This window comes from Leiobunum rupestre, chromosome 5 (assembly GCF_980474605.1).
Source record: "Leiobunum rupestre chromosome 5, qqLeiRupe1.1.hap1, whole genome shotgun sequence".
NCBI lineage: Eukaryota > Metazoa > Arthropoda > Arachnida > Opiliones > Sclerosomatidae > Leiobunum > Leiobunum rupestre.
In genome coordinates, this window is record NC_143388.1 from 3,447,679 (window position 1) to 3,519,767 (window position 72,089).

The 72,089-nt window shown below is 36.3% G+C and overlaps 3 protein-coding genes across 3 annotated transcripts; all 3 read right to left on the minus strand.

Annotated features, from left to right (window-relative positions):
- Nucleotides 1-18,611: 18,611 nt before the first annotated feature.
- Nucleotides 18,612-23,882, minus strand: LOC149943356 (uncharacterized). Its single transcript, XM_090176047.1, has 4 exons — nucleotides 22,851-23,882; nucleotides 22,732-22,808; nucleotides 21,585-22,690; nucleotides 18,612-21,484 (listed from the first exon to the last, which is right to left on the minus strand). Exons 1-4 carry the CDS (start codon nucleotides 23,880-23,882, stop codon nucleotides 18,612-18,614), a joined length of 5,088 nt encoding a protein of 1,695 aa, XP_090032173.1.
- A 14,563-nt stretch (nucleotides 23,883-38,445) lies between these two features.
- Nucleotides 38,446-40,190, minus strand: LOC149943357 (uncharacterized protein F54H12.2-like). Its single transcript, XM_090176049.1, has 2 exons — nucleotides 39,800-40,190; nucleotides 38,446-39,566 (listed from the first exon to the last, which is right to left on the minus strand). Exons 1-2 carry the CDS (start codon nucleotides 40,188-40,190, stop codon nucleotides 38,446-38,448), a joined length of 1,512 nt encoding a protein of 503 aa, XP_090032175.1.
- Nucleotides 40,191-41,077: 887 nt separating this feature from the next.
- Nucleotides 41,078-42,148, minus strand: LOC149943358 (SCAN domain-containing protein 3-like). Its single transcript, XM_090176050.1, has one exon. It carries the CDS (start codon nucleotides 42,146-42,148, stop codon nucleotides 41,078-41,080), a length of 1,071 nt encoding a protein of 356 aa, XP_090032176.1.
- Nucleotides 42,149-72,089: the final 29,941 nt, after the last annotated feature.

Genomic DNA, 72,089 nt, shown 5'->3' on the forward strand with positions numbered 1-72,089 from the left:
CAACACTGGACACAACAGTAGGTAAGCTATGAAAAAACCAAATAGTCGTCATCTCTAGGTTCCAGTATAGGTTCGTACACGCATTTTATTCGCAGTGTAAACAAACAAGACTGACGAAATACATAATTTACCCTATCCTCAAATGGAATGACGTAAACAATCGTTTCGCCAAACTGCACGGGACTACTTTTAGTTTCAGTAAATACCATTGCATAAGTTATATGTCCTCTAAGTACCGATAAGCGTATTCTTATATCAGCCTCATCTAGGTCAAAGTTCAGCTCCATGTCCTATAAGTACAGATAAACTTTATCTATATCAACCTCGTCTAGGTAAGCTAAAAACCCATCACTGTAGTTCACAAAATGGTATAAATAGTATGTTAATTTAATGTAAATTTCTATAAATTGTATTGTTTTCTAGGATATGATTGCATCACAAGCTCTCGAGGGGAATCTCCATTGGTTTTTTTTTTCAATTTAGATATTAAACTGGGTAAAATTATGACGTCAAACAATAGGTTTTTTTCAAGTGGGTAAATTATATGACGTCAAACAATGGCAATCAATAGTTGCAGTTTCGGTCACGAGACGGTTTAATCTCGAGTGTCTAGAGAGACAGCCAATAGAATTTGAGGGTTAGTTGTAGTTTTGATCATGTGATGAATTAATCTCGACAAGATAGGAACTGATTAATCGCCCACGCGTCATTTCTTTCCGAGACGCTGAACTGAAAAGAAGTGCATCCGCTTTGCTCCCATCGTCTACCGTAAACATGGAAAAACGTTCTATTGGTAAGCATTATTTTATTAATACTACTACTATTTTAATAGGCAAAGGCTTAACATTTTCATTTTCTATAGCCGAGACTCATACCCTAGCCAAACGCAGGGCCCAAGAAAGACGTATCAACATAAAAATAACGTTAGGAGGATCAGTGTACATTTCTTTTGGTTTCGACGGATCAAAGTTACAAGTTCTTTTCTTCAAAAAAACGAACGAAAATATTCTGTTCCGAGGCTTTCACCAATCTACTCTCTTTTTGGAAAGAACTTTTTGACGCCACGCAAAATGGAGCATCGTCGCTAACCCGCAACATCGTCGACTATCACGGCAACAACGTATCCATCGTCGCCACGTCGAACACCATCAAATTGAACTCAGCCTACGGCCATGTTCTGGATCTGGGAGCTCGCGAAATCGGTGAGTTCCAAAAAAAAATGATTTTATTCGGTTTTAAATAGATCTTTTAAACGAGCATAAAAATGTTATCGAATGCATGTATTTAGCTATTGTTAAAAACCTTAAAAAATTCACGAATTATTATATGGTAAACCTTTCGTGGGTTCATTTTTGTACCCCGATCAATTTAACTCGGACCATAAAGTAAAATCTTTTTTTGGCTGTTTTAAATCACCCTCGGAAGTACTACAAGATTTTACTAATTTACTCAATCAATTAACCTGTAAACTTAGATACTTTAATTTGTTTTCATTGTGTAATGTACAAGATAACCATCTAATGGAATAACTGATAGTACCTACTAACATATGTAAATAACTTGTTTTTATTGCCTAGAGATTAGAAATTAAGGGGTTCGGAAGCGATAAAGAAATTATAGCAATAAATTTATGGAGTTTGGGGATGGGTGTACGGATCTTCGTTTTTCCAACTGTTTTTCCGATGTACCCAAAAATTGACCAAAATGGACCAAAAGTACCCTTAAAGCGACCAAAGTCACCATTTTCGGCCCTATGTACCCCATTTCGGACGAAAAGTACCCCAAACTGGACCTATTAGCTTTATTGTAATGTTAAACTCCCATAGAGATTCCCCTAAAAAGAAACAATTTGCTGTCCAATTTTGGGTACACGATAAGAAATTCTGGCGATTGGGGAAAAGCAAAGGGGTAAAATCCAATCTCCAGAAATCTGTGCTAGGAAAACTAATTTTGGAGAACGAGGCAAAGCGGAGGGGTAAAATTCATCCTCCAGAAATCTGCGCGAGGTAAACAAATTCTGGAGAACAGGGGAAAGCGGAGGGGTAAAGTCCATCCTCCAGAAATCTGCGCGATTAAAACTAATTCTGGAGAACGGGGAAAAGCAGAGGGAGGGGAAGGGGGAAAGCAGAGAGAGATTTTATGGATTGCCTTCTGGAGGACGAGATAAGATATCAGACTGATAATCTCGTCCTCCAGAAATCTGCGCGAGGAAAAATAATTTTGGAGGATGGGGGAAAGCAGGCGGAGGGGAGGGGGCAAGCAGAGAGAGATTCTAGGGATTGTGACCTGGAGGACGAGAGAAGATATCAGACTGATAATCTCGTCCTCCAGGTTATAATCCTTCTCTCTCGGGTGACATTTTAGCTCGCCGATCTCGAATCGTGTATAGCTCGCTCGAAACCGGCCTCGCTCGAAGCTGACAAAGTCAGCTGACAACTTCAAAGATTTTGGTTAGACGAACAGGGCGGGTAATGTGACCGTGTCCGTTGAATAGTGTGAATTCCAAATAAGTCAGGCTAACTAGTCCGCCTGATTTAGTCAGCTGACTAAACTTGGATAGTGGGAATGAACCTTAAGGCAACTTTTCACTGCGTCTCTTTAAGTTTCAAGTCAAGATATACCCATGGCATAAATACTGTTTATTGTCTGGGCTTAAAATTAAGGGCAGTTGTAAACACGTTTTGCACATTCATCACCATTCATGATTATCGCTGAGCAACCACATGGTTCCCCTCCCCCCTATAGTCCGGTCCTGAATGCCTCACAAAGCATACGGAAAATATGATAATAATTAAATTTTTAGAAAAAGGTGTATACAATCAGCGGGGAAATTTTTAAATTGTGGTTCGTTTCGCTCCGCTCGTGAAGGAACTCGCGCGACTCGTTGCTCGCTCTTCAACAAACTATATTGACTCGTTGCTCGCTCGCTCGCCAAGAAACTAGCTCAATCCGTTGCTCGCTCGTCCTAAAACTTGCAATTATGTTGCCTAATTTTTATTCTAATTAAGGTTTTTTGGCAGCGTATACGGACTCCCGCCACTTCCAACCAGTGGCGTAGCCAGGATTTGGTTTCGGGGAGGGCATACTTTTTCTAAAGAGCATTTAAGAAATCTTATTGAGGATGATTTGTCTAATGAAATAATTGTTCGTCCGTTTCCAGAAATAAACCAAACTTCCAGCTATTAGACACTCTTATGTTTATGGAATTGAAGTATTTCAAATTTGAATTTAGGAAAGAGTCATTATATTAGGGTATACTTTGATGACTTGGCCCGCAAATACCACTGAAAATGTTTGAAATTTTTGAAATAAAAAAAATCCTTTCACATAAGAAGAAACTGATATTATCGGTTCTATTTTATGTACAATCTACAGGCTTGTATAGCTCTTGGAAGAACTCAAAGGTTATCTCTATTCCTTAGGCTGGTAAAACTAGTAATCTCTATGCTAAAGCATTTAGATCAATCAACCTAACTTCATTTTCCCTAAACATTCGGCAGAAATAGGTTGTTAGACATTAAAAAGACGAATTCTTAGTGTAACACCCCTCTCTGAAGCTCAGATCGAAAGGCCAAATCTACTGATCTATTGATGGCATAAATAATTGCCTTGAACGTGTAATTGTATTCAAACAAATTCGTTAGCGTAGTTTATATAGTCTGAAGTTTTGACTTAAGATGCAGACTTGCCAAGACTTCTGTCTAGTTTCAAATTGGATAGTTTTGTAGAAGGGAAATTAACGTATTGGTAAATGCTTGCAATTAAAGAAAACTTCATAAGTAAGTATTTTACCTTTTTACTAATATTTAAAGAGGGAGAGGCACATTTAGTTTGAAAATGGCGATATAAGTTTAAGGTGTCATTCATGTGCGATAGACAAGCTTAATTCCTTGCAGAACGTATCTTTCCTCCAAGCGGTTGGTCACTCCGCAAACTCAGTGTACACTGTCATACCTCTGACTGTGCTAATAACAGTGCGTGAACTCTTAAAAATCTGTACCTTTAACAGTACTAAGTACGCGAAATCGGTGTACAGGTCATCAGAGAGTGACTTACCCCTCGCGTTCCCCACTTTGTGTCTCATACAAGCTTAAGTAAAATCATATAGAAATTACTTATTAATCACTTTGCCCTTGAGCTAATTTAACTTAGTAGTTCTAATAAATAAAGGTTACTCTTTGAATTCCTCGATTGTTTTACATCACCACAAATGAGATACTAACTATTGGTTATTCTAGTTAAAATTTTATATCCAATATTTAACTCAAGTGTAATCTTTGTTGCAATTCCCCTTTCGCCATATCTTACAAATAACCAAGGCAAAGTTTAGCAGGCTAGAGATATTTAAAATAAGGTGACAATTTATTTTTTATCTATTTTTTAAATTTCCGTAGAAAAAAATTGCATTTTAGGAAAAATTGCATTGAACCGAAAGTGAAATGAAGGGATGGTTGCCCTTAACTATAGTTGAAATACAGCCTTAATAGTATGGGATCACTTATTAAGAGTGGATTTGAGTGAAATATATAATAATATATTAAGTGAATATAAAATTTGAATCCGTAGCATTGCTTTGTATATCAAAATAAATATTATAAAAGTTAAGTTCAATTATAGTTTCATTCTTGAGCAGTAAGCAAACAAATATTGTGGTCAGGGTGTTCAGACAGTTCCGGGTCCTCTAGGAGGGGTTTAACAATCACTGGGTGTGGGTGTGGGTGTCTGTGTGCTGCGAACGCGTTACCGGGGAAAAGCCGAAAAACCATGTTTTCAGTTTAAAGGTTGGAAAAACCACCGTGTGACGGTGAGCGTCAACGGCTAAATTTGCGGTTGGGTTGGGTGCGGTTGTTTTTTTTTCGTTGACACTCACCGTCACGACGGTTGCAACTCAGTATTTTGGAAATTTTGTTATTGTAATGTTTGTGTAGCGTGGGAATGTTGAGTTTGTGTTATGGTGGCTATGGGTGTTGAGTTGGTTGTGTTTACATTTGTACGTTAGGGTGTTTTTCTCCAAATTTTTCTTATTGACTTTCGGGACGGACCAAGTGCTGAGGGTAACGGTAAACATATCAACGTCCAAATTGCAGGGTTTCCACCAAATGTTTACAGTATTCGTCTAAGTGTCAATTTGCCATTGCATCGGGCTAGATTTGAACCCGAAACCTGCTGTAGGACAGGCGGACGTTCTACCACAGAAATTGGACGGCATTGGTCTTTTTCATGCGGCTTGTGTCACAACGTCAACAGGAAGTCTACGAATCGTCCACTACCAGTTGACGAATATGGCTATTCTACGGTATTTTCCTCAAGGGTGAGTGTTGAAATAAAATGAACGTTAAAGATGTGGCCAGTATACTTCGCAAGCGAGAAAAACACAAATACTCTCTTTATATATTTCTTTCATTAAAATTTGCTTCGTATTATATTTAACTGATAAACTTTTACTGTAAATAGGGTTATATTCAATTGTGCAATGTTTTACTACGTCTAACTCACTGTTGTAACTAGTTAATTTAAAATATTTCGAATAAATTAAACTTGATTGTTTCGTCTCAATTATTTTAATTTTTTTTATCCTCTATAAATTTTAATACTTTAAATTATACGGTACAAAAATAATAATAATAATAAAAAAAACACCCACACGAACACTTAGGGCAGGGAGTACAAACAATCACCTAGGGAGGCGCCGGGAGGGAAAGTGTTTAGCACTGAGGCCGCATTGCCTCTCTGCACCGCGATGGCGATCCGTTGCAAGAGGAAAGTCACCGACCGATGCTCGCCTGTGACCTCCTTGATCCGACGGCCTATCGAATGGATCAAGGCCAGACCATCCCGCCCGAAGGAGCCCAGGGTTTCAACCGCGACAGCAGTAAAGATGAACCGATTTTCCAAACCCGCTTATTTGGAGTTCTTCCGTAATTCGGCCTGGGTTGCCGCCCAGAGGGGGGCTGAAGAGGAAGACGCCAAGTAGGACGGGGCTAGAGGGTCGGTGCACGTAAAGTCCCAGACCAGGGATTTTCCACCGGACCATGGGACCAATGTCATGCCATCGGGTCGTTTCCCATCGTCCAGCGACAGGCCGGGTGGTTTAAGAATGGCCGGAATACCGGCAAAAATGAGGGCGCGTTTAAGTAGGTCATTGACGGCGCCGTGGCGCGACAGCCGACCAGAGCTTCGTTTGCAACTCAAACTGTGGGTGCCCAAGGAGTCCACACGGCTACCACAGTTGCAAACGTGCGGGACACAAATGTCGGCGCCCAAATATTAAAATTTTATACCGGGCGGGATTGAGCCGGGATAACATTTTAAACAAATAACTCTAAATTGCGGAGATATCTTTAAGGGTTACCTCGATAAATTAATTTCACTAGGGACAATTCTTCGGAGTATAGGTATATTTTGGCTTGCCAACTTCTTAAGTTTGTAATTTGTATAAAATAAAATGGACTTATTTTGGTCTTTAAATGGTCGTGGAAATCAAATAAATGTTTTGAAAAATGGTAAAAAGGCGGTTGCATTTATTCAGAAAATAATGTGAGGCTCAACAAAGATTCAGGCTTATCTTTCATTTGACCCTAAAAATTGACAGTTTTTCAACCAAAATTCATATATTTGTTGTGTCAAGGGTTGAGTTATTGAACCGCTATTTTAACAACTTTCAATCATTTTATGTCTGGATTTAAAATTACAAAAGTTGGAGATTCAGTACATGGTTTCTACAGTCAAGTTACTGCCATGACGTCCGATGCCGTACCTGACCCATATGCTTGATTTGCACACCCCTAGCGGTTGCGTCACAAATGTTTGTAAATATATATACTAATATTCTTACCATATTTTGGGCTATTTCTAACCTAAAGTTAAGAAGCAATCAAAATTAGCCCGAGAAATGGGCCACTAAAACAACTGTATTTTGAGTAAGCTAAATAACCCACAATTTGCGTTGGTTAAATACTGACATAATTTTGGGTTAAAAACAACCATGTTTTGGGTTAACAAAAATTACCGAAAATTTGCTTTCGTTAAACTGTCACTGACCCGGAATTGGGTTGGAAAACCACCCATTTTGGGTCTAAAACAACCTTACATTTTTAAAAGTGCACAACCATCTCTCATTCGGCTCTCCGTTGTGTAGCAACATCATTTGAAATTTTAAATGTTAGGCTTAGCGTTTTAATTCGCTTTGCTAGTCGCACAACAGATTTCCTACACGGTACCGATGATTTACAAACAAGGGCAAGCCGGTCTACTGTCAAAAATTCTGGCTAAATTTCATAAGTTCGATATCGATTTGTTGAAGCTAAACGACAAGGACCGTTCTTTAACTTAGCGGGAAAGTAATACAAGGAGAGGTGTTTTTTAAATAAATTATCTCCGCTGTATTTCTATAAATTTTCGGCCCCGGTTTTAATATTAAATAAAAAATGCTTTTATCAAAGCAGCTGGAAGATTGATTTAAGGGGGAGTAGTTGGGATCTATGAAGGCAAAGATATTGGAAATGTTTTAGAATTAAAGAGTTATTTTTTGGAAATATTTTAAAAAGCAAAATATATTTATAAAATAATTTCCATCGATTTCCTTCACTTTTTATATATTTTAAAACCTTTTTCTTAAATTTGAACCTAGAAACTGTAACAGTAAACTGAGAAAATTTTAAATTGTAAAGAAGTACGCGTGTTTAGTTCAGAATTATAAATATTCTAATGTAAATATTTAAAATGAATTTTAAAATCGGCCGCTATGGATATAAAATAGGGCTGTGGGATACAAAATTCGAAAGAAAAAGACAGTTATTTTGCCTGATAAGGCACCATATTTTTGAAACGCTTATTTTTGACATCAATTTTCAATGCTATAGACGCAGTGCTTCCATCTGCGGGGATTTTCCCTTTTTCTGGAATTTTTCAACCTTTAAAAAAGCTAAAAGGGAAAAATGCAATTTGAGGGGGAAAACGGGAGAAGCGAGTGAAACCGGCCTTTCACGGTGGAAAATGAGGAAAATGTGTTCTTTGCACGGGCAGAAAGGGAATTTTTAGCTTTTCTGATACCATTGCCTGTTTTAACCTATTCTAAAAATGGGAATTTCTATGTCAAAAATGCGCAAAAACCGGATTTGTCATTTAATGAAATTATCGCAAGAGGGAAATTTTAGATATCAAATGTGGATGCCCTATATAGACGTCTCCTATGCAGTCGTAACTGGATCCTGCAGTATTTTGTTTCAAACTACTACTCGCAAAATGTTATAACCTTAATCATGAATAACATAATACAATAAGTATGACAATTAACGAGATTGACAACCAATCTGATTTTCATAGTTATTGCCTAATCAAGAGGTTTTCTCAGCACTGAGCCCTCTAGGGTCTAAAATATGCGAGACTTCCGCTGAGCCGAAACTTCTGGCTCCCGATAGATTGGCGGAATATTAGGCTAAAATGATAAAAAATAAAAAAGTTTTTCTCGGCGCCACGAGCTAAAGTTTTTTTTATTACGCAGGATACGCACGCGGATTTAAAATCAAAGCCAAAGCCCTTCGCGACTCCGAAACCTGCACTCCGATGTTTGGCTTAAATTTTTATCAAAAAGTAGTCATCCAAAACGGTAAGTTGCGAATCCAAGTCACAGCTCGAAGAGAGTATCAGTACCGAAAAGAGGTTTGTTAGAAAATTAGCATTAAAGCAATAGGCAGTGTCTTACTCATTATTATTATGTAACTTATGCTTTAATTAATATGCTGTTTTATATGATAAATTTAAATTTAGTATAAATACATAAGGCATTAAAGATTAAAGAAGTTTGCAAAGTTCTATGTAAGCTAATTCTCTTAATAAATTTAATGATTTTATAAAACAGACAAAGACAGTCAGACGTGTACTAAATTATATCTATCCAAGTCGGCACTTATTATTTTAAACTTCTGGTTTAAAGTAGAATTATAGATCAGTTTTAAATTTGTCATGCATCATGAAAATCTGAAGCTCCTCCCAAATAATGCTACTATTGATTCAACGATAGTGTTTGTGGGTAGCATAGCATGATTTGTGAAGCTTTTAATCGTTTACTTTTATCTTAATCACGTATCAAGAGTTTTCCAACACAGCTGAGTTTTCAAATCAAAAACCAACCACTTCTAATTTCTTTTCACCAAGGGAACGTGTAATTTATAGCCATAAAGGCAACGTGTAATTAATAGGAGCAAGGCAATATAAATACAACGAGTACAGTACACAGACATTGTAAATGAAAATAGCAACTAAGGCAATTAATATTAATATATATTATTATAGGAAAAACTCGGCTACGCTGAGTAAAGAAGGTGATATAAAGGTAGACCTCAGTCATTCATTGCGGCTAAGAAGTGACAGATATTTGAGTGGATAATAAATTGTTTTAAATGTTAATTAATTCCAATAAATTTAATTTTTTATGGTAACACACATTCGTAATTTACGATGTTAACGTATCTAATTTTGGGTAAATATCTAATTTTGGGTAAATACCCAATTTTGGGTAAATACCCAATTTTGGGTAAATACCCAATCATAAATTGCCCATAGTTTCAATCGACCAAATTAACGCGTTGAACCGGGTCTCTCGCGAATACCTGTTGTCTATTTTAAAACTCATAAATATTGCCAATACAATTATTAATTTCTTTGTCGTATGCGAAATTAGTTGCACACGCAAACTTAATATTTACTCCCCCCCCTTTGATTCATATGAAAATAGCACCTACGCCGATTATATCAATAATTTTGATACTGACCTCTAGATTTAAAAAAATAATGCGGTGAGTATAGCAATCATAAACTTTGATAAAAGTTGCGAACTCTAGCTTGGTGCCTTGCCTAATTTTCGCGATTCCCGCTAGGCATCAAGTGGAGCAAACCCAACAGTAGAACAATGGGTCGATTTTATGGTAAAATACTAAATTAAAAATCACTTACACGAAAATTTATCCACGGCTGTCAATTTTAAGCCTTGTATCTCTTACAAAGCTTGTACTAAGTAATTTTAATATTTATTAAACCAAAATGCCAATCAAAATGCGCCTCATTAAAATTCCTGAATAAGTTACAAAAATGCCTAACTTATATTAAGGAGACAAAGAAACATTAGGTGTCAAAAACAATAGTTACCCAACCGGCCACGATAGGTGGTTTGGGATTAAAAACGCTTGATCTGAAATGAGAAGCTTTTACTCTGTCAAGATTTAAAAAGAAAAAAATCATCTGAGGCGTTGTGTCGAAATTTCTGCAATCTCTATAAAATACGTTTCTGTGTGTTCTCTTTAAAGAACATTGATTTATCTCGCGTTTTTAATTTTTATGAATACGTTTTATGTATTCTTTAGATTTTAACATAAAAACAAATCATTTCCAGCATTTTTATTGTTAACGATACAGAACAACACGTTTTTAGAAAGTTTTAAAACAACTAAAAAAGTTAAATATTCGCCAGTTTTAAATGCTTTTGTTAAAACCGAGTTTCAAATGTTGCTTCCAACGAATAAGCCCTTAATCTGGACAATTATTAAAATGTTTAAAATGTCATCTCCACAAATTATATTTATTTGTAAAAATAACGTTGGCCGAATAAGAAAATATATTACGCTGAATTTAAATACGAGATGAAACTCAATTTGTTATAGAATGTGATTAGAATGATTGGGCCAGGGTGTTAGGAAAATGGAGCGAAGATATAACTGACAGAGCCGGAAACCCTCATAATCAGGAAGTTAGCCGAGTTAAATCGTTTCAGTGTCTCTCGAGATTGGTGAGAACGAGGATAATTAAATTTAAAATTTAGAGAATGATAATGAAAATGATATTGGTGATATTTATATATATATTTGTGAGATTCCTAATGATAACGGTGATTAAGATTATGAGTATGGTTTTAATAATTTTAATATTTAGGATTAGCCAGGCTAAATTCCACGGCACCACTAACCGTCGAAGTCTTCTGGCAACTGGGTCAAATTGAGTAGGATGGTGGTTCACAGGTGCCACGCGAATCAACATTCCCCTACAATTACTATTACCGTTAGCTTCTTAAAGGGTTTATGGAAAGAAGAAACCTAAGTACGTGTGGGAAAAGCAATTGAAGCAGAGGAGAGCGAAGTTAATTACTTTACGCAGATAGCAGTTTCTCGTTTAGTCATACTAGTGTAGCAAGTAATCCATAAGAAATAACGAATAATATTCCATAAAGTACTTAGCAAGATAAAACAATTTAATATTTAGACATAAAACGTGATAAAGATAATAAAAATCACATCCTTCTAAAACAATTATCAGTGTCATAAGTATATATTTAATTAAGGTTAAACTTCGAAAAGACTATTGAACATTTAACGGCCAATGAAGGATATGTAAAACACACATCAGTTGAAATACTGGAAATAGACAAGCGTTTATAACGTTTATAATAATAATAATAATAATAAAAATTTTATTGTTTATCATTCCATTTTTCTACATGGGAAAGTGACGGGCTAAGTCAATATTGACTTTTAAGCCACAACGCAGACTATAAAAAAACTACTTTTTTGCAGTGTTACAATTAAAGTATATACAGTATATACTTTAATTGTAACACTGCAAAAAAGTAGTTTTTTTATAGTCTGCGTTGTGGCTTAAAAGTCAATATTGACTTTAAGGTTTTTTAACGAGTTGATTTTAAGGTTTACACAAAGTTGATTTTTAGGTTTACACAGAATTGATTTTTTACTTGTATTGCTTTTGTGACGAACGTACTACTTAAACGCACCCGCCTTATTTTTATTTCGATCGATAATTCCGATCAATAAGGGATCTACGTCAAACTATTGTTGTGCTAGAGCTAATAAATGTTATGTGTTTTAGGTTTCAAAACACGCCGGGTCAAGACAAGAAATGCTACAGCCAATTTATAAACCAACCGGCACTTTTCACATCCCCCATAATCTTTAAGCGATGAGTAATAAAATCTTTTGTGGAATACGGCTGTGTACAACAGCGTACCCGAAAACTTGATGTTAGTTTGGGCTACAATCTTAAATTTCTTGCTTAACGAAGCGAAATTGAAGCAATGTGCTTTTTACTTTACCCATTAAAAATTTAAATTTTTCCGTGAAGTTGGCCCGAGCAGCTCATAATTTATCTCTTGCTATTGTTTAATCGAGCAAAATTTTCCGCATAAGAATTTTTTTTTATTTTCCTTGCAGTTAAGTTGACCGGCTTAAATCGAATCGAATTTTTGATTTTAATAATTAAATAAAATCGGAGTGTAATTGGAGTAATATTTCGAGTTTTCGACGAAGTCAAAATTTTTTATTTATTTAGGTAGGCTAACATAAAGTTAGCCCGCTAAGTTTCTATTTTTTTTGGAAGAAAGAAGCGATGGAACAAATTGAGTAGCCCAGATTAAAGATAGTCTGCTTAATTTTAAATATATTTTTGTGATAATTAGATATGGAATAAAATAAGATCTATACTATGCTAAATTAGAAATTTTTAAATATATTTCTAAACGTTAAGTTGGCTCACTCGAGTTTTTGGATGTAATTGATTTAGGGGAAAATGTAATTAGCTTTATTTTGGTGAGCTAGTATTTAGTTAGCCCGCTAAGTTTCATATTTAATTTAGAGCGAAATTTTGTTTGTTAGGAGCAAAATAGGGCCAATTGAGAGCATTTTCCCAAAATTCTTAGAAAACAGATATCCTATAAATGCGGGCCAACTTTATAGAGCTGCTTTAGATACGCGTGCGTTTTCCTTAACCACGCAGTCACCCGTCATTGCACCCGCCACTTCCACTACGCCGAGTTCCACATCGTACACCGCTGTCGCCAGCTCTTTTCCCGAGTATAATCCGCTGTCTACGACTGCCTCTACTGCTACAGCGTTAAGTACGAAAATTTGAACTGTTTATAATAAAGCTTTTTAAAACGACTAACATTGAATTTTTATTCCAAACCATTTTGGTACTAACAAGGTTTCATATTAATTGACCCACTCCAGTTTCAAATTATGTTTTGAGGTAATTGAATATTGAGCAAAAACTGTTTTGCACGGAGCAAAATGAAGCCAATTGAGAGCAATTTACCTTAATTTTTAAAATTTAGATGCCTATAAATGAGGACCAACTTAAAGAGCTGGTTGACCCGTCGTAATAGGTGACGTTTTCGTAGAAGCGGTGGATAGAGAGGTAATGTATGGATAGGCCAGGTCAAGAGATTAAACTTCAAATTCTTCTTTCCATGAATTGAGGTTTTTAAATTTTTTAACTACATTATTATGTAATAAGTAAAACCCAGTACAAGCTTTGAAACAAAATAATCGATTGTTGGTGAATGAAAAGGAAATTTTTATTATTTCTTTGGGAATAGCGTACTGAAAAATAAAATATAACTATTAAGCGATAAATGCCACAGCTAATTATTTACACTAGGTTATTATTTGTAGTTTATTTTAAAAAGAAATATTGAAAACTAATAAAAGCTAGTTTACTCAAAATAATTAACAAACGACGAAGAAGATTAATTCAACAGTTATGCAATTTCTTCGCTTTCTTTGTTCTGGTTTATCGGCAAACCTGTTTTCTAAAGTTTTAACAGTTTTTTTCGATTAACCCTTACAGTAAATATCTTTTAAACTTGTTATTGGCAATTTGTAGTGATTTCATGAAAACAAAATCGATTTTAAACTATAAGCATACGTTTTACCTTGGCTAATGTTACATATGCTTTGAGGTTTAGATTACCAAAATGTAAATGCAATTTTTATCTACTAAACTTAAGAAATCGTTCAATTGCAAACGAAACAAAAGCTGCATTGAATCCGATAAATAAAAAGACAAATGCAGGTAATTCGTGGACGATCAATAATGGTTCAAAAACTATCAAAGGATGTTCACGAGACAAAAATTGTTTTGCCTTGGACTTGATTTGCTGTGTGACGAAATTTGTAATTCCCGATTGTTGAAAAAGGATAATTCTAAAAAAAAAGAAATGTAATACAAAAGCCCATATATCATATAAATTTTACAAAAACGTCAGAAGTCGCCGTGCAAAGTCGAATTAATCGAACGTTAACCTGCCCGGTAATAAAAATAGGATTTTCTAACATGGGAATATTCCGGTTATGTTCAGTTTATTGGATTGCGAAAAGCCGTGTGTTACTGGCCGTTCTTTAATGAAGTAACTTCAAGTAAGCTTAAACAACCTCTGCATTTAAACAGGAAACACTTTTACGCCAGGCTAGCTATTTCAGAAAGCTTTTTCAAAATCGCATTTTCCACGCTTGCGGAGCATCATAAACAAGGTTTTTAACTGAACTGAAATAGTTCCGTGCCAAAAACTGATCGGACTCTTCGAAATGAGGTCGGAACTATATTTTGAATAAAAAAATAAAATATATAAAATATAATATTTAAAATGTAAACTAGATTTCGGTTACGTTTTAAATATATCGTACAATAATGTATGATAAGCAAAACTACGAACAATAGCCTGAACAACACTAAATTGCCCAAGATGGTCTGTAAATTGTAAAAGCTAAATTGTCGTATGCAAAAAAATTCGCGGTTCACAGACAGATTATAACATTTCGGTGGCACTAAAATATTAAATACATTTAACCTTAAACTGCGTATATCGTCATGAGATTAAAATGCGGAAATCGTACTGTCGTATTTCTCCTACAGCTAAGCCTATTAATTTATATATAATGTTGTAATTGGTTTCGAAAAAAAACTATTAAATTAACACAAGCAATAAAAAGCACTTTACTAAAATTAATAGAATATTTTCCTTTTACAAAATCAGCGGTTACTACAAAGGCGACGCGGTGCTTAAACTGAGACCTCAGTTATAAAAAAGATAGCACACAAACCCTCCGATGTATTAAATTTATTTTATGCATAAAATTAAAATAAATTTCCAATATTCATGTACATCAGCTTAAAAACCCAAGATAAATGTTATAAAAATTGTATTTTTTCAAGGTACCTTGTTTTGGAAATAAGGTCGCGAATAACGAAGACGTTATTTTAAATTATCCTTTAGACAAATAGAGTTTTTAAGAACCTTGGTTTAGGCAATTCAGGGTAGCGAAGCTATCACGATAATTTATATTAACTTCTAGAACAATCGAATTTTGATCATTGCCAACTAAACATAATAATCAACCAGGGCAAAAATCGTGAAAAAACACTGAAATATGAAAACGACTTCTTTTTTGGGCTCCGATTAGACTTAAAAAAAATACCGAGGGCCAGATAAATGCTTTCGTTTGCCACATCACTGACCCTTCTTGACCAAATTGTTGAAGAGTAATCTAAGATTCGGCGGCGGCGGTGGCTATACAAAATAGGTGATCTTAGAACACACAAATCCCAAAAGTATTGTGAAAAAAAGATAAGCTTTACGCTCTGACGAGGCAAATTTCTTTAAATATCCGTTATGGCAAGGCTCATATGAGCGGCCGCTCCTGCGACTGGACGCAAAATGTTTTCTTTATCCGTCCCGATGTCTGGAGCGTGGCTGATTATGGACGCACGAAGGTCTGCTGGCTCGACGACGATAACCTGCGGCACTTAACAACTTTTTCGACGACTCAAAACGCAAACTTTAAAACTCTGCGAAGTTCAGTTTGGCGACTATGACGGTTCGGCACTGGTCAATGAACTAGGACTACTACTGCTCTCGGACGAGTTGTTTCCGTTCTCTTTTGTTCGAGTCCGAGTTCACCATTTTTAAAAGGTTCGTTGGTATTGCACCACACAACGACACAAGTTTGGGGCATTCGCGTATTTTCCACTACTTCACTACCTATCAATCAATTTCCGGTCAGGGTTTTTTTTTTATCGATACAACAATATCCGCCGTACAAAAATATTCACAATAGAAAGAAATCCTAAGCGTTCGAGAAGGGGGTTATGACAAAAACCCAGTAAACATTGCTAGAAACTAGAAACCTTTTCCCAAAAATTTTCAAAAATAAAAGTAAGCCTATATACACTATTACTTAAAATATCATCACAAGCGTCATAATTTTTATTGTTTACTAAAGTCATCTGACCCGTATATTTTGCTCTATGGGCAACTGTTTATCTCGGAATTAAATGAAATTTCCATGCTCGTAGGGGTTAAAAATCCACAAAATCTGGCATTATGAAAATATTATATAACACAAGAAGTAAATCAAATTCAGCGAATTTTCCAAATGGAAAGGTAATATAGGTCTATTTCAAAAAATGTTTTGATAAAAATAATTAAAATGGTTGGAGTGGTATGATTGCTGAGAATTTAAGTAATAAGTTAATGAATGTGATGTCAAATATCCAAATTAAGTAGTTAAGTCTTAAGCACCTTCTGCTATTTTTAATTGGAAGAATTGAGCATTTAAATTCATCTGCTAACACGACCTTTTTTAACTTAAACATTGTTAGTTGACTTCTAGCTTTAAAATTTCTAGTAGCAGAAATAGTAGTTCAGTTGAACTACCCAAAGTTGTTTAACTTGCTAACCATTTTAAGCTCTCACGTGAAAACCAATACCGTTATGAAATAATAATAGCTATTAAAGAGTAAATAAATATTTATCGTGGAAACTTTCGAAGCAGCTAAATTTAAACCTTTAATTTAAAAGTCAAAGCTTTTCTCACCTTAAATTGGTTTTCTCAAAGACGGTAATGTCAACATTTTGATGAATTGAAAAGGCAAATTGTAAAACTGAGTAACTGTAGTCGCTGATGTAAAAGTTACTTTTGTGAATTTTCAAAATGTCAAAAAGTAGAGCTTCCGAGCCACTTAGTGCGCCAGTTTTCTTCAGATCAAAAATTTTAAAATATATTATGACGGCTTCACGTTTTAATGCAATATCGAAAATTGATTTTCCTTCAATAGAATTTGTTTCCTGCAAAAATAAGATATGCATGTCAATATTTTAAATACTTTGTCGCTTCACGTACTGCCTTTGTTTCACAAATTTTCTTTACCAGATTATATTCTGGAATTTATCGATGCTTACTGAACACAAAGAGTGTCACGCTAAAATTTATCGATGATGAAAAAATTAATCTTAATGTGGTATCCCTAGCGCTAACAAAGGTGAAAGAAGGGTATCGTCTGATGGTATGTATATGATCACCCGGGGTTTGGGGTTGTGTCTATAGGGGATGATAGGTTTCAGAGAGTAAAGAACTTAACAATCGGGTGTCCAAAACATATATTTAAGTTATCAATATTAATGCAATACACAATAAAACAAGTAATGACGCTTAAAACAATATAAACAACAATTTACCTTAAAATATTCATGCAAATCATGCAATATACACTAAAATAATATAATTTTCATGTCGCCGGCTTATATTTAAAATGGGGTGGGGGTTCTCTCTCTCTCGGTAGATAAACAGTAGCACCATAAACGTTTAATAGCTCACCCTGTCGATGGTCGTGTGCGCACTTTGGCTTTGACGGTGGTCCACTCGGATAATCGTGGTCTAAGAAACTTTCGCCTACTTGTACCTCTAGGCATCTTTTCCTCAGGACTTATCCGTCCTTACTTTAGATCCTCGCACTCGCTGTCCAAACGTCTTCCTTGACACTCGTCCTTCGACTCTTGGTTTCTTCGACAGTCGCCCTCGTGTCCAGGGTTTTTCTTCTGGGTCGAGCCCCTTTTATATTTTGTTTTGATTGGATGAAGTTGAAAGAACGATATAGTAAAGATGGTTAAAGCTCTGTTGATTGGTGGGAAAATAGTGGTATGACGAAAAGCGGAGAGTTGGAAGTCGAGAGACCATGAGCTCCTTGGAGAAATATATATTGGCGGTGGAGGACCATTTATGGGTTTTTATGTTGGAAAGGCGTAAGAGTTTCTTTGAGGAAGCCGAATATTCGACGGGTATTGAGAGAGAGAGCGAGAGAGAGAATTCTTTCGCGTCCAGTAGCGCAAATTGGGAGCGGGGAATTCAAATACAATGAGGGGTATAGTAAATGGTGAGGAAAATTTGATTAGCTCTTGTAAATTATTGGGAGAGGCTAAACTCTAAACCACCGACTGAAAAATGATTTAGGTATGGACTATAAATTTTAATCGGGCTTAATTACGTTTTACGTGTTTGAACTGTCGCGACGTAGGAACTATTTACTATTAAATAAAAAAACTTTCGGTCCTCTAAATTATCTTTATTTGGAAATTGGCTCAAGTGGGAGCCCACTACGATAGCGTCGTTTCGCGCGAAATTCTGGTAGAATCTGGCGATATTTTCGCCTACAGATAGAGAAGGTCTATTTTTCTTTTACCCTTGTAAACGGGCAAGAGAGAACCAGCTAGCAGTGGAAAAAAACCCGGACCCCGAGGCCAAAAGCGTCACTGGGACGCCAAGGGACTAACAACGGAAAAGCAGGGGGGCCGGGGAAACCACTGCCCGCTCGCTCTTTCCACACAATACAACAGAGGAAATAAAATTGACAACACATTTTGAAATACACTGAAAGTGATAAAATCATGGATATAGAACAAAAAAATATTAATAAACAAGTATTTGCGCTCAAATATTCTTCACTCCCCCCAAAAATAATGAAATTTATTTTGATACAGAGAATATTACGCGACATCAATCAGTTTCGGATATTTCTAGATTATACAAATGGTTAATGGTGCGCCTGATGACATTACGGTTAGACATTCTGACTAAACAAGATCGCAAGTGCCCATCCCTTCCCATTTGCATTTCTGTAATCACTCCCATACGCCAAGTATGCCTTGGCGCATTTTCGTCGTGTACTAAGACTACAGTACCGACCTTCATGGGTTCTACGTCCTTCACTACTTTAGCATGATAGGCATTACGCAATTCCAATAAATACTCGGCCTTCCACCGTTTCCATAGACGATCGGTTACGGCTAAACAATGCTTGAGTCTCTCGTTCATTTCTCTTCTGGAATTCGGAATGTTCTGGTCTTTCACCCTTTGCGGGGGCATCTGAGTGACGCGTTTGTTGAGAAGAAAATGGGCAGGAGTGAGAGGTGTCGGTTCTTCCGTGTCACTGGCGATATACGTAATAGGTCTCGAGTTGATTATGGCCTCGGTCTCCAAGAGAACAGTTTCCATTTCCGGGTAGGTTAGGGTGGCGCTGGATAGTGTTTTGCGAAGAATGGTCTTGACAGATCGTACCATACGTTCCCACATCCCTCCCCACCAGGCTGCTCTGTCTGCAATGAATCTCCATACTATACCTCTATTGCCGAAAAATTTGCGAACTTCCGGATTAATTATGTTCTTCCAGATAAGGTTGAGGTCTTTGTTGGCGCGAATAAACGTTTTACCGTTATCGGAGTATATGATGTGAGGAAGACCTCTACGAGAAATCAACCTCCAGAATGCGAGTAAAAACTCATACGTAGTCATCGACGGGACCAGCTCAAGATGTATACCGCGGGTGACCGCGCAGGTTACAATGCAAATGTATGCCTTTTCGATAGTTTTGCCAATCTTGACGTGAATGGGACCTGCGAAGTCAACCCCTATGGTTTGGAAAGGAGGCGTTTGAACTATTCTATCCCTTGGCAATTGGGCTACGGGAGCTTCGCCCGGTTTCGCACTTAACTTCTTGCAAATTAAGCAACCCCTGATTACTTTCTTCGCGATTTGTCGGCCTGCTATCATCCAATATCGGCCCCGCGCTTGCGTCAGGGTGTTCTGTATACCGGAGTGGCCAACTTGCTCGTGACTCCTTTTCATGAGAAGCTCGGCTAGCTTCTGCCCTCGGCCTATGATAACACTATGTTTTTCGTCTTCACTTAAATCTGATTGTTGTAGTCGCCCACCTACACATATTAAGCCATCCTGATTTAGAATCGGCCTTAAAGTTCTAATCTTGGATTTGTTGTCGACTCTTTTACCATCTCTTAACTGTACTAATTCGTCTGGGAATTCTTCCTGTTGCGTGGCGTTAATCCATTTTAGCTCAGCCTCCCCGATTTCCTCAGCGGAAATAGGACCCTTTTTCAAATTTGATCCTTGAAGTCTGCGTACTACTCGGTAAACTAAAGCTGTAATTCTGAATAACTTGGTGCTATCACTGAATTTCGTCATGTCTATTACGCGAGGTGGCCCTTTCTTCTCTTGACATTCTACGTTTAATACCGATTTCATGATCTCAACTTTCATGTCCCTTTGATTAACTTCTGGGTTTCTTTCCTTTGGCCATTCTGAGGTGTCTTGCGAGAGCCATTTCGGCCCATGCCACCAACGGTTCATTCCTGTTAATTCTGCGACCCTTGCTCCGCGAGTAGGAATGTCGGCGGGGTTATCAATTCCTGCACAATGTCTCCAATCCGTTGCATTAGTTTTCTCTCTTATTTCGGTGACTCTGTTTCGAATAAATGGTTTCAATTCTAGGACCTTGCTATCGTCCTTCTTTATCCAAGCTACGCAAATGGTAGAGTCTGTCCACCAAAATAATGGAATTTTATCGGTTTTGAAAATGGACTTGACACTCTCCATCAATCGAGCGCCAATTAGGCAACCCAAAAGCTCCAAGCGTGGTAGAGAAACTTCCTTCAGGGGCGCCACTCGGGTTTTACAGGTTATGAGCGAGACGCCGACTCTTTTTGATGCTGTAACGTATCTGATATATAATACTGCTGCGTAGGCTTTACTGCTCGCATCGCAGAAGCAATGGAGCTCTTTATGCACGATTTCTTCGGACCCGGGGAAGTAGCATCGTTTCATTTTTACGTTTCGGATTAGCGGCATTTCTCGAAGCCATTGGAGGAACTTGTCGGCGATGTCAATTGATAATTCAGTGTCCCATTGCATTCTTGGTGGTTCCCAAAGTTTCTGAAACAGAAACTTTGCCCGAACTGTATAAGGCGCAAGCATACCAATGGGGTCAAATATGCGAGCTATCGCGCTCAGAACGGTTCTTTTGGTTAATTTCGCCCCTAGTAAAGTTTCTACCAGTGTCGACAGGTCGAACGAGAAAATGTCAACTTCGGGGTCCCACTTAAGTCCTAGGATTTTCTGATTTGAGGAATCGGTTTCCTTTTCAAAGCTGATGGTACTTTCTGGATCTGCTGCTTTTTTACCCCATTTTTGACGCAATTCCTTCGAATTGGTCCTCCACTTGCGCAAGTTCATGTTGGCTGTACTGAGTATGTAGGACGCTTCCTTCGATAGGTCATAGGCGCCTTTCACGTCGTCCGCTCCTGTTGTTAGGTCATCTACGAATAGGTCTTCGCTGAGTGCTTGGACGGCTTTAGGATCAAAGGATGGATTGCTTTGCAAATGAACCTTGACGGTAGCTGCTAGAAGAAATGGGGACGGTCGGACTCCGAACGGGACCTTGGTGAGCCTTAGAGTGGTGAAATCATCTTCAAGAACTCGTCCGTTTTTCTCCTTCATCCACAAAAACCTGACTGAATCTCTTTCTTCGACTTGCAATTCCACTTGGAGGAATGCTTTTTCTATGTCTGCGGTAACCGCTATTTTGTGTATACGGAAACGCAATAATAGTTTTAGCATATCCGGGTTGAGATTTGGACCACTCTCCAAACATTCATTTAAAGATGGGGCGTTTTTTACATGCGAAGAAGCGTCGTATACCACTCTTAATTTTGTGCGTTACTGGTTGATGGGGCATGTAGTACGTACCCTCTGGAAATGGTTCATGACTGTTGACTTCTTCAACGATTCCCTTTTGAAACTGTTCTTCTATAATCTTCTTGTAATTTTGGTACAAATCTGGATCGTCGTTGAACCTTCTTGCTAATTTCCTAGTACGGTTCTTAGCCACTGCGAAATTATTCGGTAGATCTGATTTTGGAGTCTTCCACGGAAAACGGACAGAATATAGGTTATTTTGATAGGTGACTTCTCTATGGAACTTCTGCATAACGTCTTCGGTGGTGGGATCGTTTTCTTGCTTCACGTCGATTCCAAGCGATTCCAGGTCCCAAAAGGATTTCAGGGTTGACTCTAGCTCTACTTCTCCGATACCGACTCGCATGACGGTTACGACGTTGCAGGTGTTTGGGTTTACATTTGCACCGTTTGTTTCTGTAGGACCTTGAATTGTCCATCCAAATAACGTTTCGACTGCGACCAAGGTGTTTCCCAAACTTTCGGAACTGTTTCTTATTACTACATCATAATAGGCGTCCGTTCCGATGAGGATTCCAATACTGGTTATACTCGGGGTCTTCTCGTTGGTTTCATCTGCTAGTTCGAAACCTCTCGATCTGGCATAAGCTTCGATCTCTTGACAGTTTACTGACGTCACGGCGTTACAAAGGAAAGGAGCTTCTATCGCGGCTACTTCAATAAATCGATCTGGATGTCGGGTGTTATGAAGGGTTATTTTGACTATTCTTCGTCTTGTTTCCTTCGGATTCTGCTCTCCGAAACTTTGAATCGTTACTAGTTTTTCTCCAATTACGGGCAATCGGAGCCTTCTCGAAATCTCCTCCTTTATAAAGGTCGCTTGGCTTCCTGTGTCGAGCAGCATTCTGACTTCTTCTTGGTTCGGGGAGTAAAACGGGTTTTTAGCCGTCGCGCGAGCGGTCTGTAGAAGAACGGTTCGCTCGCTACGTACCGAGGCTTGGTTGACTATCTTCGTCGCGGTTTCTTCGGAGTTCGCTGTCGACTTCTTATGCGCTGGGTTTTGTTCGCAGATGGCGCTACTGTGCTTTCTGGGGCAGAAACGGCACGCGAAACGCGAGTTGCAATTCACCTCCCTGCACTATTCACGATTTTTCTTTTCTCTTCGAGCGTATAGTTCGAACAATCTGTAGTGGGATGCGACGATCCCTTACAAAAAATACAGTAAATTTTCCTTTCGGTAACACTTGCCGAGAGCGTAGAGGCGCTACTCGGGGAAAATTTTCTGGACCCGTCAAACCCTTGCGGTTTTTGGCTAGATTTAAACTCTTTTTTGAAATCACCCTTAAGAATAGCACTAGTTTCTCTAGCCTCTACTTCTTTTCGTATAAATTCGAGAAGAATATCCACGTCCCAGGTCGAACTTGGGTCGCAGCCTAAACTATACTTTAAGCGCATGTCATCAGGCAGACACCCTACTAAATGCGAACACAAAGAATCCCCATTCGCGGCAATATCAACGCCTACAGCTTTTAAACTTCTGACATTAACCGAACAGGTATCGTAAAATCTACGTAGGCCTGGTAAATCATTTTCATCAACTGGTCTTAATTTATGAATTTTCTTAAACAAATCTTGTTTTACTAAATGATTACGCTTGTACCTTTCTTCTAAAATTTTAAGGGCTTCGTCATAGTTGGCGTCCGACGCCTGCATTTGCATTAATAGGTCTCTAGGTTGTCCTTCAAGAAAACTCAACAAATAATTAAACTTTTCTACTTTCCTTATTTTCTTGTCGTCGACTGCAGATTTAAATTGGCTGAAAAATCCCGGCCACTGTAAAATGTCCCCCGAAAACCTTTTTATCGCTAACACGGGTAGCCTTGATTCTTCTACTGTCGCTCGGTAACACGAACTGTTCGACTGCGCTAAAGGTGTGGCATCTATTTCTTGTATTCTTCGGTTTCCTTGCATCCTGATGAGGATAATTCGGTCTGCGTAGTCTTGTTGTTTCTCCATCTCCTCTTCGATTTTGTCAGTTGTAGCTCCGTTCATCAAATTAATTATTTTCTCGTCCAATGCCTGAAGAGTGGACTCCTTCATCGTAATTAGAGCTAACTGGTCTTGTATTTCGTTGATCGGTGATGCCTTGTCTGCAAGCAGACTCTTAAGTTTCGTTTCAATGGTCGTGGTATTGTGGCGCACGGTACCTCTGCCTATCCTTAATCTTTTAAGCTCTGCTGAATCTGTCTCGGATGCTGCTTCGTCTGTAATTGGCGCCATGGTTGGCCTTGTAATTGCGAAAGTTCAGTTCCGTAAATTTGTTCGATTTCCGTTTTAACACCGTACTTTCCCGGGTTTCGGCACCATATAGTAAATGGTGAGGAAAATTTGATTAGCTCTTGTAAATTATTGGGAGAGGCTAAACTCTAAACCACCGACTGAAAAATGATTTGGGTATGGACTATAAATTTTAATCGGGCTTAATTACGTTTTACGTGTTTGAACTGTCGCGACGTAGGAACTATTTACTATTAAATAAAAAAACTTTCGGCCCTCTAAATTATCTTTATTTGGAAATTGGCTCAAGTGGGAGCCCACTACGATAGCGTCGTTTCGCGCGAAATTCTGGTAGAATCTGGCGATATTTTCGCCTACAGATAGAGAAGGTCTATTTTTCTTTTACCCTTGTAAACGGGCAAGAGAGAACCAGCTAGCAGTGGAAAAAAACCCGGACCCCGAGGCCAAAAGCGTCACTGGGACGCCAAGGGACTAACAACGGAAAAGCAGGGGGGCCGGGGAAACCACTGCCCGCTCGCTCTTTCCACACAATACAACAGAGGAAATAAAATTGACAACACATTTTGAAATACACTGAAAGTGATAAAATCATGGATATAGAACAAAAAAATATTAATAAACAAGTATTTGCGCTCAAATATTCTTCAAGGGGGTACACTTAAAAAAACAATAAACATAGAATGCGATGGTTTGGCGTGGACACCCGCGAGGAGATGAGAAAATACAAGCGTGTGTTAACACTTAAAAATGCGATACGGGAGAACGAGAATCTTCTTTTACAGCTAGTCACTTAATTAGGGGGGGTGGGGAATGGACGGACCGTGGCCTTTGGTCCTCCAAGCCACTCTTAAGGGCGACTCTGCGAAAGACCTAAGGGGCGTTATTTGCAGAGTTCGGGTCGTAAACCTGTCAACCGTCATGCACAGTGTCCAGCGCTCATACACGACGATTGATAGTTTCAAGTCGAAAATTGACAACAAACGTTTTATTGTATTTTACTGTTTTCTTGTTATAGGGTTCCGAAAATAAAAATTGCTTTAAAATTATAAAGAAAGATTTCGAGATTATAAAAAAAATCATCGAGAAATACAAAAATACAATTAAACTGAAATAAAAAATAAATGCGAATAAGCTAATTAAATTGGTCCATTAAAAAATGTATTCAATAAATGTCAACGTGACATCCAAGGGCTCATCGCATAAGTTTCCTATTTTGAAGATTTCTTATAGCTGTTTCCTGAATTATTAATTTGTTCTAGAAAACGTCTTTTCAAGAACTTTAATTCATTATTATTTCCACGAAGAAAATCTGCTGAAGGCAATTGTTTTTTTTTCAAAGGCTGTCAATGAAGATCAATATACCCATTTCTGCATAACCTTAGCATAAGCGAGCTGGTCCTTAAAATTAACCAATTTCGATGTTAAGTTTTGGACGATCTTTTAACGATTTACCAAATTTTATTAACAAAACGTTAACCCTTGGTTAGAGAATAGGTTTCTTAATTCTAACTTACTTTTTCGTTCAGCTGGTAAAGCAGAAATCGGTCTGGATTCTTTAACCAATCTCTCTCCTCTAGTTAATATCATTTTAAATTAAAAACTAAATCTACTTAAAAATCATAAACCTAAAATAAATCCGGTTAAAATTTCATGATAAAGTGTGTAGTTCCATCGTCCCAACGTTTCGTCTGCAGCTTCCGACATTGGAAATTTCCCAAAAATTTCCACCGAAAAATCGATTATCTACGCCGATATATGGTTTGATATGGAGATTTTGCATCCCACGGCGAAATTGAATATATTTGTAGATATAAGGTTTTGCATGGTTTTTGTTCCCAAAATTGCAAAATCCAAAACCCAATATTGAACATAAATAATTAAATGAATATTATATTAACCCAAAAAATTTACTTGCCATTTCTTATTGCCCAACAAATTTTGATGGTTTTAAGGTTTTGAATGGGGCAGCCGAGCTGCTCTCATAAATAAGCAAATCATATTGGAACTGACAAGGAGACGACCCGAGGTGCTTCTCGCCGATTTTGGTCGAAGTTGGGTTATTATTTGAACTAGATGTAACATGAAAAAGCTAAAGGGAAAAACTACGCTGGGCTTCCGTTTTTCCATGGCAACCAAAAATGTTTCTGACCACGTAAAATGAAAAAAATTCAATATAGTAAAATAACAAATTTTAAGTGTCCTCCTGTGCAATACTTAAAAAATTCAAAATATTTTTTTAAATAATTTTTGAAACTAACAAGGAGACTACCCGAGGTGTTACACACCGATTTTGTTCAAACTCGGGGCATTGGTAGACCTTCATATAACTTGAAAAATCCTAAAGCGATTTTATTCAATGGGCAACGGTTTTGCCATGGCAACGAAAAATTTTTTTGACAACTTCAAATGGAAATTTTCCAATTGAAAATAACATGGGATTTTGACCGATTCCAAGGGTCTCTCCCCCTGTGAAACATTTCACAAAATTTAAAAAAAATTGATAAAAATTGACGAAAAAATCATAATTGGTCATATTTTTATCAATTTTTTAAAACTTTTTAACAGGGAAATCGGTCAAAATCCCATGTTATTTTATGTTGTCAAAAACATTTTTCGTTGCCATAGCAAAACCGTTGCCCATTGAATAAAATCCCTTTAGAATTTTTCAAGTTACATGAAGGTCTACCAATCCCCCGTGTTTGAACAAAATCGGTGTAACACCTCGGGTAGTCTCCTTGTAAGTATAATAGAAAATATTTATAAAACTTATGCTGTGATAACTGCCATAAAGTTTCGGCGATAAGTATGAAAATATCTTCATTGCATTATCTGAAAGATCTGAATTGTGTCCACTCATTTACAAGTTATAATCAAATAGGGTAATACGCAAGGCATCACATAAGGCCGAAGTCATCAAGCGACTTTTATAAGCCAATTATTCAGGTGTCCGGGTTACAATGCATAGGAGGGTGGTGGCCAGACCATCAAGCCACGTGAACCAACAGCTCCCTACACCAAATATTATTATTAATAATAATATTAAAAGCATCTTTATTGACAGGGCCGTGCTTAGAGGTCTCGCGGCCCCGGGCGAAATGCATGGGCGAAACTGAGTGTAGCGTCCCTCCGGTATATACATCCCTATGGTAAAATTTTAGCGGCCCTGGGCGACCGCCCGGCTCGCCCCCCCCCCCCCCCCCCCCAAGCACGGCCCTGTTTATTGAGGACATCAACATTAAATTAAAGGTAGTTTATATATTGGTCTTCAAGTTCAATTAAAATCAATCAAAAACAAAAGAAAAACCATGTTATCGATGTTTTTAAATAGTTACTACCGTTATTTAAAAAAAATTGCGGACATAGGTCTACTGGAAGGGCATTCCATAAAAAAGAACTACTAGTTGAAGTTGGACCATGATTATAAATATTTCTATTGGAAACTCTGGTATTAGAATAATGGACAGTACTGACTTGTTTAAATATATCATTGATATAAGTGGGGTACATTTCATGATACGTTTTATATACGAAAGAGGCCATGCGAATTCTCCTTCTCGGTGACAATTTTGTATAAAGAAATTTACTCGACGTCCTGCTTTTCACTCATAAAATTAATTAAGCCATCGAATTTTGAAGCACTTGCAGTCATGTTAGACATTCATAAGACGAAGTATCATATTAAATGACACCCGATTCAAATAAAGGAAGCACTGTGGCGTTGTACCACACTAAAAGAATATTATTCGGTAAAAATTTCTAACTGTGAGCAGGATTGAATTTTAGATTTTATTTTGTTTATAGTATTTTCCATCTGTGGTTTTCATCCAAGGTTAATCCTAGACATTTTACTTCGGTTACTCGTTTGATCTTTGATGTTGATAATGCGATAACATTTTCAACTTGGGTTAATGAAACCGTTAAAAATATTCGGTATTAAAAATCGTTTACACTATTAAAGTAAGAACACGGGCTTGAAAATGGAATCCGGTCCAAAAGCTCGCCTAGTGTTTTAAAAAAAATTTCAAATGTTTATAAAAAATTACTACCATGAAGTATCCGTCGTCAAAAAGTGTAATTTTTTAAATCGATTAATAAAATATTACTCAAATATGCATTTGAAGTTATTAGACAAATTAGCCGTTGTCTTTGAGTTCCGTGCCTGTGATGATTTTTTAACGTTTGCGCAGCCAGTAACGGTCTCTGAAGCATCCGAAGCCCTTGCACGCTTCTCCAAAAACGTTGAGACATTTTGGTACTGTAAAAGCATAGTCCCCGAGAAAGTCAGCTCCCATTGATGTCGTGATTCTGCATCCAACTTCTCCTTGACGATATGGAGCAATTTTACGTCCCAATGCTGGACCGGCACTTGAAGAATCTTCAATGATCGGGTACACTCTGACGTAGTATTGATTAGCTGACGAATGGCGAAAGAAGACGCTTCCTTCATCGCTGGTTGACCGAAAAGACGTTTTATATGGGCGTCTATGATTTCTCTAGTGTTTTGGTATCTGGAACTAAGTAAGTCCCAGGCACTCGCTGTAATTGTTCTTCGTCAGCTGCAATTAATGGACTAGACATCCTGCATCGCTATACGTGGCATTCTTGAGATAATTAAATTTGTGAGCTTCGGATATCGTAGCGTTGTTGTGAACCGTGGTCAGAAACAGATCAAGAAACGGCAACCATTCAATCCGGTTGCCTCTAAACTTACAATGTTAGTTAGATCAATCGGCGGAAGACCGAGGGCTAATGAGGGAGGCACGGCCGGAAAGGATATTAGCTGCCGCTGAAACGATCTGACTTAGGGCCGTCTGAAGCCAGTGTTGGGCATTTTCGTCAAAGAGCCGCTCACGCTCACGTCTTTTTGAGCGGTAAACTTTTGGCTCCTCTCTTTCCGCTCTTTGTTTGAGCGATGAAATTTTCGCTCATCTCTTTTTGCTCTTTTTTGAGCGGAAAAATCGGCGCTCTTCTCTTTCCGCTCTTTTTTGAGCGGTAAAATTTTCGCTCTTTTAAAAAGATATTTTACCGCTCATTTTCGCTCATAATAACAAATTCGCTCACAATGAGATGGGCGTTGCCCAACACCTGGATCTGCAGGTCCTCGATTCTTCTCACGAGACTGTCATATTCCACCACTTGATCTTCCAAATCCTCTGTTTTACACTTGATGTAATTGAGGTCCTGTACGGAGTCGAGGTCAACGGTTAGTTTCTTGACTTTCTCGTTGTATAGAACTTCTGCCAGGGTTATGAGGTCTGGGTCTTGAAGAATCGCCGAAACTCCCATGGCTGCAATATAAGCATTTAACTTCTATTTCAACGTTCGTGTTTAAATCTGTTTCATAAATTATTAAATATTAAGACAATGGATTTATTTTAAGAAAACCTTGGCATGATCTTTTGTAAATTTCAGAAATTGTTCACCTAATATTTTAGGATATTTATATAAATTTTGTGTGCAAGATAACTATGGATTTTTTAAATATTTTAAATTTTTAAGCTTTTTCGTTGTTTTCACTAAGAATATGTTATTCTTTGAAAGAAAATCTGGCTAAAGTAATTTCTTATTCAAGTTCATTTCGAGTAGCAAAGAGACAACTTAAACTTAATATATCTTTGCAGGAAACTTACTCGATAAAAACAATTTTGAACATCTCATTACAATGTAAGCTGTAACAAAATATTAATAACATTTTAAATTTCAGTAACTTGCGCACATAGAGACTAAGCAACTTCATTATTGACCAAAATGTGATTTTTTTCACATATTGAAAATAGACAAAATTTATTTCAACATCAGTGACTACAGTTACTCAGTTTTATAGTTGGCGCTTTCTATACATCGAGGGGCTAAACACTCTTAGAAAGTCTGTACACCGGATTACGCTTAGATTAGCACTGCCAAAGGCAGGGACTTCAAAGATTACGCGTAATCCCATTAGTACAGTCGGCTCTGTTCACCGTTTACGCGGAGTGATCAGCCCCTCGCTATGCATTAAAATATTGACATTTCTAACCTTGAGAAATTCCATGTTCAATGAGAATAGTACTGACAAGTTAGCGGAAGGTTTTAACAATACACGGAAAGGGTGTTTTTAGAAAAAGTTTTATAGGAAGAGTTTGGAATTTTAACAGTTTATCTAAGTTCGGTTGAAAAAGACTTATTCTTTACAAAGATATGATGTCATGAAAAATTACAATTTGGTCATATTAAATAAAAATGCTTATTTACTTTGTGTTTGCCTATTTTGTATCTTTGTCGCATAACATATTTCATCACTCTAGTATAAAATCAAAGACTTTTTACTATAATAGGGCAATTAACTGAAACGGTTTAACAGCAGCCCCATTTGCCGCCATTGAAATTTCTGAACGGAGGAGCATTGTTCAAAATGAGCACTGGATCATATCTTTAGCGCCCACTTTTAAATTTTCAACCACACTTTTTCATAGCTCTTCAATCTTTGCCATCGTCTTTGTTATGTTTTCGGTTTTGTCTCTAAATGTACTAAACGTTGGAGCCGGCATCCAAAATTTACTGATTCTTTAATTTGCGGCCTGCTCAAATCACTGTATTGTTTGTCGATAGGAAATTTAAGTTTCTTAATCGATCTCAAAATCTTTAATAATAATCAGCTTGGCTAATACCCAAGGCACCACCATAGGCCTAAGTCATCAAGCGACTTATAAAGCCATCGTTCATTTGGGCACGTGGCCCCATTTTCCCCAAAAAGGCGTTGCCTTGCAAAGCTGGGTGTGCCTCTCTTCAGGAGTATCTTCCTCTTTACCACTTTGTCGTGATATTTTTATCTCAGTTTGTCCCTAAATACGCTGCATCTGCCTTAAATAATCACATATTTCTGGCTTACGTCCTTTTATCTGACGATTCCCTCGCGTATCAGACGCTGGTTTGGAATCAAAGATATGCTTTACATTTTCAGCGACTATAACTGTAAGCTTCTTTCCGCCATGAATCACACCAAATAAATAGTCAAATTTAGTGACTTTACTTAATGGCCGGAGGGAGATGTACAATCACATCCACTTCGGGGCATTCTAAACGTGATCTTTTCGACTTTGTTTAGTTAGTCGTGCCAAGACGTAAACAAAAATGCGCATTAAAATCGAAAGAGGAGCTTATTTTACAAGGTTTAACGTAAAATTAGAAGCACAACACAGACTGCTCTCAGTAACACTTATGGAAAATAAAAAAATCAATATACTTTACATCACGAAAATATTATACATCCAATTTTCTACTTACCTTTTTATATTTCTTACGCGTTTAAATATATTACTTTTAGCTCAACCTCTGAGTCTATAACGCTTAAGAAAGTTAATAATCCAATTTAACACAACAACGCTTTCAGCATATGTGTCCTTCGTTTATTTCACTTTTATACTCGCAAAATATCAGAAAAGTTAATACATTATTTTTCTAAATAAATTGCACCTCATTCTGCGGTTGGTGTCCCAAATTGATTTTTCTCCCATTAAAAGTTTCCGCTCGCCACCGAAGCGTTTATTAATCTAAGTAACGCTTATATTCAATTAGAATTTTTCCTAGCAATACTTCACCACATTTTTAAGAGAATGAAATGAGATGGATATGGCACGGTAAGTTGGTCATGAGCTCGCTTCCAACTAAAGTGACACAAAACAAAATGTGTATTCATAAATTCACTCAATTTTAAACCTTTTACGAAGGGGTAGCAACAATTTGGTTTTAAAAGGAAGAATAGCAATAACAAATGTAAGTAGATATATATTAAATAATTTAGGAAATTATTATTATTTGTTGAACCGAGCGGAGTGTCCTAGATCTATTTTGACTCGAAAAAATTTTGAATATATATTTTGTATTCAATTATTTCAGAGCTATCTTTTTAAAGACGTAATTTTAAAATACTTGCTATGGTTCTGAAAATATTATACGATGGCGTGGTACGTATACTTCAAGCTAAAATATATCAAATTGCGTATTAAATTAAACTAAATGTCCACAATGTTCTCAGTAACATTGAGATTTAATGTATCTTTTATTAGATTTTTCTAGCATACCGTTAAATAATTGATGGGGTCATATATGGATCAATTTATAATATTTGGTCTGAATGTAAAAAATAATAATATTAATAAAATCACAAGCACGATTCACTCAAAAACTTAAAAGTTTTAGATAAATTAATAAAAGGATTTTACACAAGAACATACCAAATTTCAGCACCAGCACAGCACTAAGCCGAAAAGATAGTTCTTTAAATCATCGTGAAATTAAATTTAAGTTTAGATTATTCCTGAAGACCGAGTCATTCATTCGACTGAACATCGACTTTCAGAGCATTAAAATTTTTCAAGTAGTTCAAGATAATGTTTTCAAACCTTAGAAGGTCCACCTTAAAGTAGGCATGATAGGTAAAGCTTTAATAGTTTCATAAACGCGCTGTGCTGTGGGTAACGAACCAGCACGAGCGAGAAAGAGCAAAAGCTCCTCCGGTCCTTCTTGTTCAAGGGCTCCAATATTGACTTTTCTTTGACGTTTCTGTGTTAACCTATGAGCAAAAGATGTGTATGACGTCAGCGCCCCTAGCGGATTATTATTTTTAGTATAGTTTTTACATTGAAGTCAATATAACAACCGAGCGTGGCGCTGAACTCCTACACGTTATAGTACAGTTTATAGGGTGAAAATCCTTGCTCGCGGAATTTCGACGAATGTGTTGGCCGCTGTTGCGCGAACAGCGCGTGATCAAAGTTGGCCGTGATCCGACAAACATATAACCTCGTTTGCGTTAAAACATGCGGGGACACGCATAGCTTTAAACGGGGTACAGATTACTGCGCAAGCTTTGTAGGAATGGATACCTTAACGATTAAAAGCTCCCATTAGTAGATACACTTAATTTAGATTTCAAGTCGACCCACGTAGTCAAAGTCTTACCAAGATATATGAAGAATTTGATTAACTGAAGAAGTTATCCTTGCATAATTCTTGAAATTATCCGTATTGGATAGGTTGCCGTAAGTGACACGAAACTCAATGATTTAGCATTTGAAAGATTTAAAAGAAAAAATCTGCTCAGTAGAAAACTAACCCCAAATATTCAAAAACTCCACTTAATCGATCAAGGAACCATGCTTAACAGATCGTCGGCAAAGTAAAGGCCTGTTTTAATGATTTCATCCATTCAAGCGATAACCTTTGCACGATTGTTGTTGTTCAATAAATGGGTGTAATCTATTTTGAAAATTAAAACACGGTATATATCTGTATAATTTATAATGTTGTTGTACTATTAATAATATTAAAACAACTAAAGAATTTATGAAAAATTATTATGAAAAGTAAAATATAAATAATTATCAAATTGCTAATTATTACAAGCAGGTTTTTCAATAAATTGAGGTGAGAGAGTGGTAGGGACCCAAGACATTCATATTTGGATATAAATTCCGGACTTCGTTCTTAAACGCAAATGGCAATGATCTCTCTTCTGTGGTAAAAAGGTCCCAAATAACCGAGTCTCCGTTTCCGTCCTACTATGGCACGAACCGTGGTTATTAGAATTCTAAATGATCTAGCGCTTTCAATGAGAGAGCTTTCATGGTCCTTTTCGTCCTACTGCTGGATGCTTAATTTTTTCAGATCTATTACGTAGCCGCTTGGGACGTCCACAAAACCTTAAAAACGTAATTTGAAACGGAGCGAATTACGTATATACAAACCAATAGAAAGATACTTACTTCGACTAAGCACTTCTTATTATAAACAGCACGTGGTGCAGGCTCAAAGGAACATCACATATAACACGTGTCACCTAAGCTTGCATCGCGCCGGATGTTTTATAGAAGTAAGCAAGACCACTGTGTATCGCCAACTTCAAGCGAGTCGAGGATGCAAATCTGTTTCTACTTGTGCGGAAAGCCTCGAATTTTCATGCGTATCATATCTCATTCAGCAAAGTTTAATAATAATCAGCTAGGCTAATACCCAAGGCACCACCTTAGGCCTAAGTCATCAAGCGACTTTTGAAGCCATTAATTCAGGTGGCCGGGTTACAATGCGTAGGAGGGTGGTGACAAGCCCTGCATGCCACGCGTTCGAGCCAACAGCTCCGTACACTATCAATTACCGTTAACCTTAACAAGTTTTTATGGAAGGGGAAACCGAAGATTTCGGGGGAAAACCCTTAAGCCAGTGGGGAGAGAACTTATAAACTTTACGCAGAAGGAGTTGTTCCGAGTTTTCACCCAGTGCCACAAGCTGGGATCGAACCCGGCTCCTCTTGCTGCGAGGCGAAATTGCTAACCACTCCACCACCCCAATATCTTGAGATCGACACCTGTCTCATACGTATACTTCAAGCCCACGTTTGATAATCATTCCTTTGGTTAATTCTAAAATTTATGCATTTTTAATCTCTTGTTATTCCTTATTTTGTTAATATCATGAATGATTAATTTAGGACACGGCACCGTTTTTCGTTTTTGACGAGAATATCAGGAGATTTCGCAGTTCAACATACGGAGAGGCATTTATTATTGCGGACCTTATCAACTATGCAATTTTTGATAACACCAGTGAAGAGTAAACCTTTAAATGAATAATAATATTATATTCTTTTATTTCATTTAATCACATTTTTATTAATTTTGTTTACATTTTCTCATAATAATCGTGAGCTATTCGGTTTTCTCTTCAGATATGAATTAAAGAAATGGGATTCTTATGAGTCTATAGATGACTTGGGTCAGGAAGGAGTAAGTAACAATCCAAATTGCCTGACACTATTTTAAGTGCTACAAAAACTTTATTGATTGCAGAAGATTTAATGATATTAAAATAGTAATTGAACATGTTAATCATATATGTTTTATTTTTACATATTTTTATCTAGAAATCGTTAAAGAACGGATTTTAGGAGCTACAATTTCTTTTTTTTAAACTTCCGTTAACGTAGTCATTCTAAAATATTTTTTTAATTTAAATTAGTTATTGACTATGAACAATTTTCATTTTCAAGGTTATGCAAATGACTTTTACGTGATTTTAATAAGCCATAAACACCTGTAGCTGGTTTACAAATAAATCCCTTGTTTACGCATTTGAATATAAACGTTAAATTTGGGGCTTATGGAAGGAGGGATTTTGATACCTCAGTTCTAGTGCTTCGTGCCTTGTTGCTTTGACTCAACTAAAATATTCCCGCCTTTGTGAGAAAATGGTTAGCGGTAATGTCAAACATAAACCATCACGAGCGCTAGCAGTTTTAATATCCGGGTACTTACAAAAATAATTTTTTTTTAATTCGTATATCATATATATATTTAGAATGGCCCCTCATATTTGTTCAACCTCAGAATAAGTACAGACAGGCACAAGATGCGCTCTTTCTGTCTTCGTCAATGTGTTATTAGTTGTTAAGAAACATGATATTATCCCTTAAAATATGATGGCTATTCTTCATCACTATATAGATATTAATATTATTCACCTGACATTGTTATGAAATAAAAATAATCCTTTACTACATTTTTTTTTAGAAAATTGATATTACAGCAATTGTATTCTTTAAATCACTGATAAATACCAGTATTGGGATACCAAGTAATATAGTTATGGAATCTGAATTCACAATTTTATCAGGAAAACCTTTAGAATACTCCATGGACTGGTTTTTGATGTTTACTCTTATTAACTATAAGGTAGAGCAAAACTGTAAATTAATAATTAATTAAAATTAAATTAAATATTTTTTATTTAAACCAAAGATATTTTTGTGAATAAAATCAACTAATTAGATTTGTAATTATTTCTTTCCAGCAATTATTGGTTATATTATTTTCTGTCTTGATGTACTCGACACTTTCATTCCTGATGGAATTAATGTTTCAAGGGAAAAACACTTCTTCAGGCGCAGTACGATTTGCGAGAGACCGTCGAATTGTTTGGACTAAACATGCAGATATAAAGAAAAACCTTCAGATTTTAAAACAACATATCGGACTGTTTAGCACCATCACTCTCTTCAAACGTTAGTGAGATAACTCTGTCATCTAAATATATCGGAAACACAGAAGCAATTAAATAGAAAATGTTTAACCTTCACTTTTTAATTTAAACCAATTATTTAACCCTACTCTTAAAATTTGCTTAATTTTATAGTTGCATCACAGATTTTACTTAATATGAGTACTTATGTTTAGTAAAGTGTCAAATAATTCAAATTTCTTGTTCATCTTTTCAAACTGGAGAAATAATCTTTGTTGATAGATTGATTTAAATGTTTTCCAGCCAGTCAATTTATCCCACGGAACCTGGGAAGCCGTTTTCTCTTGGGAATCTGGATGTGCAGCATTTTCTTCGTCATACAACAGCTTTCCTCCTACATCATCAGCCAAATCGCATTTCTTGGTATTCCAAGGATTCTTAAAACTTTGCGTGATATTATTGACAACCCACAAATTACACCTTTTATTGAGAGTTATACAGGAAAGTTATTTAACGTAAGTAGTGTATTTTTTCCTTCTTCCTATTGGGCTATCTTGTTTTAAATAGTAAAAATAAATAACCAAATTCAAAATAAGAAAGCCTTTTACCGTTTTTATCCCAGATTTAAACTTACAAGGAGACGACCCGATAGTTTTTTTTACCAATTTTGTTCAAAGTTGAGGGATTGTTAGATCTTGAGGTTCTCTTTTGAATTGGTAACCAAAAATGTTTGTGAAAAATAAAAAAAGGAAAAAATTAAAGTAAAACGACATGGGAAAGTAGCAAATTCTATGGGTCCCACCGATGCAAAACTTCAAAATCAAAAAAATTATTTTAATGGAAAAAAATAGTAAACTTAACAATAATAATAATAATAATCAGCTAGGCTAATGCCCAAGGCACCACCTTAGGCCTAAGTCATCATGCGACTTTTGAAGCCCTTAACATTGTTGGATTATTTTGCACTAATAAGGGAAATAAATTTAAATCTATTTTGGCTGAACTCGAGCTAAATTGAATTAAAACATCGTTACTTAAAGTGTTATACAAACTATTTGTAAAACATACGCTGTTGAAACTGCCATGTAGTTTCGCCAAAAAAGATAATTTATATAATACATAATCTGAACAATATTAACAAACTAATTTTTATCCGATAAGTCTTGGCTTTTTTACGTTACATTATCTGCTCGAGTTAGTAAGTACTATAGATTTTCCTAGATATCAGACGCCATTTTGCAAAATAAAGAATATCAATAAAACTCGTGGTGCCATAAGTTCCGTTTAATTACCAGATTAGCCCCATAGATTTTTTTAGCAATCCGAAGCCATTTTGAATTAAAACGGATATAAATATAACTTACTATGCGATAACTGCCGAAATATTTCGTCGATTTATGTGAAGTTTTCTACGTTACATTATCTGAACGAATGTCTTATACATTCGTTCAGATAATGTAACGATTTTAATAAAAATCTGACGTCATTTTGAAAAAAGAAATGGATATAAATATCACACATATTGCGATAACTGCTAAATTATTTGGTGATTAATTAGAAATTCTGTACTTAACATTATCTTTTTAAATTAAACACAAATTCGAGGCCATTTTTTCAAAATGGTGGACGTCAAAATTTCTCACGGTCATATAAGTTCCGTAATTATTTGTCGATTAATCTGTTTAATTAAATGATCAAATAAATTAGTCCTTACTATTTGAAAAAAAATCCTTAGCCATTTTGCAAAATGGCGTATGTTGAAATATCTCATGTTCCGATAAGTTCCGTTATCATTCGACAACTATTCAGAAATTTTCAAAGTTTCATTATCTGACCGAGTAAATCAGTTCTATTTCTTTTGAAATAAATCCGGCGCCGTTTTGCAAAATAGAGTGTATCAATGTATCTCTAGCTTTTAGAAAAGGTATGGGAAAATTCATATAAATTGAGTAAATTCAAATAATTTGGCTTAATTGAGATATCAATGATTTTGTTCAAATGGAATTATCTACATTAATATAAATTTCAAGAAATTAAAATGATATTTTGTGTGTTGAATAATATTGGGTAATTCAAATAATTTTATTTACATTCGAAAAAAATTCGGTAAATTCCTATAACATCGGGTTATTTAATATTATAATCGGAAAATTCAAACAATATAGTTAATATTCATTTAAAATATGGTAAATTGATGTATTATTTTGAATATATAAATAATAGTTGGTAAATTCTAATAATACTGTGCAGTTCTTGTAATTTCGTTCGCTGCAAAAAAATTGTACTCGTAGATTAACAAAATACAATATAAATGTATCCAATATTTATTTTAACCAATATAATATAAATATTACCCAATATTATATCAATTAACGCAATATTGTTGAAATTTACTTAAAATTATCAAATGTAACAAAAGTATTTGTATTTGGTTAATAATATTTTAAACGATTTAAAATAATAACACTTTATGACGACGGATACTTTATGGTAGTAATTTTGCCGGATTCCCTTTTCAAGTACCTGTTCTTACACGCGAGTTGACGCGAGTCCATTATGAGCTTTGATCGAATAAAACTGCTCTGTTTTTGTCTATTTCAACCAATGATTGATATTCCGAATAGTATACAACGCTAACCGTTGACGGTAACGCTTCTCCGAAGATTAATTCTAGGCGAACGCTCCCATTCTTTAAAAGGTTGAAACATTCGGTTGAGCTTCCGTTGAGATCCGGGGTTAAATCAAATACGAAAAGAGCGTTTCCATTGGCAAATTCATCACGTCCAATAAAATTACCTTCGTCGATATTCCATTGACCAGTTTGAAGAAATTGATTAGCGTAAGAGCGTATAAAAAGGTTTTCTTTGAAGTTTGGGTTTAAAGGCTTCTGGGGAACACTACTCCCGTCAACGTATAAAGCTATTTGAGTCAGCGAGAAATTTTGGAAGTTGAACGGAGACATTTTGAAATCACCTAAAAAGGCATTCTGGTCGACTAAACCAATGACTACTTTATTTGGTAGTTGACCACTATATAAATTGTCCTTGACGGCTATCTTGTTTCCGCTGGAAATGGAAAAGGAATTGCATTCTGTTCTCGTAAATGGAAATTTCATGTTGGTCAATTCCATCGTCTTAGCATGCGCAATCATTATCTCGGGTGTCAATTTAACTTTCCTGACGAACATTGACGCGTGGGAAAAGACGACTTTGCATTTCGTACCAACAGTGTGTAAACAGAATTCATTTGGGCTTTTAATGAACTTAAAATTCACGTCAATCATGTTAGGAATAAATCGAATTTGATGGCAAATATCAGCGTGTACCACTCCAATCATATCTATTACCCCTTCTTGAGCGAATTTAGCACGATTCTTGAATCCATTGTTGTCGAAAAACCCATCAAATTTTCCCGCTTCGTCTTTGTAGAAGAGCGCACCCGTTAAAAAACTCTTTTTAGCCGGTCCTCCAAATGTCAAGAGAGTTTGGATCATACTCTTGTAAGGGTACTGTTGAGCGCACGAGGTAACTGATCTGTCACCCAATGAGACGTGAACTTCTCCGAACAGGGTGTGCAAAAATAAATTTTCTGGTCCAACTTTGTCCGCGGGTGTTTTTGCGGTGATATTTTCGTCTATTGGTAAAGATCCATCCGGTTTTACGATTTTTACTTGAACTTGAATAAGCGTTTTTTTTTTTCAAATCAATGTAGGTTTCCGAGTTTCCCGCGATGGAGAAAGTTATCGTCTGATTTTCATTAACGTTTGATGTAGGGTTATATTCTACCCACTGACTTCCTATTATTCCAGTTTGAGTATACGGTCCGAGCTAATGCTGTTTTGAGAGCTGGGGTGTGCTAGTGACATTATGAAAAAATATCGGAGCTTGGACGAGCAGATCTTCTCTTACGCTTGGTTCGAACTGAACTGATGATTTTGCACGCTTTTCGTTTCCTTTTACCATTACCGGTGAGAGTTTTCACGTGCTCAGCGGCTCTCCTCAAAGTTTCTTTCCCCGCTTCTTTCCCCCTAGTCTTTAAAGCCTCTTTGAGTGATACCCCACCGGAGATGTCTGAGGCGATTTTAGCACCTGTGTTTAAAAATTTCCGTCCTAAAAAGGAAGCTCCCTTTTTTAAGATGGGCATGGCAGATCGAAATGCGGAAGCCAATATACTTCCGAGTCCATACCCTCGTTGAACAGCGACACCCCGATATACAGGGATAGATCCGTGTCCAATTTGATTCAAGTAATAATTTTGAAAGTCGCTTACGGAAACGTAATCTAAATTACGAGACGGCATGTTTCTTCTTTGACGTTCTCGCCGTAAATGAAGATAAATCTGATTTTCCTTAGGTTTTTATAGGGAAGTCCAAGTTCTTCGTGGTCTAAAGTGTAACGTAACATGCACTTTTCCTCGTTCAAAATGTACCGGACGACCTATTTCAGTCATAATATTAATTTCAATCGTTTGAAAATTGTTTTTCGCTATAGGCATATAATGAGGTCTCGAAAACTCCTTCTCAACAATATCGCCGTCTTTCCCTTGAATACTTATAATTCGCAAAAGGGGTACGTCTGAGTCGCCGACCAATCGGCTTTGAACGATATCCGAGTAGATGAACAGGGAATGTAAACCCGCGTCCATGTCGCAGCTGAAAGGCGCAGTCATGGAGTTGTCAACAGTTACATCTTCTCCGGGGTTTCTCGTTAACCCTAATATAGAGGCAATTTCGTGGGGGAAATGTATTTGGTTCATCTTCTCTAATGTAACCACGACCCTGCGATTCGGTTTGTTATAATGAAACTTGACTCTAGAGCTAATATTTTGACCAAAATCGTCAACCGACAAAATTTCTAGTAAATCCTCAACTCCATAATACCCTGGTGGTATTACGATATTTTCGAAATCCATTATTCCGCTGAGATCTCTTTTGACGTAGTTAGTCAAAACTTGTTTCATTTGTTTTTTTAGTTTTCCTTTTGATTCTTCCGAAATTGTTTTCCAAATTCGAACAACACACTCTTCTTCAACGTTATTCCAAGTTCTGGGATAACTTATTTCAGCAAGACCAACTTCGTAAGCATCATCGAGATTTAACGGTTCTGGTAAATACGTTCTGAACTTGCTTATAGTGTTATTTTTAAAATAGTGCATGGAAGAGTCCGAGGGGAGCGTAATATAGAAACTCATTGTGTCACGATTTCTTGCACCCAAGAATCGAAATCGGAGCTGTAACCACGCCAACGTACGAGAAATTCTTTAGTTCCGTCAGGTTTTGTCCTCCTCTTTAAAACTTTATCTATTTTAAATATACAGTTGTTGAGGTCCTTCCCTATTTTCTGTATTTCCTCTTTGTAGAATACTCCCAAAATTAGCTCGGAGTTCAAATCTTCGAGTTTATATACCGGTGGGTCTCTCGGTATTCGCTCTACTACTTTGAATAATTCCTCGGTGAAGTTAGATTTATATCCCTTTTCGAAAGTTCTTTTATTTTTGCTGATTCGAACTAAGTCGCCTTTTTCAAAATGAAACTTGACAGGAGGAGAAAAATCAATTTTCCCATATAAATTATCCCATATCTGTTTTGAATTTCCGCTTGTTACTTCAACAGGTTTACATTTTATAGATCTATGGAAGTTGTTGTTATAAGAATCCAATAAATCCGGCAGTACGTCGATATATCTATGCGTATTGTTTTGGGTGAAATAACGGTACATGCGCGATTTCAAAGTGCGATTGAAACGTTCGATGACACTCGATTTTACTTCAGAATGCGTCGCGAAAAACTTGATTCCTCTACGTTTCAATTCTCGTTGAACCTCTTTACAAAGAAACTCATTTCCGTGATCAGTTTGAACAATATTTGGTTTTCTACATGATTTTAAAATCGCTTTTAACGCCGTAACCATCGTTGTCCCTTTCTTGTCTTTTGTGGCCACCGCAAAAGCGTATTTACTAAATACATCAATACAACATAAAAGATATCGGAAACCGTTATTGTGACGTTTGATGTCTTGCAGGTCTGCCAGGTCAAGTTGCCATTGTTCGTCTATTCCATACACTATCGTCTTGTTCCGTCGAAAATGCTGTCTAATTGGTTTGTGAAGAGTATAGGTATCTTGCCCTTTTAAAAATTCCTTAATGTCATTTATGGAAACCTTCAGACCCTTTGCTTTGGTTGCGCGATAAAGGGCTTGTACACCGCCGTAACTTCCAGGATCCTTTACATTAAAGTATATTTTTTCAAGATTGTCCATTGCTCGTGCAGTTCATTTTCCGTTCTTGATACCAGTACAAGAAATCAAAGAGTTCAAAAATAATAATAATAAATAAAAGTAAAAATGCTGTGATGACTTTCGGAGATTTAAAGTACGACACGGATAAAGATGCTAAGATACCAGATTCAACGCAACCTTCCATGGTGGATTGTATTTCGTATGTGAAAGAAAAAGAAACGAAATATGGATAATATTTATTTCAACGATATCCAATTAGGTAATCCATCGCCATTCATAGATTGAGGACTATAAGGTAATACGTCAAAAGGGTTTACATCTGTTGATTCGTTTAATATGTCGGTAAGAAAATCAGTTTCGGTATCAAAAGGAAATTTATTTTTTACAAGTGTCTTGGGAACATTTTCTTTCGTAAGTAATTCGTAAAAAAGGTCCATGCCAACAGTATCGTGTTTCGGCTTGGATCTATATCCTTTAACAGTCTCGTGTAAGATGTCCATGATATTGGATCCGACGACTGAACGTCCTCTATACATAAGTTCACCGCTGGAAGACCATTCAATTTTAGTGTTATTTTCAATCCACTTATACAAAGCAATGGCGGGTTTGAGGTGCGAATCTGGAATCGTTAGTGCTATTTCCGAATACCAATCTTTCTTCTTCTTCGGTTGTTCGACAGATTTTTTCTTAGTTTTTTTGTTTATATTCCGTTGTAATATATGGTTATACATTTCTACTTTCTGTGACTGATTTAGTTTATGATTATTCAAAACGGTCTTTGTATCCTGATCACCGTTAAGTTCTATTTTTGGTTGAGAGTTCAAACGCTTGTAAACTTCTTCGGGGACTAAAATCATTTTCCTAGCCATTCTTGATCGCTCGACTAATTGCCGCGCCGGCTGCGCTGCTCACGATAGATAGAAGGGGGGCTAACAGTAGAGGTAGAAATCCACCTTTTTGTACCAAAATCTTCCTTCGTTTCGCTGTGGTATTGGCCCGTGATAGCTTCCGTAAATGGCTACAATGTTTCTTCAACCGCTGCTTTTGTTCATCTGTCAGTTTGACGTTCCCTCGTAACACATTTATACAACATTCCGCAATCGCCTTGATCGCGTCATTATTAGCGTATTTGATAGAAGCGTTCCTTTGACAGGAATTACACGTGGTGAGGAACTTCAAAAAGTCACGATGATCATGTATTCTCTTAGACATGATTTATTTTGGAATAAAAACGGCAGCCTCTTCTCCAGGTAGTAGTCCGGTTCGTAGTCTATGCTGATCTGATGTGGTTGGCTTTAAATCAATCCATAAATATCCGAAATTTCTGACCGTCGCTTGATGAAACGCGTCGATGACGTATTTACTGTTAGTAGGTGAAATCTGACGCACCAAATGGAAAATCGCTGACTTATCACGAGGAGACTTAAATATTATCAAATAGTGAGAGTTCAAGTTTAAAGTCCTAATTTCCTTTCCAGGGTAATATAAATTTGGCATTAAAATGAAAACTGACGTATTCTTGTGATGGGACCCCCGGATAAATAAATTCGTAACTTCTTTGTTATTAGAAATTTCGCAAAGTAAATCATCGAGAATGACAAAATTTTTTACGTTAGGATCCAAAATGTTAACGTTAAGTATTCCCTCGTGAAATTCAACCGTAGGTGTATGGTCTAATACCGTGTTAAATAGTTTAGGTTGATATTCCGTATAACACCATATTATTCTCTCTGGTGGTGGAGAAATACAAATATTTTTATTTTTGATAAGGTTAGCTACGAAGAAAGATTTTCCGGACTGCGTCGCACCAACGATGAGCCCGTTGAAAGGGTGCTGTAAGGTGAAATCCATTTTTAAGAATGACAAAATATTTAAAAATCAAGTTCTATTTATTACATCAAATCTCTTTTAGCAGTACATACAATTTGATTAATCATTCTTTTACAAAATACATCATTTAAAAATGTTTTGAAAGAATATGTTTTGCCGATCTCTTTGTAGTTTAATTTCTCGACTGCTAACAAATAATTCGTTTCAACCCGCATCTCCCACTCGTTAAGACAATCGTGTTGTAGCTGGGAAGGGTGAGCAATATCACAACCATAACAGTAACTAATTCCAGCACGCAGTTGTTCATGAATATTCTTCTTTATAAGTTTCCGAACCCTGATTACTTCACTCAGGTATGTCTTCACCTCGTCGCTAACGTCGAAAAGAGTTTTACTTAGGTGAAGTCCTACTGCAAAACCTCTCTTGCTGGGTAGAAGCTTTCCTAAGTGTACTCCAGTCCCTGGGAACATTTTCGGTTCTGATAGATACGAAGCTCGACGCGTTTGGTCTCCGATCCAGCGATGAACCAAGAATAGGTCTGAGTAGAGTCATCATCCAAGAAAGATAAAATCTCATCCTTCTTGTTACAAATTTGACTGAATTCAAGCTCCGATAAGGTGATGCCTGTACCTCTGTCCCTCAGGCCAAGTCGTATCTCACACAACGGCGTGACTTCAACGACCTTTTCTGATGATAAGGGGAAAACTACAACAGTATCCATTCTGTAAAAGATACTTTGTAATTATATCGCCTATAAGCGAACGTAAAAGACACTAAGAGAAAATATACTTACATATTGGATGGTTCTTGTGGCAGAGGACTTGTGGTAAAGGTCTTGTAGTTCTGTTCAGCTCGAATGATGTTTCGGTCTCGGGGTGCTAGCGTTTTATAGGGTGCCTAATTTCCGATTTCAACTAGTAACCAATAAAAATGCAAAGATTCGTATTTCTTACGGAAACAAGGAGTTCCGGTGGAAATTAGGGTTTCCGACGGGTTAATATTCAAAACAGCTAGCTTCAGTCAGAACTCTCAATTTCCGGATATGCTTAGCTAATATCGGTGAAATTAATGGTCCATATTTTAATTTGATTTGCATTTTAAAATATAGTTGATTTCTTAAATTATAATTAATTCTATCTTCGTATGGGATAACGTAAACAATTGGATCCGTAAAGCGTACCTGCTTCATTACAGTGTAACTACCTATAATTAACGTTAGGTGTTAGGTAGTGTCGCCACCCTCTCTCTGTCCGCTATCTCCGCCGCGCGTCTTCCTATATTTAGTTGAGTTCTCTGTCCATCACCCTTTATATTTAGTTCAGATCTCTGTGCGTTGTTTTAGAATCTCCCTCTCTCTCCCCATTTCGCCCTTCCGCCTCCGCCTCCGCCTCTTCCGCCTCCGCCTCCGCTTCTGGCTTTCAACTGACAATTTCTACCTACTAATCTGATCTAAAATGTTTCAATTTTTAAATACTAAATCGAAGTTAAACTTAAGGGGCCCTCTACAGGTCAAATCGTACATTTTAGGAGTTTTTGTTTCATTGAAACATTGATCAGCAGATCGAGATCTACCCAAAATCCGATTTTCATCAAAATTAGCGGAGAGCGCATATCCAAGTTAAATGTGCGGGACCCTTTTTGAACGCAGGAAGTACAAATTTACGAAATAAATATACGCTGTTCCTCTAATCTAAAAAAACTGGCCAAAATAGATGGCGCAAGTTGGCGTTGCCAAATGGGCTGACATTTCAGATTTCAGAAATTATTGGCCCAAATAAAATCTTTCAAAAGTCTTATTTGAGCCGAAATGTACAATTTTTTTATTTGGCGGCTTAATCAGCTAATAATACTCGTGAAGCTATAAGGGCCGAAACTTTCGGCCCAAATAGCAATTTTTTGGACGGCCGCTAAAAGGGCCGAATTTTTTAAACTAAGGCAGTCCGTGAAGCGACAAAGGTTTTAAAACATTGAAATGCATATTTTATTTTTGCAGGAATCAAATTCTATCGAAGAAAATTTGATTTTGCACATTGCATTAAAACGTAAAGCCGTCATAAAATATTTTAAAATTTTTGATCTTCTGAATACTGACTGGCGCATTAAGTGGGTCAGCAGCTTCACTTTATGACAGATATATGATCATTACCTACATTATGAAAATGAACAAATGTAACTTTTACATCAGCGACTACAGCTACTCAGTTTTACAATTAGCTTTTTTTATTCATCGGAATGTTGACATTTCCGTCATTGAGAAAATAAATTTAAGGTAAGAATAGCTTTGGCTACTAAATGGAAGGTTTTAAATTAGCCACTTTAAAGGTTTTAGAAAAGAATAATTATGTAATCTTAAATAGCTATTATTATTTCATAACGGGATCGATTTTCAAGTTACAGCTTAAAGTGGGTATCTAGCTTGAAGTTTTGGACGGGTCACCTTAATTATTATTTCTGCTACTAGACATTTTAAAGCCATAAGTAAACTAAACATTTAAATTTAAAAAAGCTCCTGTTAGCATATGAAGTTTAATGTTAGACTCTTACAATTCAAAATAGCAGAAGGTTCTTAAGACTATATTATATTCTAATTCTAAATGCTTATTTTGAATATTAAACATCACATGTATTAAATGTTTTCTTAAATCCTCAGCAATTATTCCACTCCAAGCATTTTATTTTTTTTATCTTCAAATATTTATATCTTCCATTTGGAACAATCGCCGGATACGATTTACTACTAGTGTTATCAGGAGACATGACTAGGACAAAGAATTTAGACCCCAGGAATGGAAACTGCAGCTCCACCTAGTATAATTTGCTTGTCCCTAGCCTCCAAAGGCATACCTAGGTTGACAGGCGTATTTCCGGTTCTATTGATTCGCCTAGCCGGAAGCTCTCCTGTCAACTCGAAACCGAGACATTCCTGGGGTCTAAATTCTTTGACTAGGAGTTGACAGCGGTTGCCGCGGTGAATGGACCCCGGCGTCGTGAACACAAAAGCCCGTTTTTCCTAATAACCCTCGCTTTCTACCCACCCCTCGAATTTTCTCTCTGGCGTTCCCTTTTTAGTTTTACACGAGCCTAGTATAGGCTAGAGTAAAACTCCCGTAGCCGCTACAGTCCCCGCCGCCGCCGCCGCCGTTCGCAGACACGACGTTTTCTAACGCCACGGTACTATTCTCACCGTCCGCAATAACGTCGTTCTCTTACGCCACGGTAGAATCCTCCTACACTCGCGTTTTAGACCTGAGAGGGAAAGGCCGTAGAAAGCTAGCCATACCAGATTTCCGTCCCTAAACGGGGCAATCGGGATTCGGCGATCTTCTGCCGTTTCCGTCTCTGGCGTTTTAGCGTTTTCGTTCGCACACGGTTTCCGCAACAGCGCTTGCCTCTCGCTTCCATTCCGGTGGGGGAGGGTAAGATATGGCGGTTCTCCCCCCGAGCGCTCCTTTCTATTGTTGGCCAAGGCTGGTAAAAGTTGGCGACTCTTCGGAGCCCAGCCATTCTGTGGAATTTAAGAACTATCACCTTTCCAGAGCCCCAAGGTGTGAAGGGAGGGGAGGGGGTGGCATGGGTTTTCGTAAGTGCATCTCTAAACGTGGTGAAATAGCTTCTGTTTGTCTTTTAACCCTTTAGCCCAAACACTCTGGGTAATTTTTGAAATTGTCACTCCTATATTTCCCACAAACATATTTCGAGCGGTTCCCATATTTTCCACAAAAATATTTTAAGCATGTTTCCGTTAACGGTTATACTACTATTCGTTGTGTTCGTAAAGCTTGGCTCGTGTGAAACTATTATTTGGGACTGCCGGGCCCACTTGTTTTCTCGGCCGTCGCGTGAGATACTTTACTATCAACATAGTCAGAACTGTTTTTTTCTTCAGCGGTAGTTCCCACAATACTCGCTAGAGTACGCCACTAAAATATTTCATCTTGGGTCCGTCAACGAGACTGGAGATATCATGGTTTGGGGGGTAAAAGTTAGAGAAGGGAAAGACACGTTTTTCGTTAACAGCGCGCGTTGGAAAAAGCGCCCGGCTGTGAACTCCTAGTCATGTCTCCTGGTGTTATATAATATTTTTATACTGCCAGATTTTGTGGATTTTAGCCTCTATGAGCTTAAATTTCCAATTTAATACGAGATAAATATTTCCCATGGAACACTAAAATTGGGGTCAGAGGCTGTAACGATTTCATGGTACCCCCCACAAATATTACTCTCTCTCTAACTTTATAAATGCCCCCTTTGGTATTGGCTCTCTTTCCCCGGGTTTAACCCAAATTTGCTCTCTGGCAACCGGCAAACTTAGGCTCTCTGGTATTTCCTAATTTATTAACAACTTTCCCATCCCGTCGTGGAAATATTCGTAGAACCCCGTAGGCTTCTTGACCAGTGGTTCTCACTCCTATAAAAAGAAATGCCACACGTGTTCAGAAGAACAGTTCTATAAAAACAGTAGACGATGTTTTTAGTCTTCGGACAATTCTCTCGCCCAGTTACGCCCGCCAGCTCGGCTAAAATCCACTAAATAGTTTTATCCATCGGCAGTCGCCTTCTACGGAGGAGTCGGTTTCGCATAGTAAAAGAATGAACTTCCCCAGACCTTCGAGGTTGTCTTCGGACAAAGCTTGGACCAACTACGGCATCGCCAATAACCAATTACGTAAAGAGTGAGAACTACTCAACTATTAATTTTGACCAGAGAGCCAACCCCTTTTGTTAAATAATATTAAGAAAGAGAGAGTTTTATTTTATGTTGCTGAGTATTAAGGCCCCGTCAGAGAAAAAAGTTTCAAAATTTCTCCGTTTGGGGGCTTTGAAAAGAAAGTGTTTCGTTTCCCAATACTTGGGTATTCTGCCGGGTTCTAAAAATCTAAAGAAACTGTACCAAACGTTTGTTTATGTTAAATTGCACTAGATAAGAAGGCAAGGCTACAGTAATTTATACGTGGATGAATTGGTCAACCGAGAGCGTCTCAATAAACTTGTCTATAACTACCCCCCACCCCCTGTGACAGGCGCGCGGTGCAACAATAGACACGCGGGGCTTTCGCCCGAGGCGATGGAGTCCAAAGGTCGCTATAATAACTCTTTACGCTCTTCTTGACTAAAGATGTGATAAAGGGGTAAAGTTTGTCTCTAGTTACGGTCCCCTGTCTCATGCCAAAACCTAGTAAATGCCAAATTTTTTAAATAGTCATTTTCAGGGAATAAGCCTTTCTAAAAAGTCATTACGCTTGCCGAACTTGTTTTAATGTATCGCTTTCGTTCAGTTTTGAAGGTTAGATCTTTATAATTTTAATTGGCTATCATAGTGAAACGTCATGAGTGACGCGCCCGATACATCTAAACAAGAAGGCCAATGTTACTTTATAGAAAGGCCTATTATCGTATAAATGCGATTTGTAACCATTTGTGGAAAATACAAACATCAAAATAAAAAACTAATTACCACCGACAATACCACAAAATTTAAAAAAATATCTCAAAACTAAAAATGGCGTTTACAAGGTTTGCCATGCTACAAACGAGCGGATTCAAGACATTTCCCCCTACAGGCGACATCAGCATTCAAACTATTTCAAACATTTGGTCTTTGGCGTTTTACAAGAATTATTTAATTTCAAAAAGGCACTCGTAAGACAGTAATCATCATCAGAAACCACAATATGTTTTCGCCGTCGTACACGGCTTCACTACTTAGCGTCATATTTAAAATAAATTATAAATTATAGTATTTACGCGTTACATAACTCTTACCTCGAGGCAGTCGACTTTTTAATGCTCGAGGTCGTAGAGCATTGTAACATTTATCAATTATCTTAACTTTATTTCATTTCATTCGGTTCTCACTCTTTTTCTATTTTTTGCCTTTTCAGATTGCGCATTAGTTATGTATGAAGGATCTTTACATAGTTTTCCTTTTGGAATTTGGGGTTCAATGATTTTGGGTAAAACGCAATCAATGAAAAAAGATCCAAGTTTTGGGGCCATCGTATTTTCCCAAAATTCTTTGTCGCGTTCTATTGTTTCTATGTGTAAAGGCACATTTTCATCTATATACACAATAAAATAACATTTATCGCGATTAGCAATGTTAAGTTGCCCTTGTATTTGATAATAATAGCAGTGATTCTTCTTTAGCCGCATATTTTTGTTTAAAAACTTAATTTTTCCTTTGGTTATGGCGTCTTCGAAATTCATTCCTTTAGCCGATGGTACAGTTTTTACTTCCACAAGAGAATTTTCAGTTTCGATTATACCTAAAAGAGGTTAGAATTCTTAAGTAACATGATTGATTGATTAATGTATATTCTGCACTAACCGTCAGGACTAGCGGCCAAATATCCTCTTTTTAAATCTATGTACAGACCACTTTCACGTACATTTAAACCAGTTGGCTCTTTAAAAATTTCAATGGCCAAAGTTTCAAAATTTTTGCCATATTCGGTTGCCTCAGTGAAAAATTTTCTGCTATAAAGCAAGGATTTGAACAAATTGTTACAAGAAGTGCTCAATTTTCGTCGAAAGGCAGCTCCGAAATTTGAAGCGGTTAACCTGTGCATCCGGTTTGCGTCATAAATAGGGTTACCGTGTTGACCACGAGATTTTTCCTCAATGTCCGTCTGCTCTGCCGAAGTCACCTACATTATAGAAGAGGGCTATTAAAATATATTTGATCATAAGAAATTTAAGGAAAACTGTTAATTCTCACTTGGTAACTTTCAAGACGAACGTTTTTAGCCTGTTCAAGTTCATCGGAATTCAAAGGAATGGAGTCAGCGAGGGGACCGTAATCTTTTTCTATGGCCGGCAGATCAGTTGGTCTTCTTCCGTTTCTGCGCCGGTTTTTAACTTCCGAGTAAGTGAGAATCTTCCTACCCCTCAATTTTTTGTTAGTCCGTCTTCGAATAAATATTTTAGAAAAAACACCTGGGCTTTTTCCCGTACATCTTTTTAACGGACTTCCAAACAATCCAGATCCAGACGAATACATAAGGCCGGTTATGACGCTTCTCCTTTGGAAAGAACCTTTTTGCGTGAAATTTATCCTCTTTCCGGCATTTAGTTTGACTAGTATACTCATAAAGAGTTCGGCCCTATTACTCGTTTCGTTGTAGAAGAGACGATCTGCTTTTCTAACCAACGAATCCAGGCAAGCCACGATAAACGGGTAGACGCCAGAGGATTTCATTTCCGGAAGTAAATTTTTATCCCCATCTTTGGGAACGCAAAAGTAATGTCTGCATTTACCATGGTCACCGAAGACGTGGTTAGGGCCGTTCTTCAAATCTGAACGGAGGTCATTTACTGAAGAGTTGCCCTTTGAATTGTACGTGATTGCTCCTCTGGCAGCGCTAGTTAGTCGATGGATGTTCATTTTTAAATGTTTCCTAGCCTTACTAGGTAATTTAGTGTTAACAGCTATTTTGTGCAGTGCTGATGTATAGTTTTTCACCGCGTGGTTGGCACATTCTAGCTTGACTACCGAAAGACCATACGAAACGCTTTCGACAATGCGGCAATGAACGCTGGAATCGCCGTCAGCTACAAAGCGCTTGTAGCGAACCCCGTGCATTGTTTCACTTTCATTGAAACCTTCCACCACTATATCCGCTTCCATAGCCGAAGAAGAGCGATCCCAGTTTCGATAACAAACGTGGTACCTGGGGGCTTCGTTCCTATTCGATGCCCTGGCGCACACGGTACAATATTTGTTTCGAATGCCCAGGAAGATTATTTTTTTAGTGAAACGGCCTATGATAATTACCTGAACAGAAAGAACGCGTGAACAGTAAGACGTGTAAATTTAAAAAAAAATAGGTTGGGTGATCTTTACCACTCCAGAGGCTGCGTTGTAACTATGTCTGTAAGATCGCTTAGACCAGCCCCCGTCCAAATACACTGTAATGAAAGGAACTCCATCGGCATCAACATCACCACGACGAATGGCCTCCTTTCGCTCTTCTTCTCCCGCTTCCTTCATTCTTCGCCAGAGCGTATCTTGCCAAACCTGCATTGCAAGGCGATACGCGTTAATTTTAAATCAACCGAAAACCTAAATTTATTTACTTTTTCAAGTTTGGTTTCTTGAGAGGAAAATTTATCCCAAGACATTGTAGGAATATTCATAATGGATAAGAATTCTTCCAGTTGGGAAAACCCATTTCCCACTGAGACTGTCGCCCACACAGCTTTGGTGTTTACGTCCACGGCTACTGCGTCTCTCTTTTCGGTTCTGGTCAATTTTTGCGTAGCTTCCGATGTTTTCATACATGTTCTACCACAATTACCGCAATAAAACTCGAACACACTAAGAAGACCCCTTCTTTTTTCTTTAGAAAATTTCCATCGTCCCAAAGTGCAAATCTTTTTATGCGATTCCTGAAGATCTAAAGCCCATTTCAAAACGTGAGCAATATCTACTAAGCGATAACCCTCCAATTTATCAATAGGGTTTTCTCCAAAATCAACAAACTCATGTTGTAGTTCGTGATTTATAACGTCATGTAAGCGTCTAAAACAAACCAAAACAGATTTTAACATTTTAAAGGATTCCATATGCGATAGGTATAAGACACGAGTCGGGGCCGCGATTCTGTCAGACTTTTTTTTATTAATGTCGACACTATACATCTTATATAAAATAATTCCCCTAGACAATGAACCAAAATTATAATAATCTTCCCTATAACTTTAAATAGTGTCACAAGGCCTTAAGTTAGAAATTTCGACGCCTCCTCACCACATCGAATATTTTATGGAATTGACCACAACAGAGCATGAAGCTAATTTGCCATATTTAATGCGGCAACCCTTTTGTTTTACACAGAATCAAAAAGGGATTTGTGTAATCTAAGACCACGTAAAGTGTAGCCGTTGCCACCGAATCTTACATTATTCAACAATTAGCTCTAAAAGGGTCAGTGATGTGGCAATCGAAAGCATTTATATTTCCCTCGGTAGCCCATTTTAAATTTGATTGAAAATTATGTTTAGTTAGTACCGATAGAATTCGACTGGTCTACAAATTAATATAAATTAACGTGTTCCTGTTTCGCTACCTTATTGCCAAACCAAGTTACTTAACAAATTCAGTTTTTAAAAAAACCGTTTCAGTGTTTCGCTACTTTAATTCTACAACAAATTACCTCAAAAAATACAATTTCTATAGCATTTGATTTGGGTTTATTAGGGTTATGTATAAGATAATTCGAAATTTGATGCTTAAAATAAATTTAATAAATCGGTGGAATTAAGTGTACTTAAACGCCCGTAACTCAAGTCTCAATTAAAGAAGAGTGGATTTTTGCCCTATTACAATTTCGCATGCTTTGAAAACATGGACAATTTTGGGTAGTTAAGTACTTTTAAGGCTATTAGTTTATATATCAATGACATCGTAACTATGCTACCATTTTGGGACTTGACCTTATATGCCGAAGATGCCTTACTCCTACTAGAGAACTTCGAGCTAGACTCATTTATTAAGGCAGGTAATAGCATTTTATCATCAATAAACACATGGCTTTTGAAAAATGGACTTAAACAAAATAGTAAAAAATCCCAATATACTGTGTTTTCTAACTTCCGTAAAACTATATTAGAAAATTTGTGCAACATTAAAATAAAGGAACAAGTTATTACAAGAGTTTATTATTACAATCATCTAAGTGTCTGGTTCGATAAAAACCTTTATAGGAACGAACACCGAAAACAAACCTGTAAAAAACTAGCGAGCGCTTTCTATGTATTATTTAAATATAACGATATATTTCCGAGAACCACTTTATTTCAATTATACTTCAGTTTCGGTTACTCTCACGTAATGTATGGTATAGGCCCTAAATGGGTTAGAGTGTGCAATAACTGGTGGCTTTACCAGGGAGTCGGGGTCCGGCTTTTGTAACCCATAAGGGCGGTGGGGCGCTGGGATATGTTGGCTCTGATCAAATGACCCTTCCACCTCCGACTTCGATCAGGTTTGGGCTGGAAACTGAGCTTCGGCTCAGGCTAACGGAGTCCAGGCACCCTGGCCGCCTCAGCGGATTGGGTAGCCTGCTGTAAACGGCAGGCCTCTGTATTAGGGCACGGTGGTCCTGTTTCCCAGTCTTTTGGACGCCAGCGGGATATCCGGTGCCAGCTGTGCCGGGTTATGTGGACCGCTGTGTGCACGTCGTTCCAATTTAGGAGCTCACTCCAAAGGTTTTGACTTTTTACCGGCGTAGGTAGGGTGTCAGCTGAGTTGCTAAAGCATCCACTCCTTATCCCACTGCTGTCTGCGAAGTGGGAAATGGTCCACCCATTGCTGCACCTTTTGCTCGGTTGAGTGGCTTGCGTAACATACCGTTGTTGTTGATTTTAAATATTCATTCCTTAAAAAAATATTTTCCCAAATTATAATGTTGATAAATTATACAAATGTTATCATTTTTTAACTTTTATTTGAAAAATCCTATAAAAAGGGCAAGAAGTCACTGATGACTTGGCCCTTGCAACACTGAAATAGTCACAAACAATGATAAACTTGAACTTGAACTTGAAATATTGTTCATCGTTTTCCGTATCATACATAGCTGTTCGATACATTACGAACGTGACCGAAAACAAGTTGCTATTGGAAATATTATAGTTAATTATTAATTTTTGGTATGGAACAATTTAATTCAGCTAAAACTTTTGCTTATGATGCTCCAGAGGGTATTAAATTAAACATTGTTTGCGTAAGAGTGAAAAATGCGAGTCCAAAATATCCCCGTGTAAATTATTATAATTCTTGTTACAGGACAGGTTAACGATTGATTCAAAGGACCTTGTACAGCTAATTTTAACGTTTTTGTTAAAATAACATTTTTATTTTTAGAATTCTCCTATTTCAACAATCAGGAATTTCTAATTTCGCCAGACAGCAAGTCAATTCAAAGGCAAAACAATATTTGTCTCATGAACATCCTTTGATAGTTTATGAACCATTATTGATCGTCCACGAATCACCGGCATTTGTCTTTTTATCAATCGGACTTACGGCAGCTTTACTTTCATTTGCAATTGAAAGATTTCTTAGTACTTGTAAATAAAAATTGCATTTATATTTTGATAATCTAAACCTCAGAGCATTTGTAACATTAACCACGGTCAACCGTCAGCTTATAGTTTAAGACAATTTTTGTTTCATGAAATCATTACAAAGGGTCAATAACCAGTCCGAAAGTTATTTGCTGAAAGTGTTAATCAGAAAATATAACTGCTCAAGCTTTAGAAAACAAGTTTACGGATAAACTAGAACAAAAAGAAACCAAATAGTTGTATGACTGTTGAAATATTCTGCTTTGTCGTTACATTTTTAGCGGACCTTCTTGGTGTTTTTTAAGAGTTCTGTGAATTATTTTGATTAAACTAGCATTTTATCAGTTTTCAATAGCTTTTTTAAAAATAAACTACATCTAATAAGCTAGTCATAATAGTTATTAGTGGCATTTATCGCTTGGACGTTGAATTTAATTTTTCTTTACGCTATTACCTAGAAATAATAAAACTTTCCTTTTCTTTCATAAACATACGATAATTTAACAGTAATAAAAATTTTGTTTTATACCGCTTGTACTGGGTTTCTCTTTTTGCATAATTATGTAGTAACGAAACTTAAAACCTCAATTTATTAGAGAGTAAATAAATTAAAAACCTTTTTTTATGGAAAGAAGAGTTTTCAGTTTTATATCTTGATCCAACCAGTCAATACCACCGCTTCTACGAAGACGTCACTTATTGTAACACATTTTCCGATGTCTAGCGTCAACCAGCTCATTTAAGTTGGACCCCATTTATAGACATCTTCCTTTTAATGATTAAGGGAAAATGCTCTCAATTTGCTTCATTTTGCTCCGTGGGAAGCAGTTTTTGCTCAATATTCAATTACCTCAAAACTTAATTTGAAACTTAGCGGGCTAACCAAAATGAAAAAAATATATAAAAACTTTTTAGTACCTAAATGATTTGAAATAAAAATTTAATTTAATTCGTTTTAAAAACCTTTATTTTAAACAGTGCAAAATCGCGAGCTTGACGGTGTAGCAGTAGAGGCAGTCGTAGACAGCGGAGTATACTCGGGAAAGAGCTGGCGACGGCGGTGTAAGATGTGGAACTTGGCGTAGTAGAAGTGGCGGGTGCAATGACGGATGACTGCGTGGTTAAGGAAAACTCACGCATTTAAAGGATATCTGTTTTCTTAGACTTTAGTAAATACGCTCTCAATCGGTTCCATTTTGCTCCGTGGATACAAAATTTCACCCTTAACTCAGCGTGCTTACTAAATGCTAGCCCACCAATTTAAAACAAAAAATTTACAAAGTCAAAATATTGCTCAAATTCTGCTGCCAATTTATAAAATATTCCCCTTATTCAATAATATCCAAAAATTCGAGTTCGCCAACTTGATGATTAGAAATATATTTTAAAATTTATAATGTGCAATTTCGCATAGTACTGCTCTTATTGGGTTCCATTTGCCCATTTCTAATTAACTCGAAAATTAATTTAAAATTAAACGGGCTAACCTAAATCTGGCCAACCTAATTTAATAATTTTGAAATTACAACGTCGAATAATCGCTCTCAATTTGCTAAGTGCTATTAAAATTTTGCTCCATATCTTCTGAACCCAAAAGTAAATTTGAAACTTAATGAACTAAATTAACGCTAGCCTACCGAAATAAAAAGTAATAATTTTGACGTCGTGCAAAAACTCTAAATATTACTCCAGTTTCACTCCGATTTATTTATTATTTACATCCAAAAATTCGATTCGATCTAAGCCGGTCAACCTAACAGTAAGGAAAATACTTACATTTTTCTAATGCGGAAAATTTTGCACAATTATACAATTGCACGGAATAAATTGTGGGTTGCTCGGGCTAACTAAACGGAAACATTTAATTTTAAAATATGCAAAGGAAAATATAAATATTTCCTTCGTATCATCTAGAAATTTATTATTATTAATTCTTATTATTTTTAATTTCATTCTTATTTTGATTTACTTTATTCCGTAGGTTTAAATGTCACTCCATATATAAATATTTGAATAGAAATTATATTATTACACCGTATTTTTTTACTTAATAAAATTAATAATAATTTCTTTATTAATTCGGATGAACTTGATCAAGTTAACAATTGTTGTGGCCAAGTCATAAATGACTTTTAGGCCAACCAACCTCAGACAATAATTAAACAAAAAAAGAAAAAAACACAAGAAAAGAAGAAAAGTGACAAAAAAGAGTTGGCGGTCTTCAGGTAGTTGTTAATGTATTAGGTTTGTTATAAAACCTTTCGCTTCCTTTTCAAATTGATTAAGTGTTTTTATGTCCTCTGTCATACATAATTAAAATTGTATACCTTTATAAAAAAAAGATTTAATTTTTTTACAGTTTTAACTTTTGGAAATTGTAAAATATTTTTTTTCTTCGTATAAGTTAATATTACATTATTATATATAATAATCAGAAATTGTTAGAGATTTAAAAATATGAATTAGGTTACAAAAGTTATAAATTTGATAAATATTTAGAAATTGCAGTTTCAAATAGTGGTTTGGTATGTTCGAGAAATTGAACACGGGCGATTGATCTCACAATCTTTTTTTTTTGAAGAAGATGAATACGGTGTTGGTTTTTCTCAGAGGAATTACCGCATAATGAGATACAATATGAAATACAGGAATATATCAGTGCATAGTATAGCTGCTTGCAAATATTATCAGTCAGTATAGTTCTAATATTAGAGATAGTGTAGATGTTATATGATATTTCGTTAGCTATTTTAGAAACATGTGAATTCCAATTTAGTTGTTCGTCGAACATTAGGCTCAATTATTTATAATTTGTAACGCGGTTTAGATTTATATTATTTATAAACAGATTTCTATTATATTTTATGATCTTGTTATAGGGTTTGAGAATATCATATATACTGATTTATCAATGTTAAGTTCTAGATCGTTTACAGTTAGCCACTCATAAATAGTTTTCAGATTTGAATTTAAGCATTTGATAATTTCATTTAAATCAGGACCATCAATTAGACCTAAAGTATCTTCGGCATAGAGATAAAAGTTTTTTTCTAAGTCTTTATTTAACATGTCATTTATATAAAGATTAAACAGGATTGGTGATAAGGTAGAGCCTTGAGGAACCCCGGCTTTAATTGTAATTTCCTTTGAGAGCGTATTATTAACTTTTTTTTACAGGTTCGGTCAATTAGGTAAGAGGATATCCAGTCATAGCTCGATCCCCTAACACCCATGCGGTATAGTTTATGCAAAAGTATTTTATGATTAACGTAGTCAGTCTTTTTGAGGTCTAAAAATACACCCACTACATAGTTGCTCTTATCTAGACCGTCTAGAATATGTTTATAGTTACATGGTTCTTTCTTATCACCCCGTTTATAGAGTGGATTGTTACTGTTTTTTTTAGAGCATTAGGGTATATTCCTTTTTTAAAAGATAGGTTGATTAAGTAGGCGAGCTTGTATTTTAAGAATTAAACAGCAGATTTTATAATTTTAGGTGAGATGTCGTCTCTACCAGGTGAAGCATCAGATCTCAAATTTAGTATTATTTTTCCGAATTCATTTTTCTTTACTTCTGATAGGTATAAATTTGTATTACTTATGTTTTTAACATTATCAAAGGTTTTATCATTATTTTTTATATTTCAAATTTTGGGAATACGGAAATTAAAGAAGTTGTTAAAATTTTCTGGGCTTAGAGGAATGTCTTTGTTTTAGGTTTGTTGATTATATTATTTAAAGTGTTCCACACATTTTTATACTGCCCTTATCAGAGTCCAATTTTTTTCGAAAATAATTATTTCTAGCGTTCCTGATGATATTGCTACAATTGTTACGTATATTTTTAAAGTTATTGCGGTTGTTTTCATTTGGATAGCGAGAAAGTATTTATTTAAGTTTATTTTATTTCGGAAATTATATCATGAGTAAACCCATGGCAAGCAGATTTGTAGTTTATTTTATTACGAAATGGGAATTGTTTATTATAAAAACTTGTGAATCTAGTACCGAAAAAAATCAAAAGCTTGATCTACATCTTTTAATAAATAGAGACTTTCCCAGTTATTAGAATTTAGATCCTTCAGAAAATTATTGACATTTTTTTGTACTGAAATCCCTACACTTAAATATTGGCGTTTTGGTCATAGTTTCGGTATAATTTATTGTTATGGGGTGGTGGTCGGAAATTGACCAATCTGTTTGAATTGTAATATTTATTATAATATTCGTGTAACAATGGTCAATTAATGTCTGGGTTTCATTAGTTACACGAGTAGGCTCCCGGGTTAGATTTAGAGTTTTGCTTAAGTCTAATAATAAATTGGTATTAGAATTAATTTTTGTAAATTGTTGTTAAAATCTCCCATTATAATTCTTTTACCACTGACTGACATGACCTAGATTATTTAGTATATTTCCATATTGTTCGAAGAATGTTTTAAATTGGCTCCCTGGTCTATATATAATACAAAGGATCAAGTCGTTAATTCTTCTACCGTATGTTCATTGCTTTTATTAACTTTTTCAAATATATCGAAGTTTAATCTTGGGTTGATATAGAAACCGACTCCGCCCCCACGGCCTCTACCCGAGAACATATAGTTTTCGTGAAATTCGCCGTAGTCTCTATTATACCAGGTTTCAGTAAAAGCGAAAATGTCTATTTCCTCCGGAATGTAAATTTGGCAGTTGCCCATTAAACTAGAAAAATTAGCCGATGCACTTTTAATATTAGCGTAGGTTATATTTATCATTAAAAAAAGAACACAACTAGTTTAAACAATGAGAAGAAGTAAAAAAAAAAGAAAAAATAGTATCAATTTTTATCCAATACTACTTTTTCAAGTTCCAAATCGTATTTGAAGGTCTCATGTCCTATAACTATTTTAGAAGCTCCCACTATTTTTGATTTTTCGGGTAATTTAGATTTTGCAAATCCTCTTAAATGGTACCTTGCCTTCTCTTGTTTTGGGTATAGTCCTGACTTAAAAAAATATTACTACCTTTAAGTTTAATACTCTTTGACAGTAGCTGTATTTTATTATCATACATGTATGTTTCAGCTTTATAAACAATTGGTCTTATCTTGTTTTGATTAAATGTTCCTTTTCTAGATACTGGACTTATTTGTAATTCTACTTCTAATTTATTATTAAAAAAACTTCCAATTTTATCTGCTAGGTCTGATTAAGATTCTATTTCACTATCTCGTACCCCTTTAATAATTAAATTGTTTCTTCTTAACGTAACATCTATATTTTCTATTCCTAGACTTTGTTTTTCTTGTTTCTCTTCATAAGTCTTAAATCTAGTTTTTGCTTCTTAAGTATTTATCTGAAATTTTATTGCCTTTACTTCATCTGTTATGTCAAAAAAATTTCTATATCATCTAGTTTTGCGTTAGTAATGGAAATACTAGAGGTTATGTTGTTTAGATTGATATTTTTGGGTGTCGTGAATTTTTTATTTTCCGTTAGGATTGCATCATAGCCCGAACCCATAGCAGTTGTATTCTTTCGTCTATCTGGCATTTTGGCATCGGAGTTATGTAGGTAACCCAGGCAGAGTAAAAAAGAAGAAAAAATAATAGATTTAGCACTCACCTATAATTTATAAAGACATAAATTGGTTCAGGTAGTTAATATTAGTTCACCCTAAAATATTACTTCGTAAACAATATTTGCCGAATAACCTTCGTTAGCTCACTTAACGGATCCAAGAATATTAATAGAAAAATATTTCTTAGCAGACTGTTTATTTCCGGAATAATAAAAAAACTATAAACATGCAGCTATTCATGGGGTTAAAAGGCCAGACAACTGCGCATATACCATTCCGTAGAGAGAGATGAAATCATCTTACAAAATTAGTTAAGATTAGGTTGAGTTTGAGCTTTCTACATAAATATGTAGCCCAAAATTACATTAGGGTTTCTTGTAAACTTTTTTACACAACATTATTCCATAAAAGTTTTTATTACACAATCATTAACTGAAAAGAAGTATGATGAATCATGTAACAAAATAATATGATCGTCACAAAAGCAAGACAAGTAAACGTTACAAACTCTTATATATTTCCAGTTTTTCAACATATCCTTCTTTGGCCGTTAAATGTTCAATAGTCTTTTCGAAAATTAACCTGATTGGGTGTGATAGAATAAAATAGATACTTGTGGTTCTGAGAATTGTTTTATTTGGATGTGATTTTTAAATAAATTTGATTTGTGGAGAATACTTTGGAAACATTTTGAACAAATTTCAAATTGTCCCGATTAAGGGCTCTTGCGGCATTTGATATTCAGGGTTAAAAGGATTTGAAAATTGAACTACTTTAGTTGTTTTTAAATTTTCTAAAAACGTCAGGTTATCGTTAGCAAACAATTTGGTTTTTATTACTAAAGTCTATAGAATATATTAAACATATATAATCAAAATAAAAACGTGGCATAAAATCAATAATCGTTAAAGAAAACACGTGGAAACTGGTTTTATACAGATTGATCTTAGTAACAAAATATTCCAAAAAAGGAAATTTCGACTTATGCGCCTCAAAGCCCTCAGAGGATATTTTTTTAATCTCGACAGAGTAAAACTTCCTATTTGAGATCAAGAGTTTTTAATCCCAAAACGCCACTATTTAAAATAAAAGTAAAGCATTTTTGTAATAAATTTTGAAATTTCAATAGGGCGCTTTATGATTAACATTTGCTAATAGAAAATAATAAGTTTAATTTTACAAAACTTTGTACGAGGTGTGTAAAATCCACAGCTGCGACGAAATTTTTGTTTAATTGATTTCTTAATATAGTATTTTACCTTAGAACAGCCATCGACCATAAAGTCAACCCATTGTTCTAATGTTGGAGTTATTCCATTTAATGCCTTGCGGGAATCGCGACCACTACGCCAGGCACCAAGCCAGAGTTCGCAACTTTTATTTAAGTTAATGTTTGCATTTCTGTGCCTTGAATACTCAGCGCTTTATTTTTTTAAATATAGAGGTCAGTATCGGTGGAAATGCAATTGTTCATATCATCGGCGTAAGGGCTTTTACTTATGGACAAGGGGAAAAAAGTGAATTTATAGTGTGCGTGTTCAACTTATTTCGCATATGACGGCTCTAGGGAGAGTAAAACAAGTTGGCAAGCCAAAATATACCTCTCCTCGGAAGAATAGTCGCTAGTGGTATTAATTTCTCGAGATAACCCTTAAAGATATCTCCGAAATTTAGAGTTATTTGTTAAAAATGTTATCCCAGTTCTATCCCGCTCGGTATAAAATTTTAATTATAATTAAAATAATTGAGACGAAACGACCAATTTTAATTTATTCAGAATATCATAAGTTAGTTGTTACAACAGTGAGTTAGACGTACTATAACACTGCACAATTGAATTTAACCTTTTTTTACAGTACAAGTTTATAAGTTGAATACATGTATAATACGAAGCAAATTTTAATGAAAGAAATATCTACAGAGGGTATTATAACGACCGTTCGCTTTTTTTTTATAATTTTAACGAATCGGGCTGATTTTAATTAAACGATAGATTATCGAAATTTTGTTAAAAGAATATTCCTAAGGCCGCGCGATAAATTTACGAGAATAATTTCCCGTCGCCGTTATATCGAAAATTTATTTGATTCGGGATTGCCAGAACTGTAATGTTGTGGGCTAGTGATTAGAAAATAAAATGGCAACCAGAATTATACAAAATTAAAAATGTTTATTTTTATCCAGAACAGTCTATGGAACGTTCTTGATTTAACTTTCATCAATAGCCCATCAATATATATCCCTTCTACGTAATTGTACAGAACTGGTACTTAAGTGTCTTAGACTAGATTTGTCTTAGTTCATCGTGATTGAAACATAAACCAAAACACACTTACACTTAAGTAAATATTATAAATTATACAGTAATTTTAACTAAATTCAAACTACCTAACTATAAATTCCGTCTTAATTAACAGCTGAGAGCTGGTCGCTACTAATTACTTCCAATCTACTTAATTAGCCTCACAGGTTGAGTTGACAATTTCAAGGGTATAATTAGGTTATTCCAATTCAAAAAAAATAACAACCGATTTTATCTTACAGCTGACTTGAGTAAGTTCACAATTACTTTAACACTTTCAGTCTTAAGCACGCACTGTTCATACATTTAAGTCCATTCACTCACGTTCCGAACGCGAAACACAATTTAACTCTTTTCTTGACCGAAGACCGAACATACTAATTAAAACCGCAAAGTTACCTCATAACTTTTGACCAACACCAGGACCCCGTCCTGTAGTATTTCGTCTGAAAGCCAAGAACTAAGAAAGACTAAATCTTCTAAATTGACGGCAACGGCCTTCTATACCTTTATTTCGCGTTTTTTTTGACCCCTCGAGATTTGACTAAAGTTCGAAAAATTGAAGAGATTATATTTTTACCTGGTTTGATTGATAGTTCTCCACACGGTGGCGCTATATTATTACTTTTATATAGTTTCCGCGGGAGTTTTGAATAATTATCCTTTTTTTAAGCGTTATTAAAAGTTAAAAAACCCGCCTTATCATAATGGTTTCTTTACTTTTTATTTTCCTAAAGGAAGTCAATGGCTCGGCGGTAAACTATCTGCATTGTAACGATGCGATCCGAGTTCAATTCCTGAACACGAACAAATAAATTAAAATACTCAGATATTTAATTAAATATAATATTAATATAATTTATTAATATTTAATTAAATATAAGATTAATATCATTTATAAATATTTAATTAAATATAAGATTAATATCATTTATAAATATTTAATAAAATATAAGAATAATATAATTTATAAATATTTAAAATGATGTAAAATAAATTATAGTACCTACTCTAACTTCGTAAAGGACATTCGCCAAAGCTGTTTTTTAGAAAAACACCGTAACTTAACAAGCGTTGGTGGCTGAGTGGTTAGAGTAAATCTCTTGCACAAGGCAGACCCGGGTTCGATTCCCGGCCCGCGCCAAAAAATCGCAAATTGATACTAAGACGAATACCGTGAACAATTGGTGGAAACCCTGTCATTGGACGTTGAGAGGTTGCATAACACTCAGCATTCGGTTCGTCCCAAAGTCATAAAGTAGAAGCTGTAGAGAAAACGCCCGTACAAACACAACATACTCAACATCTACAACCATCATAACACAGACACACCACAATCTCTACACCCACAACCGACATAACACGAAATCAACATGCACAACCAACAAAACACAACAAACTCAACACTCACAACCTATAAACATTACAAAAACGTAATACTCCAAACCGTCACGACGGTGAGCGAAAAAACACCATCCAAACCAAACCGCAAATGAATCCGTTAACGCCCACCGTCACACGGTGGTTTTGCCAACCCTTCGAGAAACTGCGTACGCAATGATTAACCTATGCACGGAAAATGCGAACGCGTTCGCAGGACAGACCCACAGACCGACAGACAGACAGACAGACAGACACGGTGATTGTAATACCCCTCCAGGGTACAAAGTCCCCTCGGTGATGTAAAAAGATTTGACGACAGAGAATACCCCTTGGCGAGTACCTTGGAAATTTCTGTGTGCAATTTGATGACATTAATAATTGTATTGCCAATATAAATGAGTTTCAGAGACTCGGGCAAACGCGTAAGTTTGGTCGGTTGCAAATATGGTCAATTTATGATTGCAAGTATAGCTCAAATACTGTATGATATTCCTTTTATACTAAAATTGTACACATTTCAATTTGGCATCTCTGAAGGCTGGTCTTCATTGACTTCATTTAGTGTTACAGAACGAAGTTCATTTAAGGCATTTTTTTCATCTACAATGAGTAGAGAAATAGCATGATCATCTCCTACATCGAGAGGATCGCCGTTTTTAACATCAAAACTATAACTACCCTCGCGAAATAACTGGGATTTTTTCAGAAATAAAAAGCTTAAAATAAAATTAAAACCCAGAAAAACAGAGATAAACAAAACGTTTTTTAATTTAAAGGTAAATTTTGGATTGGAAGTGACTTTCTTATCCGTTATTGATCTTTAAAATGATCAAGACCAGTTCATGTCTACTCCTCGAGGGCTAATTTAATATTGGTTCGGAGTGCGAGGGAAAATGTAATATCAAAAGTGAATAACACCAAATAAAACAAAATAAACAAAACAAGTGGGAAAGTTAAAATATACCTCTCCTCGGAAGAATGGTCCCTAGTGGTATTAATTTCTCGAGATGACCCTTAAAGATATCTCCGCAATTCAGAGTTATTTACTAAAAACGTAATCCCGGTTCAATCCCGCCCGGTATAAAATTTTAATATTAATTAAAATAATTGAGACGAAACAACCGAGTTTAATTTATTCAGAATAATATAAATTAAGTAGTTACAACAGCGAGTTAGGCGTACTAAAACAATGCACAATTGGATTTAACCCTATTTACAGAACAAGTTTATCAGTTAAATATAATACGAAGCAAATTTTAATGAAAGAAATATCTACAGAGGGTATTTGTATTTTTATCGCTTACGAAATACTTGCCGCATCTTTAACGCTCATTTTATTTCAACACTTGCACTTGATGACGATACCGTAGAATAGCTATATTCGATATCTGGTAGTGGACGACTCGTAGACTTCCTGTTGACGTTGTGACACATACCGCATGAAAAAACCAATACCGTCCAATTTCCAATATCATATAATGACTCGCACACCCAGGAAATCAATGACTGCATTAGGAATCGTAGATGTCCAAATATCCATACCAATAAAAAATGTATTAACAAGAAGCGAAAAACTTACCATCACAAAGCACAGAAAGCCACTTAACTAAACCACAGCTCGTATATCAATAAATGACCGTAGATGGAATAATTAGTGCGAAACCTTACCACTAACAAACAGGAATTTTCGACGTTATTATCATAAAACCGGATAAGCTAAGCAACACGACGTACACACTATAAAGTATCCTCCAAAACTGAACGTTTTAGTGGAAAAAATTAACTCAAAAAACAAAAGATAAAAATATGAGATCAAAGAATAGACAAAAAACAACATTATATCGATCAGTAAAAAAAACATACGACCCTTACTCTGCCTAAAACCCAGATACATATTATATTAAAAAAAGAGTATCCGAAAAAACTAAACCTACTGAAAATTAAAGAGTATAACAACGTCATGAATAATATATTACAGATTTATAACCCGAACGTAAAAGGAATCAATAACACAGCGGCAACGAATCCAAGTCCTAAAACCGCACTCCCGGTGGCATTCCCGACGAAATAAAAACAAGTTCATAAAAATTAAAAAACAAAGTTCAACAAAAAATATCCACAGATATTTTATTCATCCGTTTAGTAAAAAAACCGGCCTTATCATAATGGTTCATTTACTTTAATATTTTCCCTAAGGAAGTCAATGGCTCGGCGGTGAACCATCCGCATGTTAACAATGCGACCCGAGTTCAATTCCTGATCACGATCAAATTTTACATTAAAATACTTAAATATTTAATTAAATATAAGATTAATTTAATTTATAAATATTTGATTAAATAGAAGATTAATATAATTTATTAATATTTAATTAAATATAAGATTAATATAATTTATAAATATTTAATTAAATATAAGATTAATATAATTTATAAATATTTAATTAAATATAAGATTAATATAATTTATAAATATTTAAAATGATGTAAAATAAAATTATAGTACCTACTCTAACTTCGTAAAGGACATTCGCCAAAGCGGTTTTTTAGAAAAACACCGTAGCTTAACAAGCGTCGGTGGCTCAGCGGTTAGAGTAAATCTCTTGCACGAGGCAGACCCGGGTTCGATTCCCGGCCGGCGCCAATAAATCGCAAATAGACATTAAGACGAATACCGTGAACAATTGGTGGAAACCCTGCCATTGCACGTTTAGAGGTTGCATAACACTGAGCACCCGGTCCGTCCCAAAAGTCAATTAGAATAAGAAAAAGTTAGAGATAACGGTCGTACAAACTCAACACCTTTAACCGTCATAACATAAACATAACAAACTCAACACCCACAACCGTTATAACATAAACTCAACATTCACACCCTACACATAAACACTACAATAACGAAATATCCAATCAAACTGAGTTAAGACCGTCACGACGGTGAGCGTTAACGAAAAAACCACCATCCAAACAAACCCACCCGCAAACTAATCCGTTAACGCTTACCGTCGCACGGTGGTTTTGCCCTTCGACAGTCCTAGCAACTGCGAACGCAGATTTCGAGAAACTGCGTACGCAGTGATTACACTTTGCACCGAAAATGCGAACGCGTTCGCAGGACAGACACGCAGACTGACAGACACGGTGATTGTTTAACCCCTCCTAGAGGACATAGTCCCCTCGGAAAAGTAAAAATAGTTATGCGTGGGAAGGGTTACAGGTAGAGGCTTGCGCCACCGATAAACGCCGCCGCCGCCGGTACAAAGAACGGCGCGCCGCCGTTTCTTTTTTTCTTTATACATGTTTTTGGTATATTAAGCTTGGTTTTCATTTACGCGAAAATAACTACATTTGAACACGATGTCGAACGTCAAATTTTGTTTTTCGGATTTCGGTCGACGCAGAGTAATAGCATTTTCACTTAGCGTCAATAGATTCCAGCATTGCTATCTTGGCTATAGAGTGAGTCACTAATATAACCAAGGCTTATCCACATTTTAATTATCTTTAAATTTAAATGTTGCTTGGTTTATCGATATGTTTTCGAAAATTGCATTATAATAATCAGAGGCGGACTGGGTCTAATATTTTTTGGTTGCTAGTAGACTAAGGGTCCCATTTATAACAACTATAACGCTACCATGTTTACGGAGGCCCACTTCATGAACGGGTCATGGGATCCATGCCATCGGGCATGTTACCGCTATGGCCAATGCGAGACTGATAATAATTTTTTTACTTTAAATTCAATAAATGAAGCATTTGATATACTGCATTTTAGACGTCCAATACGTTTATAAAATCACATCATAATACCTTAAATTATATTTAAACGGAAAATAACATATCAAAATAGCAATATGTATGCTCACTCGGATTTATTTCTGATTGGAAGGCTCAGAGCGTCAGTGGCGTAGCCAGAATTTCGTCAAAGGGGGTCCAAGAATTTTAATATTAAGAAGGGTATCGAGAAAGGGGTGTCAATTTAGTATAGTCAAGGTAGGCCCAGGGGGTTGACATTGAACCCTCCTTGTCTACACCACTGCAAAGCGTTATCGTGGAGCACGACCAAAAAAATAAAAAGCCAATATCGAGCCTTCAACCGAGTTTCGACCCGGCATAACTGCGAATAATTTTGGATGTCCTTTGACGTCAGGCCAGTGGCCTACCTCGGAAGGACCATGGACAAATTAATGTACTTTATAACATTAAAACAAACGTTTTACAAATTGAGCCAGTCCCACGCTGAGCTACATTTGAATTTTCCCTACCCTCACCCCTTTTCCTTCTTCCCCGGTTATCATTAGTTAGTTAGTTCCTAACTCCGCCAGCAGAGCGCAAATATTCGGGAACGGGGCGTCCCTTTGCGAAGTACATTAATTAGTCCATGGAAGGACTAGTACGAGTTGGTATTTGCCCTTGCCCTTCTGGTCACGTGTTTTTTAAATTGTCGCTATAAGAAATAGCTCTAAAATTTATACAAACGCCGTCGTACGCCTCCGCCGCCGGTCATTTTGGCCACGCCGAACACGCCGCCGCCGGTATATTTTGGGTCAAACGCCGCCACCAACCCATATCAGATCGGCGCAGGCCTCTAGTAACTTACAAGTCCTTGAGTCAGCGAGTAAATCGTGTCCATTTGCAACGCTAATTTCTAGATGACGATTAAACGTGTCTATTGGTTTCCCTAGCGTTAGCAAAGTAGGAGGAATCTCGTGAGGAACAACCTTAACGTTAAGTAACCGGGTTCAAGAATGTCTAGGGGTATGATATAGGTAAATATACAACGAGAGTACGGGTGTCCAAAAGGTTTAATATATTGTAAACCAAAATAATAATAGCAATACAAATAACAATAAAATACTTAAACCCTTAATAATAATAAAAATAAGCATGCAATAACACGAACGTCGCGGGGGGGGGGAATACGCGGGCTTTCTCTCTTTCTATAACAATAGTTTGAAGCCTGTGGCTTTCGCTCACCGATTGATGAAACGGTCTCGTGACGTTCAACGTCGCTCGTGTGGGTCTCCTTAACCCTTTGGCTCTGTCCGCTCTTTAACTCGGTCCACTCTCTGGCTCTGTCCGATCTCGGGCTTTGTCCGACCTCTGGCTCTTCCGTCACTCAGGACCCTGAGGACTTACTCAGGACTCTGAGGACTCAATCCATCTCTCTGTCTGCAAATCTCTCTAACTCCCTGGTTTTGTTCAAAACCATTTCAGTAGGCGTGGTTTAATTACAGAAACTGACATTTGGTGGCTTCTTATTGGAGAGGTTAAAAGGTTAAGGGTAGCTTGGAGTAGGCGGCTTGGCTTGAAGATTATTGGATGTAGAACGTTTGCGTATAAAAGTAGAAAGATGAAATCATCTGGTGTCTTTCCCAGGAAGAAGGTCGCACGACGGTACCACATGTCGCCACGTGGCTTTCGGGAAGGGTACACGTGGTTGTAGTTTTTATTTTTAAAGGTGGCCGTTTGAAATAACGCTTTTTTCAATAGTTTACTATTGACGTACGAACGCCGTACAATAGAGAGACCGCATCTTTAAGTCATTTACGATACGACGACGAGTATTCAACAATAGAGAGAGAGGGGGGTTATAGCGAACAATGGATGAGTCAAGATGAGCGCGCTTTCCCAGCACCGAACGCTGGTTAGGGGAGAGCCACATGTAGAGGGGAGACGATGCAATACACGGACAACAATAATACATTTTACAAGAAAATACTAATGATACCTTTTTACGACTTGGACACCCGTAAGAAATTTAAAAATATAAAAGGGACTTAAAAACTAAAAGGCTCGGGGAAAACATGATTTCCTCCTACATATGGGAACGCATATGATAGGACGTAATTAAGGAAGTGAATGAGATAAAAGATAAAATCTAAATAGGAAATATTTTAAATGCAATAATTTTTAAATAACACTAATCTTCAAATAACACAATTAAAAATGAGCGTTACACATTAATTTCTTACTATGCCAAAAAGGTCATTTATTGCCACATGGTTTACGTTATATTTCAGAACCGAGTTTTTAATATCGGAAGTTATGTTTGCAGGAAGGTCATCTTCGTTACTACTAACAGAAGTGGCTGGATAGCTGCTAAATTTTGGTCCCAAGTTATAGTCATATTGTTCATAATATAACAAATCCTCACTCCTTTCCGCAATTTCCAAAGTTACGTTAGACAATTCTGGAAGTTCTTCTATTTCAGAGGCTTCTGAACTTTTATTTTCAGTTTTAGTATTAGAAGGGCTCTCAATTTTAGGGGTATGAAAACTCACTACCAGTTCAATAATTTGTATCACAAATTTTAACCGTAAATTAAATCTGTTTTCTTATAATGAACTTTAAGGTCTATTTAAAGTCGGATTATAGTTAGCATACCGAATCTAAATAGTCCCAAAAAGGATGTACGGCTTTTGTGTCGAAAAATATTTGTTGTTATAAATAGAACAATAAAAATAGCATTTGTCTCGGGAATATTTGGCGACAGGCAACTTTTATCGGAAATGTGTTGCCAACGGGGTCCTGATATAGGGAAAAAGGTTTTTAAGTGATCAGATGAGTTGTTTTGGGGAATTTTTCTAAAACGGTTGGGGATATAATTTTTATTATTGGACCAAAGTTATAGATTACGTCATTTCCTATCGAATGGTATAAAGTATGTCTTAGTGCGGCAGCGCCATCTAGCGGTAATAAATTTAAAACCTACGCAATTAATATAATCGTCAATGGCTCGGTATAGCACGTTTTTTGATGTTATAGTACGACAGCGCCATCTATAGGCGATATACTTCTAATTATGCCAAATTAATAAACGCATTTTAAAAAACAAATTATATAACAGCATTATATATTTTGTTCATTAAACATCAATATTTATTATTTACTAGGGTTTTAGTAATATTATTACAGTATTTTTGCTCAAGCGAACACTAGATGGAAAATTTATGGTTTTTTCTAAGTACCAGAAGTGCATGAACCAAAGTAAATGAATTGCTAACTTTAGTACATATACACCTGATACATCTTTATACAATTTTGTTTTTTTTGTTAAAATATTGAGAAAGAACTAAAGAAGTGTTGGTTATATATTTATGAGATCATCGGATTCCTTTTTGTCTTCGTATGCATTTAGACCAGAAATACCACTACATTATCCGTACATTGCAAAGCAATTCACACCCATACCTCCTACACGTGCAAGACTTTTCACAAAATAGTTTTACAATGGCAAAATATCAACTTCCCAATTCTATCCGGAGCTGGAGGACTGTCTGTTTGAATGACGACTAGCAATCCCCCGTTTATACTCGTCAGTATATCCTTTTACCTATCAAAAGAAATATCCCTTCTTGTGAAGAAACGCTTTAATGAACACCTGGCGTGAGCCTTCACACAAAGGAAGGTTTCAAATGAAGAACCCTGAAGGTTTTCGGGCAGTGAAGACAAAGTTTCCTTCACTTCGCGTCGAAACGGAATTGGCAGGTGGCGTTTTATTCTTCTCTTCTAATAAGAAGGTTCGAACGAGAGGTTTCCAAACTTCACAATGCGAAGGAAATTTTCGGATAATGAAAAATTCTTAAAATGCCCACCTTTGGCCAAAAACTTATTTTGAGCTTTTCCCTTGAAGAATATAACAACTAAAAACTGTGCAAGTGGGTTTTTTTACAATTACTTTCTTCTACGGCTGGCATAGCTGCACGGCCCAAGTTGAACTCGGGCACATCTTAAAAGTTTTACCCAAACAATTATGAAAAATTCGTAAAATGCCCACCTTTGGCTAAAAACTTACTTTTAGCTTTTCCCTT

Coding starts and splice junctions, on each gene's coding strand:
- LOC149943356 (XM_090176047.1), bottom strand. CDS start 23,882: ATGGCGCCAATTACAGACGAAGCAGCATCCGAGACAGATTCAGCAGAG. Junction 22,691..22,731: donor ATCGTGAATAGTGCAGGGAG/GTGAATTGCAAC, acceptor TTTCTGCCCCAG/AAAGCACAGTAGCGCCATCT. Junction 21,485..21,584: donor TATACGACGCTTCTTCGCAT/GTAAAAAACGCC, acceptor TACACAAAATAG/CGGTTACCGCAGACATAGAA.
- LOC149943358 (XM_090176050.1), bottom strand. CDS start 42,148: ATGGACAATCTTGAAAAAATATACTTTAATGTAAAGGATCCTGGAAGT.
- LOC149943357 (XM_090176049.1), bottom strand. CDS start 40,190: ATGCCGTCTCGTAATTTAGATTACGTTTCCGTAAGCGACTTTCAAAAT. Junction 39,567..39,799: donor CAGTTCAGTTCGAACCAAGC/GTAAGAGAAGAT, acceptor CGCTTATTCAAG/TTCAAGTAAAAATCGTAAAA.